At 39.5% G+C, this 72,089-nt stretch overlaps 1 protein-coding gene across 1 annotated transcript; it reads right to left on the bottom strand.

Annotated features, from left to right (window-relative positions):
- Window positions 1-5,162: 5,162 nt before the first annotated feature.
- On the bottom strand, window positions 5,163-52,733 carry CA8 (carbonic anhydrase 8). The gene is made up of 9 exons (XM_084306996.1): window positions 52,636-52,733; window positions 52,283-52,474; window positions 48,205-48,329; window positions 27,312-27,407; window positions 24,810-24,872; window positions 23,377-23,425; window positions 20,469-20,581; window positions 15,190-15,362; window positions 5,163-5,427 (listed from the first exon to the last, which is right to left on the bottom strand). Exons 1-8 carry the CDS (start codon window positions 52,715-52,717, stop codon window positions 15,228-15,230), a joined length of 855 nt encoding a protein of 284 aa, XP_084163122.1. The 5' UTR covers window positions 52,718-52,733; the 3' UTR covers window positions 5,163-5,427; window positions 15,190-15,227.
- Window positions 52,734-72,089: the final 19,356 nt, after the last annotated feature.

The following is a 72,089-nucleotide window of genomic DNA, read 5'->3' on the forward strand; positions in this document are numbered from 1 at the left end:
TTCTGCTACTTTTGGTTTGCATTTTTTCTTTTTACTCAGTCACACATATATGATAATATAACTGAAGAGATCAAGTGTTTTTCTAATTATGACTCAAGATAATGACATTCAATTCCAGCTGACCTGTAGTGCATTAAAAAAAAAAAAAAAAAAAAAAAAGTATCTTCACAATATGAAGTAAAAAAAAAAAAAATGTTTTCCAGAATTGCTTTATACCTGCTATTTAAAATACCACTGACATGGTGTATCATATACAGTTGTATGTTTCACTGCTTTATCATAGCTTTCATCTGTTTCAAGCTCACCACTGTCAGATGTTTACATAGGGGGCACTTCAGAAAGCACTGTTTGTAGCGTGTATTTATATTAAAGCCTAAGGGATGCAAGGAGTTTATGTCTATATAAGATCAAGATGTTTTCATCTCCATCTCAGACACTAACATTGTCTTAAATAATGTGCAGAAGAGTTGCTCACGTGCTTGAAACTCCAGCCTTCTCGAGTGCTTCACTTTTCAGAATAATGGAGCATGTGTATGTCTTTCTTGTCTTCCTGGGAGAACAAAAAGAAAACCACAGGGAATGTGGTGAACAGTTGGGGTTTGTGACAAGGACTGTGCTGTGTGCTGCCCAAGGAGGAGCAGCCACTTCCCTGGGGCTGGTGTGAGAGGGACAGAACAGCAGGCTCAGGGAACAAGGCTTCCTAGATGTGTTTTCTAACCACTGGTTTGGGGGCTGGCTGTGACTTCATCAGAATGGGCCATTTTCAACCCAGAATGGGCCACTTCCAACACAGTCGAGTTGAAATGGAATTAGAGAAGGAATATTTCCAGCCACATCTCTGCTAGAGGAAAGGACACTTACAGAAATTTCTCTATGCTGTCTTTGCTCTCCTCTATCTTTGCACTTTCTTTTCTTCTTTGTTGTTCAAGGCTTAAATAACTCGTTGTGTACTTTATTGGGCAAATTCTTTTCAAGTTTACCTAATATTTCCCATTCTCAGAACCCATCTTCTGTTGTTTGCCTGATATTTGGGGAGGAGAAGGGTCTCTTTGAATCAAGATGGGGACAGGCTCTGGGGAAGACAAGCAGAAATGAAAAGCTGATATTGCCTCTGTACACAGCATGGCAAGAACATTGGTGAGAAGGATGTAAAGATACTGGACAGAAGGGCCACAAAAATGACCCAGCATTGAAAAACAAACCTTGCAGTTGAAGTCATCAGCTCAGCGAATTTATCAGGGAGAAAGCTGAAGAGGTAACCTAACTACTGAGTCAATGCTGAGCATTTAACTTTGCAGATAAAGTCATAATACATTCTTCTGGACAAGGACCACTTGTTACAGGGCAATATGAAGAGTCTCTCTCTCTAAACTAGCTGACTGCCCTGCTTCTTATGCCTGGTACTGCATGGATAGTAGCTCTGTGATCAAAGAAATGTCCCTCAGGTGATACAGGGGAGAACGCATTTTCAAAGTGCATGTAAAGATAAGTTCATTAATACATATGAAGCATTAAAACAAATGCTATAAGAAAGGATGCCCCATGAGAAAATTAATGATTATTTCTTTAGAGCAAGTCTTGAACACCATCCAGTACAAAGGACCTGGGACTGAGTAATGAATATTGGGGAAAATAGAAGGAAACAGGACTTAGATATTAGGCAAAGGGAAAAATAAGCAAATCATACAAACACCAACTGAATATGTACGGTGGCAGTGAATTGATGTCAGGTGCACAGTCCTCATACCGGAATTTCTTAGCTTTAAGTAGCAATTTTAAACTTCTTTTTAAACTGTTCTTGGTTTAAAAACAGTATTTCTATGTATAGCATTCTAAGGATATGAATACACACAGTGATGTGTGCTTATGATGACAGATATGGTTTCATAAATAAATGTGCATATAAACACTTCCAAACACATTCTGCGTGGTCCAATCTCAGGAGATGTGGTGAATGGTTCTCCAGCCACCTTGCATTGCAGCAGACAGTGCTGGTGTATGAAGGAAGAACACATTGCAAAGCTAGTTCAAAATTATTTTTACATGCCCAGGACCACAGCCCAGAGTGCAAAGCATTCTGAAAACGAGTCTGAACACAGGTGGAGATCTTTATGCCTCCGAGTTTTCCTTGGGAGCTCCAGAAAACTACAGGGAAACCCCAAGAGCACATCACCTGCAGTTGGAAATCAGCCACAGCAGACATCCTGCCCTAGCTCACCTGACTTCTCCCAAAAGGTGAATTTCTTCTTATTCCCTGTGCTATCCTAAAATTGTCATGAAGGCTGCAAAGCCAGCCTTTGCCTCATGAGGCATATAGCTGCTTGTATAATGTCATAAATTTCAAGATCTACAAGTGTGTAACTGCTACCTGTGAATTTCTTCTGGCCTCAACACGTACAGGAAACCTCTAATTCACATTTGTAATAAGTCCTTAAAATTATATGGTGCATCATAGACATATATAATTATCTTTAAAAATACTTCCAATGCAGATAGCAATCTAATTCAGAAGAACTTTTGTGGCTACAGGCTTGAAGAGGAAATTATTAACCTTACACTACCCTTATAACACCTTTATCAATTCTTATGATTTCTTAAAAACATTAATACAAAGGCAGGCATGTGGAACTCTAATTGAAGAGTAGCAGAGCCTTGCCACACTCAATAAAACCTCTCATGGGTGCAGTGTAACCGGAGTAATACACAGAGAGCCTTTCTGCAAATTCCTCCCTGTGGATTCCTACTGAAACCAGAAAGACTAATTTAACTTTTCCCAGCACACCACGAATGTGGGTTGACCAATCTGTAATTAGAATGGGTGTGTTTGGGGAGTGAATTTGTTGTTATAATTAGATCTGGGTCTAAAGACAAAACACAGTACTAAGTATTTTTACTAGTGTTTTGTTTTGTGTTTTTTTTCAAAGCCAAGCCTTCAAAAAAAATTTCACAAATGTTGAGACAAGTTTTCTAACCTCAGTTTCTCAGCAGTAGGATTTATACAGCTCAAACTTCACTGTCCAAGGCAATGCAGGAAAGAACTGCAAACACAGGAAGGGAGCACAGGAAAAGGAAGCAATGGACGTCAATTTTTCAGTGGAGACATTACATCATTTGCTTTGCAATGTATCTGTATTTCAAAGCCAGAATAATATCAACCAGCTCCAAGATAAGGAACGTGTTTATTCAGAGAATAAACTACTTCAAATTTCATCAGAATGTCAATATTTGCTGTATTAATATTACAGTTTCCTTCAGTTAATACCCAGTAGTTATTAATATGTTTTGTACAAAGGGAGAAGATCTTACGAATGAGTTGTTCACAGAACCTGTGAATTGCCAGGTTCAGAATCTTTTGAACGGTTCTTTCATTACTGCATGCAAGGAGATAGCAAGAGGTCTTCAACTAGCAGAAACCCGTTGACTTCCACCTCCTAGGATTTTTATTTATTTTAATTTTATTTTATTTTAGAGCCAAGCCTGACACCTGCAATAAATTACTGGACTACTGTCAAAAACCGCAGACAATCCAGCCAAGCTATTGCAGAGCAGACACTTTGTACAGCAGACCTTATGCAGACTCCTCCCTGTGCTGTGGCAAGATATAGACCCAGAGGAAGCCAGGCTCTGCTGTTGGGGTTGAGTTACAGCTGCAGCTGCTTGAGGAGTCATTGCTGAAGGAAGAGGAGCAGCAGCCAGTGAGTGAAGCTGCTCCTTTGACATTTTGAAGTGCTGGGACATTGCAGATGGAAAACCTATTTTTGGCCAGTACTGAAATCTCAAGCCCCTTGACTAGAGAATGTGCTTATATTTCATTAAATTTGGGCAGAAGGTAGAGGAACGTTCTTAAGCAAAACCCTAAGAAATGTGATTTTCCATAGGCCCAAGAAGCAATTTGCCAATTACAACTCTGCTAAGCTTCTTAAACAGATGACTTCACGATGGGCTGCTTGCTGCATATTTTATGTGCATTTATTGCAATACTTACTACAAGGGCAGCTGTGTCTCTCCAAAGGTTGCAAATGTTTCTCCAGTACACACAGTCACGAGAACATGAAGTAGTGAGCAGTATCCACTCCCTCTCACCCAGCTCAAGTGCAGTGTGTGAGTTTGTTGTACTTTTTTTCTGTTGACCCTAACATACACACAAATGACTGAGAATTCATAATTCATTATTCAGCAGCAGCCCTCCCTATCGCTCTTGAAGAGGTGGATTAAGCACGCCTTGTGACACTGCATTTGCCACTGCATAGTGATGACTTTGTGATTGATGACTCACCAATCTGCTCTGAGGGAGTAAACTCTGCTTTGTGAACCTCTGTTTGCATCCCCATTGTGCCCTGCCTGCAGCTTGCCATCTGTGCTCAGGCGTTCTTCTACTCACATAAGCCTGCCCTCATCGTGCTAGCGAAACGGACCATGCTGATAGCCATGGCGATCAAAGCTACCTTCCACCACTTTCTTACCTCTGTCCTTTGGCTACCTGTTCTGCAGGAATCAGAAGCTATGAGCTTGATTAACCAGCTTAGGCTGAGTTTACCTCTTGGGCTCTGTCAGAGCTCTGTCTGTACCATGTGTGGCCCAGCGTGGTGACCCCCATGCTGTGCAGCAAGCTCAGGACATGCAGAGCAGGTCCCCAGACCACCATCCTCAGCAATGTGCAGAAACAAATGGAACTGTCATAACTCATGGGAGAACAAAGGCTGATAATTTTCTGCCCAAATTGAACATTTCTTTGTAAAATTCCATGACTCACCAAACAGAAAATAATCCAGACGATTCTGTTTTGTTACATCGGTTATTTTCCTTATTTCAAATTTGTTCTTTATTTGAATAAGGTTCCTAGTATTGCAAATGTCATTCAGCTTTATTCAGATAAACCATGTTAAGTGCATAGGTTTGGCAGAGAATTGTTCATTTCTGCCCCAAAATTAATTCAGAATTTGTATAACACTCTCTGTGAACAACCAATGTTTTTTTAACTTTACAGAATGCACCTCCCCTCTACAGAAAAGATGGTTACTGACAGCACAAGAAATGCTACAAAATAAAATTAAATGTAACATTCAAAACAATAATGAGCACTTCTACATATATTAACATTCATACCAAGCTTAAAATTAGTTCTATTTGGATCACAGACCACTATTGAATGCTATGGCAAAGAAACTATATAAGCAATGATAATTACCATTTTAAAATAGTTAACAGTGTGAATTGGAAGATTTAATGTGTTTTCTTCTTTTAATGTACTGCTCCATTCCCAGAATTTCACTGGACCGTGTGGACAGACCAACTGTCACAGCTGTCTATCAAGGCTGAATTAGATGAAGACAAACAATACAGGCTTTGTGGTTCAACTCAAGCAGCAGCCTCAAAAGTTTCCATTTCTCATCCAAGGGCACTGTGGGAGCATTGTCTTCCCCCTCTCTGAAAAGAGAATGGAACAATTATGTTACTGAAATTCCTCCGCAGCGGGTCTGAAAGACTGTTTATGTCCAGCCAGGGAGACACGGAAAACTAAAAGCAGGGGTTTCATGACAGCAGGTGGGGACAGTTTCAGAGTATATACTTCATGGACATAATGGTCCTGATTCTTCTCTTTCAGGGTAAAGCCAGTGGTGGAAGATTTAATAGCAATGGAGGAAATGGCAATAAAAATGCAAAGTGAAATGCTGCAGTAAACTTGAAACAAAGCTTTACAATTGGCTTTCTGAATCAATCAGGTAATTGATTCTAATGTGGAGAGCACAGCTGTAAAGTAGAAAGGAAAACATACTATCACCCAGAATTTGTTACCATCTATGGGGACCTACCAAGTAAAGTGCTGAGTACACAGCCCTCATGGGAGTCAGATGGGCTCAAGAAATAGAAAGCAAACGCCCAATTTAACCCTCCTAATAGCAGTAATATTCTGACGTGTTAGCAGTACAGATAAATTAAGACTTTGTTTCATGCAAACACATATTCATGTGCTGCAGCATAACCTTAGGAAATCAGCTACTCGGGTAGCCCCCATTCAGAAGTGGTAGGTATGAGAGCAACAAATCATTTCATTCCGTTGTACTAACAATCTCATTTTTCCTGAGGTTATTTTAGGGCTCAGTACACATGAAATCCACAAATGTTTGGATACAATCACCTGGGGCTACAACTGCTTGCAGGAACATTCAATACTTCTCTAGAGAGTTCCCACTCCTTTCCTTAAGGAGAAAGGGAGTGTAGAGGTCGTTAGTCTCCTATGGTACTGTCAAGGATTCGGTGCCTACACACAGGACAAACTGTGCAATGATGTCTGTATGCTCCCTAGTTACACAACACACCCCAAAATCATGCAGTTTGACAGCCGGATCATTTGATGGTCAACCTGAAGAACTTTCTGATGGCTGCTTTCTAAGGGAGTCTGTAAGCCCTTCTCAGAGCAGCTGGTTTTAGACATAGTTATATACTTCATGCAGTAGCACAGAGTATTCCCACTTCTTCCTGAGGCTTGGTATAAAAGTACAACACAGGAAAAAAATATGTATACTACTATAGCAAGTTATTTGCAGTCTCTGGAAAAACTCTTGGCATATTTTCCAGTGGGCTACTGATATGATGGTGCAGGGACCAACCCCCTTCCTGAAAAGAAAGGTTTCTCTTGTGGGGACAGAAGATGCTGGATCAAGGCATTCGACTGAAAAACCCAAGTAAGCTCATAAGTTCAATGAGCTCAGAAGAAACCAAAAACTTTTCAGCTTCCGTGTAGGCAAACTAATGCTTTGACAAAGTGATGTTTTCTCAATCTCAATTAGTGCTAAACTAATTAACAAAACTGTTTTATACACTGCACTGAGTAGTATATCTCTTCTTTCTTGGAGAATCCCTAGTGTGATGTAAGGGTGATTGAGTATCTAATTACTCCTTAATTGAATGCACACTTCGTACATTTTTCACTAGTTCAAGCTTAATGCTTTTGGTCCAAAAATCAAAGTCAGTGAAATTAAGTTGAACTGGGATTTGGGCAGCTATTGTATTAACGGATTACTTTTGGAAAGGAGCCTAATTATGAGCCAGCTTGAAGATTTCAGTTGTGGTTGTACAGAAATACTTTGTATTGTCTCACAAAAGACTAATTGTATACATTGGTGGTGGTGTTATTCATGTTTACCCATTATTCACATTTAAGACTAATTTTTCTACCATGCTAAATTAATAGCACTGTTCTACAATACATATAGTCAAGTAACATACTGTTCAGGCTAATATTTGATGCATATATTAAGGTACTTGTTTCTCTTACTCTTCTGAAGAGTTTTTGGTAATGTAATAATTAAGCTAAAATTGTACCAATGTACTTGCATATTATAATCAAAAAAATGCCTAGATGACCTGCTTGTTTATATTTATATTTCTGTCTCTTAAATCTCCTTTGCTTGGGTTGAGTCCTACATATAGGGTCCCGCTGCTTCTGGAGGAGTCCTTTACAGGTCAGATAACCATCTTCCAAGAAAAACTTTTTTAAGGATCAGTGCCATCAAGTGTAAATTTCTGAGAAATTAAATAGGATGGCCACAATCCTTTCCATCGGATACGGAGGAAGCAAGACGCCCCACTACAGCCATCTTAGGCTTATAGTTAATCACTATGCAAGATCAAAACCATCTTTCTGCTACTTAAAATTAGTCAATCTCCTTTCTAGAGAACTTTTCTACCTCTTTTGTCTTAGCATATTCTTTACCATTACTGTTGCACACAGTGTCTCTCTTTATTATTATTTTTTTCTTGTAGAAGCATCTTGCCTCCTCAATACCAAGTTAAACTAAAAAGTTTGTTGAGTTAAAAAAGATTCAGAGTGTCCCACTACCTTATGAATCCTCATTTCTTGAAACTCTTCGTAATTCTTTCCATGAAAAGGTCACAGTTTATAGAATGCACCATCTAGTTCTGTGGGCATTTAACAGTATCAAGCTAACTAAAGTGTACCTTTGTTTCTCTTGAGCTCTGAGCCTGCATAAAAAGGTATTAAAATTACAAAAAGTTCTGCTTTGTAGGATTGCTGTCACAAAATCTGGTCTTAGTCATAAAATACAGCTAACAACAATCACTTCTGGTATTCTCTTCCTTGAATGAGAATTACCAGTTGCAGAAATATTGTCAGTAACCCAAATAACTGGATCACTTTTCTTTGATATTTATTTTCAAAACATTGCTGTCTGCTTAGCAAGAGTTTGTATGCATACTCATTGTATTGTTTTCATCCATATGAAAGAATTAGAATTACAATTTCCAATAAGAATAAAGATCTTTCAATTCCTGGATTCTCGATTCCAATGGAGTAATAATTTTCTTGCTAAAACTCCCTGTGTTATTTCATTGAGGCAAAACAGAACATGCTGCCATTTCCTAACATGCTGTATAACCATGTAGAAGAAGGAATACATCTTCTGGGCTTTCTTCTCTGTTTCTGTAGCCAGATGCATGTACTTATATGTCCTTCTAATACCCTTAACATTTGAAAGCTGTTACATTACTAAATATTACACATACTAATCTAGAGTCTCTATACTTTAAAAATCAGGTGTAGTTCAATTAGAGATGATTAAGCTTCAGACCATTTTGCCTCGATGCTGATCTGCAGCATTTTCCCCGTAAGTGAATAAAACATGTCACAGTTCCACCTAGCTTTCATGCTGAAATTGCCAACAAACATGCTGTGAGAAAGTTTTTTTATGACAGGTTCTCCTTGGTAAGTTTTCAGTTTCCAAGCAGTAGTGTACAAACCATACATGAGTTATGGTAAGCAGCTGGGAATTGTACTCTTTTTTTTTTTTTTTTTTTCATAAAAAGGCTGATGAAGGCAGTGCATTGGGGAATGTGTGGTGTTGATAGAGAGGCACAGGCCAAGAAATTTGGGAGCTTTTGTCAACATGAAGTATCTTATCTGAAGCACATAGCAGGGGGTTGATTCCTAGGCTACCCTATGATTTTGTTTAGCTTTAGATGGACATTACAGGGTTAATCTGCACACCCCTTTTCCTTCTGTTGCAATGAAGTAGTGGGAAGCAACCTGAAAAGATTGCTTTCAGCCATTCCTGAAACTCTCTGTCCCCTAAACTCTCCAAAGTTTTTGGCAGTATGCTTCCAGTAGCTCTTCAATTATGGTGTGTGGCTCACAAGCCAAAGGTATTTGGCTCTCTGTCCTATAGTCACTCAAACGTAAGCACACTCTTAAGTACTCTGAAGTGTGCTGGGCACCATACGTAAGCTCTCAAAAACAGAAGAACAGTAGTTGGTTGTGTGGATAGTGTGATGCTGTGTGTCTCAAAGATTGAAACTTAACAATTAAACAGCTCTCTTTCAAGAGAAAAACTTGAACTCATGAAGACAAATAATGACTGATGAAAAATCACTTGATGAAAAGCAGCATAATTATTCACATTTCATCGTATCTAGGAAATCATTGTATTTCTAAAGAGCTAGTGTTGATAACCTCTGTTTTTTGTTTTTGTTTTTGTTTTATTTTTAATACCAGGAAAGAGAGAAGAATGGCCATAGTAGCATAATGATGCATGGCTGCTGAAAGCTCACTCCAGATCTGGATCAACACAACAGGAAACCATAAAACTCCTCAGTGTTGGAACTTTCTCAGAGTAATTTGTTTGTGAACTTTAGGAACCACAAAAGCTATTAGTAACTGAGAGCAATGACATAGTCATTGGTAATGTGAACCCCCTTTCAAATGTGAAGTTCACTGAGATCTACTTAGGCAAAGAAATACAGACTATAGCATCATTCCACTCAACCCTGTTTCTCAAAGGCAAGGCACTGCTTCACAGCTCACTCTGTAAATACTCTAAATATCCTTTCATATACTGTATTCTACTGCTACCATACAATGCACAATGCCACAAAGAGGGGAATGTACCACTACCTATTTAGTGATAGCTCATTCCCACCAGCACTGCTGATCCCTTGTTCAGTTTCACGTGGAAAGGGCAGCATAGTTTTGCTGCCACAAGAACAGCTCAGTAGCTTCAAAAATGAGTAGTTTGCGCTATGCACTCACAAAATGCACCAGATACGGTCACCATGTTGTCCTCCCTCCTTAGCTTATACTGTGAACCTAATGCTGTGCCAATTTCTGCTTGTTTGGTTGTACCTCACAACATCATCCAGACAGTCTCTGCGGTATGAGGCATGCAGTCTCTTTTATTCCTTCATGAAATCATGCAATCCCTGCAGTAACAAGCATGCAGCCACTGTTCCTCCCACCCTAAATTACCCCTTCCTGTTCTACAGGCCTAGCACAAACTTGGTGTTTTAATGACAACATTTATGTCTTTTTTCTCTACTATTCCTCTTCTCTTTCCTTTCAGAAAAGGATATAGGGGTCCTGCTGGACAAGAAGTTGAACATGAGCCAACAATGCACCCATGCAACAGCCTCCTGGGCTGCACTAGAAAGTACATTGCCAGCAGGTCAAGGGAGATGATCCTTCATGACTACTCCTCGTTGGTGAGATGTCTGGAGTGCTGGATTTAGTTCTGGGTTCCCCAGTTCAAGAGAAACATGGACATACTGGAAAGAGTCCAGCAACAGACCACAAAAAAATAATTAAAAGAAATACAGAAAATCTCATGTAAGCTTCTCTTACTCTAAGGGCACTCAAACAAAGAAATAGCTTGCCCAAAGATGTTGTGGAGTCTTCAGCTTTAGAATTATTCAAAACCCAATTGGATATTACCCTGAACAACCCACTATAGTTGACACTGCTTTGAGCCAGCGATTGGACTAACACATATCCAGAGGCCCCTTCCAACCACAACTATTCTGTGATTCTACTGTTCTTCAATCTAAAATTAAATTCAATTTTTTTTACCTTCTATATCTGAAAGCAAATCTGCACTGAGCTTTCCATACAAACTCCCTGTCACCTGACTAGCTCTATCACTATTCTATTGGATATGACTAAAATAGGTTATAAACAAGGAAAAAAAAAAAGTTTTATTTCTATGGAAACGTGAAAACTTCCGCAATTGCAGAAAAGAAAGGATGTAAAGTTTGTTCTGTAAACAATATATTTCAAAAAATCCAATGAACAGATCCAAGAGGTTTGCTAACCCCAGGCTATAGGATAGAGATGCATTTTTAGTGGAAAAGCAGAGCCAAAAGAGGTCAACTAAGCAGCAAAAACCTATCCTAAAACCGAACAGGTTAAAAAGAGCAGTGGAGCTACAAAGTTCTACCTGCTGTGTCCTCCTTAATATCTCTATTTCATCTTAGACGAACTTTGCTCCAGAATTGGAGGCGGCTATTTTGAGATCTGTTCTCTCTTACGATAAAGGAACAGTTGAAAAAATAACAATATTTTCTTTACCTGAGATTACACAATATATGTTTGTATCATCTGTACCTTCAATTCAACAAGCTACTGCAAATTGCATCAAAGATCAACATATACCATTTGATCATAAGCCACAAAAGGCTCAATTCTGTCAAGGTTTCAATCAAGGCTGAAAAGCAGATGCTCAAAAGATTTATGAGCGTGGCATGCAGAAAGCCTGCATTCTGATTCAGTCAAAAGTAATTAGACCTTTTACACAACCTCTCCCTATGCCTGTGTATACACCACTTATAAAGGAACATTTGTCTCCTTTTCTTGACAGAGTGTTGTGGCCACAGGAAAATAATGTTTCTCAAGGTTCTTTGAGTGCTTGCACTACACTGGCTTGAAATGAAAGAGAAAATATTGAAAGCTCTACAGACAGGAGTTCCAGCAGTCTTGGCAGAGGAGCATCATGTCAGAAAAGAAGTGTTTGTAACTGTAATATTCAAAACATACCAGACCTGGAGAGCAGCCTAGAAGAGAGGGATCTGGGGGTCGTGGTAGACAGCAAGTTGAATATGAGCCAGCAGTGTGCCCTGGCAGCCAGGAGGGCCAACCGTGTCCTGGGGTGCATCAAGCACGGCATCGCTAGTAGGTCAAGGGAGGTGATTGTCCCGCTCTACTCTGCGCTGGTGCGGCCTCACCTCGAGTACTGTGTGCAGTTCTGGGCACCACAGTATAAAAAGGACATGAAACTGTTGGAAAGTGTCCAGAGGAGGGCTACGAAGATGGTGAAAGGCCTGGAGGGAAAGACGTATGAAGAACGGCTGAGGTCACTGGGCCTGTTCAGCCTGGAGAAGAGGAGGCTGAGGGGAGACCTCATCACAGTCTACAACTTCCTCGTAAGGGGGTGTCGAGAGGCAGGAGACCTTTTCTCCATTAACACCAGTGACAGGACCCGCGGGAACGGGGTTAAGCTGAGGCAGGGGAAATTTAGGCTTGACATCAGGAGGGGATTCTTCACAGAGAGGGTGGTTGCACACTGGAACAGGCTCCTCAGGGAAGTGGCCACTGCACCGAGCCTGTCTGAATTTAAGAAGAGATTGGACTGTGCACTTAGGCACATGGTCTGAACTTTTGGGTAGACCTGTGCGGTGTCAAGAGTTGGACTTGATGATCCTTAAGGGTCCCTTCCAACTCAGGATATTCTATGATTCTATGATTCTATGACCTTTAAAATAAAAGGTAGTGTCCTTTTTGAAAGCAAGCAATACTTTCTCTTGGAAGTAATCATTATGTAGATCCAACTCTGCAAACTATTACTTCCCCGTCCACTACTGGGTCTTCATAACCCATGTGAGAAGCCCCAGCTGAAGGATCGTTACTCATTCCTAGGAAGGAGGGGAGTTATCTTTTCTGAGGATGTCTGAGGTACGTGTGGGGAGCTACTGTTCCTCAACACCTCCCACCTGGAGAGAGCAGTCTGAGAAAACCACAACAAAATAGGTAAGACTGTTTATTTTCTTTTCTGAGGAGAAAGTGCAGAAGAGAGGCAATCAAGAGATTTTTCTGTGGGCTACACAATGCTCAGAGTCACAGTTCTTTCTCAGTGTTTAAGAGTCTATAATTAACACAACCCAACAGTGAACACTGGCATTTCACATTAAAAATTCCATCATTTGGGAATTAAAACTGCAGATTATTTTGTGAAGCATAGCCAAGATAAATCTTGTTATTTATAACAATTCATCAAAAGTATCGACAAATGTAATAAAATTTCAAACATGAAAGCAAAAGGAAAATTTTCACATTTCAGTTCCAGCATTGTAAAGGGAAGCTCTTTCATGCTTAAAATTCAAAGTCAGAGTGTCAAGTAATTTCACTGTTAGAGACCTGAATTACCTGCACTGGCCTGAGGGCATTATTCATCCTCTGGGAAAAATTGTACTTTAATATTGCTATGATTTTCCCACGTAATTTTAATGCAGAAGCCTGGATGAATTTGAATCATCTATTTCAAGATTAAAGTGATGACATTCTGTGACTGCAGAGAACTATGTAATTGAGAATTGGGCTTCAGGATGTGCCCAAATTTAAATATGGGAATGAGAAAGCAATATTAATAAAAGGACTAGTATTTTGCTTTCTTTACTTAACTTCTGGGATGCTAATATTAAATAGAGTTATAAAATACAAATAAACACATTAAAATATTTAGATGCATATGTTATATTGAATGCTTACACTATATCAAAAGAACATTAAAATTGTTGGCCACTGTCCCAGACCACTTAATAATTTGTCAAGTGCAGAGGGAAAGACAATCTTCCCACTAGTTTTTAACAGATCCGTTTTTGGAAGCACTTAATTATTAATCTCTTTTAGGTGCTATCTACTGCCTGATCATTTGTTAACTTTATATGAAGTTGGGTATGGGATCCAGAGCATATTCTGAAGTTTAACCCCACAACAGAGCCTGAAGTGAAACAGGCAGTTCCATCACTGACCTAGATAGTGTGTGAGTTTAATGTACAAATAAATGTCTGTACCCTACAGTGTATATCAAAAACCTTTCAGCAGCATGCTTCCAGGTGAAACTCTGGAAGAATTGCTTCTATTATAAGCATATGGCTTTGAAGAAATGTGCAGATAGAAAAACTGATGCCTTTATATAATAGATTCTACCAGAGTACCCTATGGTTTTTATTATTTTTTTTTAAGTTTATTTTAGAGTAGGAGATGAACATTTCTATTATGCTAAAACGTAGCAGGACTTACTAAAGAAAGTAAGTGAACAGATTCATTCTTTTTAAAAATATTTTCCAGGTTAGCTTTCATACTATTGGTATCAAGATGGGACCACTGTATTACAAAAACAACCATAAATGTCGGTGTCTGACTGATCAAGGTAACTAGCTGTCTTGATAGCAAATTTTCTTTAACTCTAAGAATCTCATTACCAGGGTTTTCATTATAGTAAAGCATTGATTACCTAAGTGTAATGAGCTTTAGGAGTAACAGTTGAGTACTAAGGGAATTTATGTTGTAATTGATAGAAGCTAAGGGAATACTACAGGGGTGGTTTTAATAACTCATGTGTGGATAATACAAGTTCACGTGTGTATTAGCTCTTCTGTACTGAATCCAAAGTCATCCTTGCTCTGAGAGCCAATGAAAGAAAAAAGCATCACTGAGGATAAGAAGCAGCAACTACTTTGGGGAATGATGTAACATGAAAAATCAGCCATGACTGAAGTTGTTTAACTATCTCCTCTTGTATCTGCACTGGTTTTGCCCAAGATTCATTGTTTGGTTGGGAAAGTACAGCATTCTAAAACAGGAAAAAGGGATTTAAAAAAAAAAAAAAAAAAAAAAAAAAAAAAAGGGCCTCCAAAGGGCCTCCAGAACCAGTAACCAGTACTTTGTTTAATAGAACACTAGATCACAAGATTCACCAGTGACTGGTCTTAAAACAGGAAGAAATCAGTGTCCTTTAGACCTTTAGAAGTAGGGAAATCTATCACACAACCCTAGGCATAATGTGCTCTTGCTCATTGCAGTAGGAGAAACTTAAAGCTACAAGAAGTAACTGCGAACTAACTTTGCCTACAACTGCCTACTGAAGTCAATAGAAAGATTTTAATTCACTAAATCACATACTAGATTCCAGCCAGTAAAGAACCCAATTATTCCAATTATTGGCATTTCAGAAAGGAAAACCAATGTGTTATGCCACAGGATAAAATAAAACAGTAGTGTCAAACGTTATAGTTGTGAAAATATATCATAATATTAGCTGAAATTGACTCATTTTTTCCTTTGGCAATATCTCCCCTATGAAAATTATTTCAAAGTTTTGATATTTCTGCTAAGCTTTTACTTACCTAAATAAAAATTGATTTTTGCTGTTTTTCCTCTTCTGCTACTGAAATGCAGCCCTGATGACTCTGTCGCTAAGTGGCTGAGTTGGTCTGAAGTTATCTCCTAGGATTCCATCACAGCCCTCTAAAAGTTCTGCACCTTTAACATGTGTCCTCAGTCTACGAAATTCCTCTATCTGAAAGGCAGAAAAACAGACATGAAGAAGCTGAGATACATTCTTTGTTATGGGACTAATGATTGAAATCAACTTTTCCTGTCACTTCTGCAGCTTTGAAACCTGGAGCGCTCAGATACCATATGCTAACATCATTATATCTATATATCAGCACTGTCAAAATAGAGAAAAATAAGAACTTCTATGCATGTGGTTTAGCAAACATATCCTTTGTGCTTTCATAATTTCTTTTGGGATCCATCATCTTTTACCCACTGTAGATTACATGCCCATGAAATCAACCTCACAGTTGTGACATTAAAGTAATCATTATGGTCTTCCTCAAAGAAGTACAGGAATAGCTCAGTCAACAGGAAACTTTTGTATTTCTTCCAGTGATTTATTTATTGTGTGAAACTGTTGCTTCATTTAAATTAAAATTATTTGCTAAACCAGGAGAATTTTAAACAGGCTTTAAACTGTAGAGGAAGTCTGTGACATATTATACATAACAATATGTTATTTCTTGAAATCAAAAGGAAATATCACTTCAAAAGTTATGTAGGTATAGGTGCTAAATATATATATATAAATCAAATATAATCAAAAATCAATATAAAACTTTTCAAATGGTCCAAAATAATGTATTTTTGGTGGACTCTTTTTAGATTTCACCCTAACCTGATGTAGTGGACAGTGTCAGAGCTTCCATCTTCATCCCTCGTATAAGCATCAAGCTCTATGTGACATAAGGCTAAGAAAACCAATGCATCTCTCAGCAACATTATACCTTACTGTTCAACAGTGCTGTGTCTAGTCTTTTGCATATGTAATTACAATTACTCCAAAAATTGTGTTTGTTTTTGCTTTGGCATATTGTCAAGCTACCTTAGCTGGATACAGCAAATGTAGTTGAAGGCTCTGTATCAGCACCGACCCTGTCGTGTCTCACTGTTAGCTCAGCTGGAACTTGAAACTGAAACTATACAGAAAGCAAAATGGACCCTGAAGTATTTAATCATTTTATCATCTAAGAGGTTGCAGAGAATGAATTTCTCCATGAAAAACACCCTATGAAGGGTTAAAGGGAGAATGCAAGTGTGATTCCAAAATTAAAGGAAATGAGGTACTAATCTAAGTAATGACATTTTTATTCTTATATTGCTTGCAGAGAATACTTTCTTTCTGCAATGGATGACAATCACCTTCATTGTTGTTTTCCACTCTAAAGCAGAAATGATACAGACTTATTTTGATTTATATTTTATATATTTTATATTTGATTTAGAGGCTAGTTTTGCTCTGCTGCTTTTTCCTCAAAAGCCAACGTGCTTAGAAATGAATGTTGCTCTGTTTCTTGCAGCTGAGATATAAAGCAATAGTTTAGACTGAAAAGATGAAAAACAGAAAGAACCATAGAAGGTCCTTGAAAATGTTTTCAGAAACAGATTCCTATTTTGGAAGTTTTGTGTTTGTTTTTTGTGTTTTTGGTTGTTTGTTTGTGTTTTGTTTGTTTGTTTGTTTGTTTTTAATGTTTATCAAAAGCAAACTGAAAACAAACCCACTACAGGCTTCAGAACTGAAAAAGTCTTCAGGAGTCAAATGCTGTTAAATCACTAAATTAGTATTGTACCATCTTTCACCATCACTAAACTGAATCAACTATGGGAAGTCTGAAATAATTGTAGTTTTGGAAGAGGCAGGGGCATTTTACAGGAATGTGTCTTTTGTTTGATCTTTTGAAAATGAAATACTTAAACAAACACAGATGAAGGATAGGGAAGAGCAGACTCTGCAAACCTGGCATTTGTGAATTATCTACTACTACAACTACAAATGCTCTGCCCCAGTCCCTGTAGTGAAATCTTTCTCCAGGAGGTATTCTTCACAAAGCAGCTTCCAGTTTCCTCAGTCAGAAAAGACTGATTGGATCCCTACATCCATTCTTCAGGGAAGTCAGGAATTGCAGCCCCACTCTGGAGGGGTAATTGCTTCTGAGCCCACCAGTCTCCTTGCTCAATCTTTCATATCATGGTTCAGACCCCACTGTCAGAGACTTGGTGACATACTTGGTGGCATGCTTCAGTTTTGAGAAGTGGTTTTGTCAGAAAAGGACACTAGCTGTGCTGATGGTACTTTTCATATTAAATTTCCATGTGAAAAGAAAATATGTATGCCCTATTCATACTGCTTCATCTAATACGGAACCATTTACTATTTCCTCTTCACCATCTTATGCCAACGCCTCACGTGACAATGCTGTAAAGTACACCCTGTAGAGGATATAGATACTCTAGAGGCACACAGATAAACATTCTTGAATATTCACACATTTTTTAACAGGAATAGCCATCTACACCCAGTAGTCCCTAAGTATGACTCTACTTTTCACGCTGAAATTCAGAAGCAAAGTGAAAGAGTGATTCCACAATGTTAACAATCAGGTTTCTACTGAGTGAAAATAAAGTTAGCTTATATTTTGGAGAACTTTGCAAGAATGTTTTTGCCACTTCCCAATAGTCAGATTCTGAACATTGCTTTATTCTGTTTTACTTAAATATTTGCTGAAGAGTAGAACGCACAAAACAAAGAATATCTGCAAGTTTTCTATATGAACATTTATTTTATGTGAGAAACAGAAGTATTACCTTCTACTTGAGAATTTCACATGCCTTCATCACACCTTCCAAGAAAACAGACCTGTCTCTCAGTGAATAAAATACCATGAACTTCACAGATTGTTTTATTTCACAGACTACACAAATTTTGCACAACTCCCACTCCAGTTTCAAATGCTAGTTACTATTTCTGCCCTTTAGGACTCAACTTCAAATGAAGTAGACAAAAGAACTAGAGACCTTGCCATTCAATACAAAAACAGTTAACTCCGACAATGAGTACAGCAGAACAACAGCTCCTCACTTCACCATTGTGTAAAACCCCTATTCTGACTGGCTTAGACAACGTATTTGTTCTGGGCTTCAGTGAATAAAAAGCACATTATTCACAAATGTCCTATTAAAAGTATATATATATATAGTGGAGAGAAGAACAAGCAAGTTTTTTTCAATTTTCCTCCTGCTCTTTGCTGGCCTAATGGGAGAGATTTTTCTATTTTCTTGCATTGTATTCCAGCAGTGTACCTCATGGGTAAGGGGTCTTACAAAAGTAGTCAAAGCAGTTCTTTCTGTGCTGTATATTTTAATGTAAGATAAGTGAGGATGATAAAAACACAAAAGCAGGGCAAGAATGTGCAAAAAGAATACTTCAGGATGCGACTTTTCAGACAAGGTTTGATCTCCTTCCCACACAAGTCAGTAATAAAACTCCAGGAATCAGGTTTGCTAAATCTCTTCATGTATTGTGAATCATCTTGGCATGTCTACTCCAATCTCTCTCTGTTCCAGAGACACATCTTTGCTGCACACTATGTCAGTGGCAGGGTGGTCTTGTTACCTAAGCCTTTCCATGACTTGTGAGCCCTTCATCACTGCAATGCTCTTGTTGGACTGAGTTTATACCAACCAAGGTAATGCAACAGTAAAGACCATTTACCCTTCAGCCACAGCAGGTCATAGTAATGCATCCCTCTCTTTTCCCCAGACACTTTATGTAACAGAGGCTCTCTGTTAAAGAAAGGTAAGCAAGATGTGCTCAGTAATCAAAGCAAGAAGGCAATACGGAATCACAGGTTGTTACACCACTGCGCAGTATTTCTTTTCTGAAGATTTATCCCCTTCATACCACATTCCAACATTTTGTTTTCTTGCGGTGAATGAACATAAACATTAATTAAAGTTTCATTTTTCTGCATAATTCCTCCCTCATTCACCTCCCACATCATCTCCCAGAAAATGCATGGCTTGAACTATACCCTCCTCTGTCCACTGACTGGATTATAAAAGAATAAAGAATACAAAAGATGTAACTAACATGAACTAAAATGTTATACAATGTGTTGGTCTAATGGCTATGATTGTTACACCTTTGATTAAGTCCTCTTATTTATCCATATCATATCTGACCAATTAGCTGACACGTTACAAAATGCACTGTTTTTAAAAGTTATTCTGAATTTAATAGTGCCAACAGAGTTCTGTTTCCATTTACTCAGTAGTAAGCAGCCATAAGACTTATCCTTTCATGAATAAATAAATAACAGATTAGTGATTGATAAAATACATTTAATGGGCAGGTAACATACAATTAAGCTTATTGGGAACTATCACTTTTATCCTATGATTAGAACCAGAATCCACTCTTCAAGTGGGAAAAAAAATAAAAATTGCTGATTTAAAATGGTATGTTGTTAAAATATTCTGCTGGGGTTACTAGCAAAATTTTAGATTATTAAAGCTGAAATAATACAAATTTATCACCTTTATGCTTTTTTCCCTTCTGTTTGCACATCCTTCAGTGGAGAAAATTAGTGCATTCAGCTTCAAGGATTTTAGATAATTTCACTTAAATATACCCACATTTCTCCAGGTGGGTCTCATAGGCTGCAGGAGAATAATCATTGGAAGTTTTTGTTGTTTTATTGGGATTATTTGTTGACAAGCTTGAAATTTCTTATATAGAAATACTTATGTGACTGTTAGATATTACAAAAAATATACTTAAAAATACATATATGTGAAATCAACTTTAAACAGGTAGTTTCCACTTGACATTTATTATAAAATAGAACTAAAAAACAGCAAGGTAAGTTAAATATAGTTGAACACAATATAGCTAGCTTGTACAATGTTAACATTTTTCATTCTCTGGGACACAGTACACAGTATCTCCCTGAGCTTTTTTGTTCCTTTAACATCAAAAAGCAATGATATTTGAAAGCTTACAATTACAAAGAACTGAATTTCTTTTGCCCATTGACTTCTTTCTTTTTCTTTCACTTAAATACAGAATTATTTTAAATGCATATTATAAATGATAACGTTTTTCATCTCTGACCTTTGCATTGCCTTCAGTGACTCAAAAGGCTTAACCTTTACTTGAAAAGCCATGTACTGATCTAATGGGATCTTCATGGAGAACAAATATAATGCCCTGATATATATATTTGCACGCTATAACCTTTAGCTCATAACCATATTCCAAGGTCACTTTAAGCACAGCTGTTACCTGCACTTGGGACACAGTCAAAGGGTAGCGAAATAATATCCAGGTGACACCTTCACTGCAGGGTGGAATGGTGAGGGAGCCCTCATATACCCAGTAGTCACGCAGGAGAGGATCTGAAATTAAAAGAAATGTGGAATTTTAATGACACTAAGGAAAAGGATTGTGTCTTTTAATTATGACGACTTATGATAGCCATGGGCTTGCTCCTATGATGAAGTTAGTATGCAGTAAGGTAAGGTGTGAATTTATGACCTGCCAAGCACTGTCCAATGCTTTCTCATATGACTGCACATGAGCACACAGCTATTACATAACAGTAACTTCTCCCTGTAGATGAATGTTTTAAAGATGAAAATGCCACTTTATAGACATGGCAAATAACATGAGCACAACTCCTTAAACTAACAGAGCAAATAAACCATATCTTGGGAAAGAGCCTCCAGCTTTCCCAACTCCACATTCTCTACTGCAATAACTGTTGTTTGACCTGCTCTCCTTTGGGCCTAGCTCCATGTTTGAAAAACAAATGAAGGAATTGGATTTCTTCTCAACACTCTGGTCATGCAGAATCTCAAACCCACTATTGCATGGAGCTTGAAGTTCACTGCTGGATTAAAATATCAATCCCTTATCCCTAGAACAAGCAGAAAACATTAGGGTTAAGAGGCATCCCATTTTGAAGGTAGAGGGGATGTGTAAAATTGTAACTTAATTCTACATTTAGGATATGTCTCAAAGATGAATTTACTTCACTTTTTAGAAAAACAAAAGCAGTGAAAACAGACCAAACCAAACTTTTCAGTTCATAATTCTGGTGACATATTTTTTGAGATGCACTAGTGCCTGCTAGCTTTGGAAAGTTAGCTGGACTCCACAGGAAAAAAATCAGTATTTATTTAAGAGATTACTCTGTTGTCTCTCATGAAAACATACAACAGTTTATCTCAGCAGAGTTTTAATTTTACATACAACATATTTTAATCGTTTCAGTTTTTATTGCCCAGACATTAAAGTCACACTGCACTTAACTGAAACTACACAAGGTTGTCCTTTGCTGCTATAGGCCATAGTCATAAATGACTTCCTGACTCAGCTAAAGAAGTAGAATAAACTGCTTGGTTGTAAAAGAGGGGAAAAGAAACAAACCTAGAGAGCAATTGGAGACAAAGAGTAGTTAATTGTGACATGGAGAGCCAGGGGAAGGTTGTGACTAGCTTGACAAGGACAGGATGGGGGGATGGGAACTGGAATAAACTTGCTTGGTTGACCTAACCTGTTACTGCCGTTTCACTACTAGCTAAGAGGAATATCCTTAGAATTAAATCTTGCTAAAGAGGCCTGTGATTGTCAGTGAATGGATTTTGGTTTGCCGATATCATTTTCATTCTCAGTTATGGAATTACATAGTAAATCCATTGCAAGAAAGTTGCATTGTCAAGCACTCAAAGTTAAGAACTGCAAGAATTAATTCAGCCCATCCTGTGCATACATTATGACACTGTCTCATTACATGATCACATATGAAATTTCTAGAGAAGCTTTCATCATTTTTTTGCAAAGATGGATGATTCTATCTTGAAAAGTAGCAGCTAATATTTGGCTTTCTCAGCATAATATATGGTCCTAGGTCTTCTTTTTCCCATGCTATTCAACCCCTGCTTCCTAGAAAGACTAATTTTCTTGATTTTTCATTTCTAGTGCACTCATTTCTTCAGTCTGAGTGCTTCATGTATGTAAGTTTATCCTTTCAGCACCCCGGTGTGTTGAGAAAGGACAGACTACTCCCAATTTTTAAAGCTGGGGAACTGAGGCAAAGAGAGTTTAAGATCAAATGCATCTATTCATTTGAAGTGTTCAATATGAGATGCTTAGAACCTGATTTCTCAGAGTAGTTAACTTTCTAGCACTTAATGCAGTCAGAGCACTGCTCCCATTGACTTCAGTTGCAGGTGTAAGCACTCAGCACTTCTGCAAATCAGACCCCATGATCTCAAGTCGGCCACCTAGAAAATGAGGAACACATAATTAGAGATCACTTATGAAAATTTTGGCTTATGTGACTTGATCAGCATCAGGAACTGTGAGGCAGGGGTCCTGTAAAAATAAATTCTGGTAAAGTATGTATTATCATGCATGTATATGAATGGACACAGGCAGCCAGCCTTAATTCCTGCAATTCATAAATGCTGAGCACTTGACTTTGCAACATTAACCACATTCTTTTTATATAATTAAAAGTGTAATATAGACCGCGGTTATTTGGAAAATTAGTTTAAATATCTTGCTACTATGGCATGAAATTTAGCTCAAAAGATTCCTTGCAGAAATATTTGTTTTGTAAAAATGCATTTTTTGAAGTCACTTTTTTTCAAGACAAGGTGGAGTAAGTGTTTTTTCTTATTGTTACCCTTGGCTATATGAATTTGAACTTGCCTCCCACTGACACTACCCCCCCGTATCCTATACAACTGCCATTGCATTAAGGCATTGTCTTTTGTTGCTTACAAAACACTAACTTGATAATGGGCAACCTTACATTTTCTGAAGTTATAACAAGCCTCTCTTTAAGGAAATCATCTTCATATTTCATGCAGAAGTAGAGAAAGGATTACACATCACTCTCCCTCTAGGAGGGATAACAAATCATCAAGAAATCTAGCCACAATGTTGCCAGCAGGGCACTGACTAGAATATCACATTCCACTCGCATGACAGAAGTGTGAATTTATCCCAAGTTCAAAAGGGACTTCTTCCCTACTCCTATTAGCACCATTAGGTGGAAAATGCATTATCACCTGATGGGATTCACTCTCAGGTTTGTAGTTAGACTGTTCTTTAGATTGAGATTGTTTCAGCCTCTGCAATTAGCTAGTAATCCACCCATACAGAAATAAATAAAGGCACCTACCTGGCAATAAAGAGTTGGGATTAAAACAGGGTATAGTTTTGGACTTTCCCTGAAAAAATGAATACAAATCAATCTCATCTCTAGTTTCTTATTAAAATGATGATGAATGGTAATGCAAAACACTGTGTGTTTGCTAACGTTAAACCTTGAATTCCTGTGCAAAGCAATCTCATTAACATTCCCCATTTAATCATCACTGTGTTTGTCCTTGCAAGTACACAAACAGTTGTGGATTTCATTGTTTGTTTATTTGTTTTAATACATGTTTTACTTCTAAGATTATCTCAGCAATTAGTTAACTTTCTGCCTCTAGTACTTGTGCTCCCTCCAGGCCCCAGCCTTAAAATTCTTTTTCTACATGAATTCAGGGGTTCCATACAAAATGAGTTGAAAAAAAAAAAAAAAAAAAACAAGGGAGAAAGTGAGCTTTTCCTTGACTGATCTAGAAAACACTAAATTCTGGATTCACTTATTTAAGGCAAGAAAATTTTATGTGTGCAGAAAGTCAGTTTGATGCTGGCCCTGCAAAAGCCACTAGTAGAAAAAAATGCTCATAATGATGAAGCTTCCCACCACCTTCATCTATTTGGCTGTCTTCAGTAATGAAACTGCACAGTTCTGTACACTAATGTTTTCAAAGTCACCTTCATAAACAATGAGTCTGTAATATTAAACATCATGACTGAAGCTTACCATATATTATTTGCCTAAGAAAAGATTTTAAATTCTCATAACAGCTTCTCATTTTTCTATATTTCAGCACCCACTGAAGTGAATGGCTAGTCTCTCCAGAACAATATAGAACTTTTCATTAATATATCTCAAATTGCTTTAAAATCAAGGTAAGTATGATTATTCCCATTTTGCAGAGAGAGATGGAAGTAGCTTGCCCAAGATAGTATAAGATAGTGTTAGATAGCATCCTGGAGAGCACTCAGATCTCCTCAATCTAGATATGTCTTTAATCTGTTCTTCAGCATCCCAACACATAATCCACCTGACAAGGTAGCACTGTGTTTTTGCTGATTTCCCACTGCAACTTAATACAGGTGTTTATCTATTTTTTCCTCTATGAATTAAAACCAGAATAGTTTGGAGATGCTGTTACTAGTGTTCACTAAGCATGTTGCAGTGCTTACAGTCACACTGACTCCATAATCACTAGAAAGGCAGTACTTGAAATCAGTTGCTAGTGTAGGAGATCAAACATTCTGGACATCAGACAAAGGAGGTTAACCACACAGATTGTACATTATCTGAAAATACTGTAAAATACTGAGCTTTTGATACAGGCCACTGAACTATGGCTTTCACATGTGGTTTTACTACAAATAAGTCTGAAAACATTCTCTTGGCCTCGAGGTTTCATATCCATCCTTCACTCACTTCATCTCTGGCCTGTGAAGGAAACATTTCTTCAGCTGATGCCTTACCTTGTACTGGATGTCCTGAAGAATTTCCGTTACAGCCTTTAGGCCTACATGTTCTTTTCCTATCTGAAATACAACAGCAAAGATGAACTTCAGTGTTTTGCTATTTCTGAAATTGTGAAACACAGAAGTCAAACAGAACAGTAAGTTCTGTACTTGTTTTTACTTAAGCTACCCAACCTTGTATTAACCAAATACACTGATACATGGCAACTCCAAACAATGAAATTACTATAAAGGCATCAGCCAAAATTTAACAAGGTCTGAATAACTTTAAAGCAGAGACAAAAACTGACAGAGCAAGAAAAAGAGTCACAGTTAAGATTGGTAAATTTTGACTAGGCCTGTTTTGCAGCATATACTGCATGTAAATTCAAAATCATGCAGCTCTATGACATATAAATGCCAAGGATACAGTTTGTCCTTACCAGTTTTTGTCAGAAAAGTACACAGAAAGGAACAGAGTGAACAAACACGACAGACACTTTTTGAATTTGTTCCCACAGTGCTGCAAATCTGGCTCAACATGTCTCTAAGGCTCAGGGGAGTTTTTTTCCTGCCTGCAGAGTGCAGAATGGCAGAGCCCCTCCCTCATGGCATCCCTGGGATTTTGCAGGCAAAAGCATGGCTCTCTGCAGCACTGTCTTTACAGAATGTTTTTTAAAGCTTTCAAAAGAAACCAGTTTCCATGAACACTGTTCACTCTGCACACTGATTTCATCTGCTTCTGATCTAAATCACCCACCTAAAGACCCTAGCTTTTACTTTCTATGTAGCATTGGCAAAGTAGAAAGACTGAGAATGGCCTTCCGCTTGATTTCTTTGCCAACATGTGCACATATGACGTGAAGAATTAAGTGCGAATGAGAGAGAGCAGAACAGCTGGATGCTGAAAAAATTGTTGGCCTTTGGATTTTTATTTTTTTTAAATAAAATGGAAAAGTAGATACTAGAAGAAAATAATTGAACATCAACAAAAGGTAGGTTTTATTTCTAGTAATTTAAAAGGGTTTTCTTTTGTTTCAGAATGGGATTTTATTTTAAAACCTTCGAAGTGTGTAGAAGATATCAAAATCACTTCAAAAATGTAGGTTCTAAATTGCACCAAGGTCTGTCACTTAAGATGGTGAAAATATTCTCATTAACCTTTAAATGATGCATTTGAGAACTGTGGTACAAAAGTATTATATTTCCATGCCATCAGTGGGAAATGGTCACTGAATTTCCTCTCCTCATTCCTTTAATAAACAGCATAACTACTCTTCTTCCTTAGTCAATTTTAATTATATGAAGCCTTTCCTGGCTGATGAAAATGCACTTTGGAATGCTTCAGACTACGGAGACAGAGAGAGACCAGAAAGGGAAAATGTATCATTTAAGTTTCATATTTGTTTAAGAACTTATATATAACTTTCTAACTAACTCAAAGGTTACCTCTGCTAGAATTAAAGGTGAGTTACATAAGCAATTATGACACAGCCCTCCAGGATACAAAACTGAGGGAATGAAAACCGCCTAGCTTCCATTTTTAGTAGTTCTATCTCCGTGTTGGAGCTGTAACCAATGTACCTTTAAATTCAAACAGAGGTAAAGCTCAAAGGCATTCATAAACTTGTTATGAAATATGACATATTAATATCACTGTGGAAGAAAAACCATTTGATCCAGGCATGAATTCTAAGTCTTTTCCTATAAACCTATTTAAACAAAACAGTTTGCCACTTTTCATGAGGAGGATGAGCAACTGGTGCTCGAGGAGTAAAACTGATGGTCTTCTTTATACGATGCAGTCCTTGAAAAACCTTCAGCAGCAATTAGATTATGGGCCTAGCTTCCCAGCTTGCATTATGCCTTCTCCCAGCAAGCTTTAAGCCTCCATGTCATAGGCTTCTCTGAAAATCTGCAGAAAGACTCAGTACAGTCTCGGTCTGATGTCTCTGAAGAAGTAATGGGATCCTGTCTCACAATTCTGCTGTGTGTAAAAACACACTTGCACCTGTGTTTAAAAAAGCACAATTCTGCTACTGGGTTTTGGGTCAGTGGGTTCTTAGCCTTCTTTTTTTTTTTTCCTCTTTCCTCCTCTCCTCTATTTCCCCAATCCCTGCACTGCAGGCCAGGAAAGAAGAACATATCAGAGACAGTGAAGCACCTCCACCTCCTGACAGTCCTCATTCTGTCTTCACAGGCATGGTGAGTGGATGTCTACTTACAGCCAGGCGCAGAGAGAAAAGACGGTTTGACTACATATCACTCCTTCTTGAACTAATATACATTAAATATGGTATTTAAACAAGAGGTACTTATCAGCATGTGCACAGGAGGCATGACAGAGACATGTCTTTCAAGTAGAATACCAGCAGAATAAAATAAATTTTCATAAAATAAAACACATTGTTTTATTTTACGAAATCATTAAAAATGAAAGAAAATTTAAACTATTTTTGGAACAATTTTTCCTCACACAAATGACAGTGCATGGTAACGACTGCAGCACAGAAAACCTACCTGTACAAACAAAGCAATAATAGCTATGCCGTGCTTCTTCCCCACTGCCTCATCGATGCTGCTGTACAGTGTGGAGTTCCAGTGCATTAGATGAAGCTAAAACAAAGCAGTGGAAATAGACCAATAGAAAAAAAAATATGTTTTGTAATTGAAATTAAAACAAACAGACAAAAACACCAGAAATTAACTTCAGTTAACAAAGCCTCCACGTTTGAGTGCATGTATGCATGTGCATGTCTGTGGTTATGCACGTCTATCTAAATAGATTCCCATTATAAACATCAGGAATCCCATGGAAAAAAAAAGAAAAAAAAAAAATGTCAGCTGCAGAAAAAGCAATCTATAGCCAGTTACCAAATATCTGCTACAAAGGTGTGAATAACCACGCTAATGATGAGTTACATACTCCCTCACTTTGAACACTGAAATAACACCAGCTAATACAACCTGCCAGCATTGCCCCTCATCCTGCTAGCTCTCTCCCAAGGTATGATTATGGACACAGGCTGTCCAGACATACATTGGACTGGACGACTGTATTATCTTAATGTCACTTGTCTCACATGTCACCTTCCAAGATGAGTCACTCAAATCTCAGCAGTAAGAGCAGGTGAAGTGATTTCAGGAAAGGTTAAACAGAGAGAAAGCTGAGCAGAGAAGAATGGGTGGAGGATCAGCTTTGGGGCAGCAGTGAAAGGGATGCTAAAGAGCAAAATGAGAGCCCTCAACTGCCTTCCACAGGGGAGCAGGCCCTATAGGATTTGATCCATGAACAAGTCAGGCAGCAGATACTGGATGGAAAACATCAAGTCTGTCCTGGTGAAGTGTCACAGCTGTCCATCTTGATTTGAGAAAAGCCCTGGAAAAAGTGTCGTGGTTTAACCCGACCGGCAGCTAAACACCACGCAGCCGTTCGCTCACCCTCCCCCCTCCCTCTCTGGGACGGGGGAGAGAAATGGAAAGTGAAGCCCGTGAGTTGAGATAAAGACAGTTTAATAAGACAGGAAAAAAAAAATAACAAAATAATAATAACAATAATAATAATGATGATACAATGGGGATAATACGAAAGTAATAATAGTATGTACAAACAAGTGATGCACAATGCAATTGCTCACCACCCGCTGACCGATGCCCAGCCTAACCCCGAGCAGTCCGGCCCCCTCCCCCTGGCTAGCCACCCCTATATATTGTTTAGCATGACGTCAGATGGTATGGAATACCCCTTTGGCTAGTTTGGGTCACCTGTCCTGGGTCTGTCCCCTCCCAGCTCTTACTGCACCCCCCAGCCTGCCCGTTGGCAGGACAGAGCAAAGGCTGAGATGTCCTTGGCTTAGTATAAGCACTGCTCTGCAACAATTAAAGCATCGGGGTGTTATCAGCACTCTTCTCATTCTAAGCCAAAACACAGCATTCCACCAGCTACTAGGAAGAAAATTAATTCTGTGCTAACTGAAACCAGGACAAAAAGAAGGGAAGGGAAAGGAAGGGGAGGCAAGGCGAGGAGAGGCGAGGTGAGGCGAGGCAAGGCAGGGGACACCACCATCTGCTGAGATGTAATATAAATTTCAAACATGAGTTTCTCCACCACTGATGTAATCTAAATTACAGATTACTAAAATGTAATCTCTGTGGCTGAGTCTGATAACATTGCAGAGCTTCAACACAGTGATGCTTTCAAGTTTATCTGCCAACAACTTTTGTACATTCCAAATAGATAAAACAGCTAAAAAAAAAAAAAAAATCCTACAAACTCTTAAATTTAATTTCTTTTGTAAAACCAAGTGATTGAAATTTTGCTCAGATACGTCTAAAGTTAAAATATCACTTCCTTAACTTGTTTCCACCTTCAGACAAATTGGTCTGTAAAACAGATAACATTTTCTGGTTTTGTGCTTCAATTTGTCCCAGTAACAAGCCCTATGAAATGCTTCTGACAAGCAGGAGTTTACCAAGCAACCTCAGCACTTGAGAAAATCCACTCCACTCCCCTTATTTCATCTCTGAGGATAATTTTAGGTGCTGCTCCTGATGACTGAGATTTTATAAGCCTTTGTCAATGTAAAATTTTAAATGAACATGCTGTAAATCAAATTACATTTCAAGTTATCATTGCAAATAATTCTGGTCATGTTGATCACAGGCATTTGCTGTACTTAAAAAAAAAAAAAAAAAAACCTTTAAAGAATTCATTCACACATGAAAACAGGGATAAATGTACTAGACCACTGCTATAAAACTTATAGATTTAAAAATGTTCCCTGTTAGAACTATTCCATCTCATCATTTCCCATGAATGTACTTGGTGTCATGTACTTTAGCAGACATAAAAAGCTGGTCTATACATCCGATTTACCTTTGGCCTTTAAAAGAATAAAAACGAAGGATCAGCTACTGACAGTCCATTCCCTGACACTCCCTTTAGGAAACAGACCACCACCCTCAGAGTCCAGACCTTGGAGCCTGCATTAGGTATCCACTAGAGGGGGCTCAGGGAGTCCCACGATGCTAACCAAAACCCTGACCTGCAGAAGGAAAGGGGAGCCGGCTGCAGGCAGGCAGGAGCGCACAGGCTCAGGAAAAAGGTTGCAGTGACTGCAGTCCCGACGGCGATGTCCTTGGTGCTGCGGAGAACAATGCCACATGGCACGGCCATTCGTTTTGTTTGAAATGTCACAGCAAGCTTTTCCTTCGGCGGCTGGAACAATAGCGCTGAGGGTGATAGCCAAATGGAATAAGCCCATTACTTCAGCTGTGTCAACAGGCGGGGCTTGGCTAAGGCTGCCACGACATTCAGCAGCTCTGGAGGTGAAGTCTGTAATCTGATGTTTCTCCGTGTTCTGACAACAGCGTTTTTTTTTTGTTTTTTTTTTGTTTTTTTTTGTTTTTTTTTGTTTTGTGAGGATTTGAAAGGAAAACACTTAGCCTCAGAGAGGGAAAAATGAGAAAGCACTGCAGACCATACGAGCAATGACCCCAGGGTATCTAGCAAGAGGTTGCGGTTCTGTCTTAGGCAGCAACCTCTTCAGGGCAGAGACTGTTTCCTATGCTAATGTTATATATTGGCCAGGAAAATGATATCCAAACCTTTATGTAAAATATTAAGACATCTAGAATTCGTCTGTGAGGCAGCATAAACAGCTTGCCAGGAGGATGTGCTGTAAAATACACAGAGCTGCTGCGTGAAAGGGGGAGAACAGTGCCAAACACCCCACAGATGGAACTGCTTTCCAAAGCACATACCCACTGGCCAGCACCTCTTTCCACATCTCCCAGCGACATGGGAAGAGTAAGTTAAATATTAGCTACCCGTTTCAAGCATATCTCTAGGCCTTGCTATTTACTCAGGGAAAGAAGATTCTCTGCATACTCTTAGAGCTTCCTTCCTTTCCACCAACTTAATGGAGGTCAGGATGGTTTATGACAAAAAGAAGATAACACAAAGACAAAAGATGTTTTCGCATAATGTTGATGTACCCTTGACAAGGTTCAGGTTTAGGAATCAACATTACTAAAGGTACTGAAATGGACACTCGTCACCTTCTGGCCCAAAGGTTCCTGTAATGTGGAGGTTCCACTCAAGAAGGTGAAATATTAAATGCTCGATATTTAAATAAATATTTGACTCCATGGAACAAGAATCAATATTTTGTACCATGTTTCTGTAGCCCAATGTAGAGCAAACTTCTGGTCTGTGTTAAAAATGCAACTGTGTTATTGCCTTTGAGGTAGTGATTATTACAGTAAATTAGTCATCTATTTTTTACACAGTAGGTTGTAAACTTGTTGCCATAAACACTTGTGGAGCCATATTGTACCAGCAGGTTCATACATGGGTTAGACAAGTTACAGCCAAGACTTCTAAAAACAGATACTAAAGAGAACAGCTAGAGATGTAGCCTCTAGCACTCCTAGCCCAACCACCATGGATGACTGAGGAGTACAACACAGAAAGAGGTCAGGCTCATGTGCTCTCCTCAGGCAGTGTCTCTTATTGCCACTGCTAGAGACAGAATACGGGATGGATCATTTGTTTGACCCAGCAGGGTTTCCATTAGGTTCCCATCTTCAGAATCTAGGTGATATCTAGAACTTCATGACAAATGACAGAAAAGGTTCTGTCATTAGGGATTTACAGGCTGAAATTAGGTAGGTGATCTAATGAAAGATAATAATACTATAACATCTCCCAACAACAGGTCACAAGGGCTCACATCTTTTCTCCTCTGATAAGTACCTTGCATGCACATTTAAATAAATAGATGTCAACATTTGTCTAAATACTTGGAAGCCAAGTCAAATGAATTCTTCTGCAGAAGAGGAAAAATGTAGCTCATATGGGGTCTGGATAAGTGAACGAACAAAGGATTCAGAAAGGGAAATATTACCAAGGAATCAGTAAGACCTAAGTGTGCTTAGCAAAGCGTTCCTTTCAAATTGTGGTTTATCCTATGCATTCATGAGGTTTTCTGAACTCTTCAGCCTTCTGTTCACTTTTTTTTTTTTTTAATTTGCCATTAGATGAAAATCTCAGATAACAGAAAAAAATGGCTAAAAATGTATGAACATTACAAAAACTTGAACTCTAAAAGGGACAGTCCACAGCCAGCATGGCCTGTAACTCCTGTTATTAATGGAAATCAGATGTGCACAGGGGAAATACCTCAGTGCTTTTACAAGTCTTGAAACTACCAGTGTAACACCTGTGTACACTAACAACTTCACAGCTGTGCACATGTATCTTACCAGTAGCTAACAGCCAGGCAGACTTACTAGATCAATGGTCTGTACTTTGGTAACCTTCAGTTTTACATTGATTTGAGAAGGCCATATTGATTTGGGACATTGGTTTGAGAGTGCATACTCACAAGGGGTGCCAGCCTCTGATGAAAACACAACCATAAGTTTTTTTAAATTGGCAGCTCACTTTAGTGTGGTTCATTCCGAGTGCGCACAAGCTGCAGCAGGAAAGATGTTGTTCAAGTTGTTAGCTAATGTGTTGATGCTCAGCAGTTATGATGTTTCTGTACAACCAGAATGAGTCATCTATGCTGCTGATTGTCAGGGCTGGCTTGGAGTGCCAGACAGTGCATGTTTTTACAGAAATATTATAAGATTGTGAGAAACTCTTTAGCATAATAATAATAATAATAGGAAGGAAGGAAAAAAAGTACTTTGGAGCCTTTTAACCTTCCAGCTGTATATCAAAGAATTGTAGTGGCAACTTAGTCAGAATAGGATGAACTGAAAACTCACAAAGGCAAACGATAAACTACTGATAAAGTTGATTTATTCTGTCAACAAATGGAGAGACTGTCCTTCATGGGAAGAATTAAGAAATTATTCCAGGCAGCAGAGTGAACCCCACAGAATGGTTATTCTGTATGGAACGAATCCTGAGAATCCTCTCAATTTTTACCCATTCTTCACTCAACTAAAAGATTTTTGGTCCTAGTCCTGATGTCCTTGCTCAAGAAAAACATACGCTGACATTAACTAGGGGCCTGTCTCAAATCAAGACTGCTTCAAAAATTAATAAGGACCTGAGATTCTGGCTTTAAAATCAATAAACAAATGAAAACCCTACCCTTTAATTGGTTCCTTTCTGTACCACATAAACGTCTTTTATACCTAGCTGAAAAGAAAAGGCCTGAGATGGTAGAGTTTTACACAGCATCGGTCACTAGGATGACAGATTCTGGCAAGAATTAGGGTCACTCTGTATGACCTAGCATTAGTTCTGGAAGCTAGTTTCTCTCAATAAAAAAGGTGTTACAAGAACATGTACATTCTTCCTCCATCTATGGTATTGGCTGCTCTGCAGATCTTTGCAGGGTGCTACACTCACTGGGAACAAAAATGATCTTCTAAGCTCTGTTGCTGGTCTTACTCTATTTCTAATTAAGAAACTTAAAACCATAGAATCACAAGATAATTTAGACAGGAAGGGGCCTCTGAAGGCCAGCTGATGCAACCCTCCTTTCCCCATGCAAAGCAGCTGCAACTTCAAAGTCATCCACTAATTCAAAGTTGGATCAGATTGCCTGTCCAAGTTTTGCATATCTCCAGGGATGGAGATTCCCCAGCCTCCCTGGATAGCCTGCTCTGTCTCCCTCATGGTGAAGAACTTTTTCTCCGTACTTAATCAGCATCTCTCTTGCTGCAACCTAACCCCTCTTGCCCTTTCACACTTCTCAGAAGAGCCTGGTCCATCTTCTCTCTGGTCAGGAAGCCAGGCATGAAGTGCCCACAACTGCCAGAACAATGACTCTTGATTAACTCTCAAATGATGACTCTTTCTCAGACCCTGTCAGTGAACATCACCTAGTGAATGCCTAAGTTTCACCTAAGTTTACTTTCACCTGAGCTTACTTAACTCTTGCAATGTCAGAAAGTCACTATTGTGACTATCCCCCACTGCAACATGCTAGTGGGTCTCTGTTATACAAGTGGCAGACCAGGGCTATGTGAGACAGGCTAGTGCATTATAGGAAAATACTCTCTGAAATACACTACAGCTAATCTTTTGTTATGACATATCTGATTAACAGTCGAGGAAGAAGAAGGACCCTGTGCTCAAATGTTTCTGCTCTCTTATATCATCTTAATGCTACAAATTTGCTATAAATCTGCAAAATGTCTTGCTACCATAAGAAGTAGTTCATATATTATTGCTGCTTTCTTTATGAATACCTCTTGCTAAACTCCTGGAGCCCCAATTTGTTACTGGGATCCCTTTTAAACACTGTTCAATGTGGAATGTTTTTATCGACTAAGCTAGGCAGTTTGGACAGAAATAACAAACCCACAGTTCCTTGGAATCAAGGTACAGGTGCCGATACCAAAGTCCTCAATGGCATCAGAAGCAGGTCATGCAGCAGACTTACACCTGATAAAACCACTGGCAGCTGGGGCAGCAGGAGGCAAGATGAAACATCTACATAACCTGGGTGTAGGTCCTGCCTCAGCAACCACAGCCAATTTTGTAAGGAGCTGTGACATGGGGAATCACTCTGTTCAAGAGGCTCCTGTTTGTGCTCTATACACAAGAGAAGACCATCATTTTTAAATAATCCTGCTTCAGATCTGCACGTTAAACTATTAAAACATCAAACTATGACACTATCATCACTAGGCTTACTTGAATGCATGCTGCTTTTGCAATCACCCACTGTACTTTTTTTCTAATCCATATACTCTTGCTCTTCACTAAGGAGCTAGGTATTCCAAAAGATTCTCTCTGCAGTGCATGCTGCATCAAGAGTAAATGAGTCTGTTGGAAAGCTTTTTTCTCTGGTCAGAACTAGGTTACACAGGTATTTCTGGTTAGCTGTGCAACTAGCAACTACAAGCTCCCAAAAAGTCTGCTTAGTCCAGTAATACTACAGGCCAAGAATTTATCTCAAGGTTAGAGATATATTATTGCTCTCCTATCTTCTTGATCCTTATTTCAATTCATAGGGGGTGTTCTTTAAAAGACCAACAGGTGAGTAGTGCATCACCACGTTTTAAGTAGAGTTGCATCTAAAACATGTTAGTCTGGAAACATCATAGTATCTCTTTTTGTCATATTTCTGTCACTGCTGAGAAAGACAGTGGCATTGAAACATTGTTTTGAATCCACGTATATGCCACCTCAGTGATTACCTCTTAAGGTAAATTAAAGCAGCTTTAGAGCTCATAGAATCATAGACTATCCCTAGTTGGAAGGGACCCATAAAGATCACAAAATCATAGAATGGTTTGGGTTGGAAATGACCTTAAAGATGCTGTGGGCATCTTTAAAGATGCCATAGGCAGGGACACCTTCCACCAGACCAGGTTCCCCAAAGCTCCATCCAACCTGGCCTTGAACACCTCCAGGGATGGGGCATCCACAGCTTCTCTGGGCAGCCTGTGCCAGTGCCTCACCACCCTCTGAGTGAAGAATTTCTTCCTAACATCTAACCTAAATCTACCCTCTTTTAGTTTAAAGCCTCTTTGTTCTATATCATTGAGCCCAACTCCTGGCTCCACACAGAACTACCTGAAAATCAAACCGTATGTCTGAGAGCATTGTCCAAACAGGCTGACAGGCTCAGTGCTCTGACCACTGCCCCGGGGAGCCTGTCCCAATGCCCGACCACCCTCTGGTGCAGCACCTTTCCCTAACCCCCAGCCTGACCCTTCCCTGTCCCAGCTCCATGCCATTCCCTCGGGTCCTGTCGCTGTCCCCAGAGAGCAGAGCTCAGCGCCTGCCCCTCCACTTCCCTCATGAGGGAGCTGCAGGCTGCCATGAGGTTTCCCCTCAGCCTGTTCTGCTCTGGGCTGAACAAACCAAGGGACCTCAGCTGCTCCTCATACATCTTCCCCTCTAGACTTTTCACCATCTTCATAGCTCTCCTTAAGACATTCTCCAATAGTTTTATGTCCTTTCTTATGCTGTGGTGCCCCAAACTGCACACAGTCCTTGAGGTGAGGCCTCACCAGTGCAGAGCAGAGCAGGACAACCCCTTCCCTTGACCAGCTAGCAGTGCTGTGCAGTTGGCCCTGTAAGCTGCCAGGGCACACTGCTGGCTCATGTTCAACTTGACATTGACCAGAACCCCTCAGGTCCCTTTCTGCAGGGCTGCTCTCCAGCCTCTCATCCCCCAGTCTGCACATACAGCTGGGGTGGCCCCATCTCAGGCGCAGAATCTGGAACTTGTTCCTGTTAAATTTCATGCAGTTGGTAAGAAAGCAGCTGCTCTGATATCTACTGTAGAGCTTAACAATCATTCTCCTGGACTCACCCAGGTTTATTAAAGATCAGTACACTCCCGCTCCACTCACAACATGCCATAAAAACTGAGGAGGGAACAGTACAAATGGGAAACTCTGGATTTCTAGCCAGGGCCAATATAAAGTCCTTTCCCTGGTCTGAGAAGGATGAAATGAAGCTGAGGATTTCAGCTAGTAATAATGGATAGCAACACAGCCTAGACATACTTTGATTATGCATATTTAAAAAAAAATGCATAAACTATATCACATAAAGAAAAAATGTGGAAAAACTGTGCCTTTCTATTATACATGTGCATAAGAATTTATGAGTTGATACTTGACTTGGCACTGAATTGTTTCAGGAAGCAATTGACTAAGCTGCTGGCAGTGACCATAACACACAGTAATTAAGTTCCAAATCCTCACAAGGGGACCGAACCAAGGATATGACCAGGGCACACAGCTTCAAGAAAAGTGATTAAAAAAAGTAGAAAGTTAGTTATTAACAGCCTGAAGGAGAGGTTTCGGAAATTAAAGTTAATGGAAATGATACAGAAGCTGTTTGAAAATATCAGAAAAAGTGGGAGTACATTTATATACTCTGTACCATGAAAAAAGACGCAAAACCCCATGAAATATAAAGCCTGCATGGTTAAACATTACAGTTCAGTCAAGGTAAATACATTCCTTTAAAAAAGCAAATGCAAGTAAAAACAAATGACTGCATTATGAACTCTGGGCAAAAGCAAGAAGAAGAGGAGAAAGAGAAAGTAGACAAGGGAGCTAGGATATTAATCAGTGAACTTGGTTTATGCTTGTAGACTTGAATTTTTCAAGGCTTCTGTCATGGATAGGTGCCAAAATGCCACTGAATTTCAGTAGGAATTAAATCATCTTTATCATTTCATACATAGATTATTGTCATAACAAAGACATAAAGGGAACTCTGTGCCTATCTTTGAAAGCAATGCTGAGGTCAGTGCTAAGGAAGAAAGACAGGCTGGAAGCAGTGCCAAGAAACACAGATGACAACACTGTTAAGTAAAAACCCTCCTGAATAATATAATGTAGGAGAAGGAAAAGCTAAACTTCTGTTCAACTTCTGCTTGTTATAATTTATTGAAAATCTAAAAACTTAGGTCTAGTCTGTGACTTAACTGTAAGGTTCTGGGTATGTACAGAACAAGATAACATTCCCTGAACAAAGAAGTCTGCAATCTAAAATTAGACAAATTAGGTGGAAGCAACAAATTGGCGTAGAGTAGAGTACAAGGTATGCTGGAGACTGTGTTTAGACAACCCTGCAGTCACAGTGTGAGATACAAAGTGTCTCAGGCCAAAAGCAAAATTCATGCCTAAAACATTCAGAATAAATGCTCGGCTGGGACATAAGCTAGTCCAGAAGAACCCTTGCTGACTGTGCTCTTCTCTCCATGGACACCTTTGAAAGAGGATTGAACTGTAATGTCACTGTAAAAAAAAATATTTTAGTTAGATTGTATAAGGAAGGGTTGCAAAGACCTTCCAAAATCTGTTCTCTTTCCAAAAAGCCAGCCCAGCAACAATTACCTAGACAACAAAAATAGATTGCAAAAGTTGTCCAGGCAATTGTGCAGCATACCTTCAGGCATGCCACTGGAAAGACAAAGCATAATGGGACTGTAGGATTGTTTACAGCATCTCAGGAAATGCCCTAGCAGTCACTGTGGCAAATCCCTTGGGCTACAGAAGTATCTACCACATTAGTGAACCATACTGAAAAAGAACAATAAAAACATTGCAACATCTAACATTAACCAGGCTTCTGTGTTCCCTTTGAAGAGTCTGATAACATGCAGTAGCCTCATTTCATGTGAGGAAAACAATTGCTGGACAACTGAAACAACAAAATTAACAGCAGGAAGTACACATGTATATGGAGAGATTCAAAAGACCACAGCTATGAAAAGTAATCTAAAAAGAAAAGCAATGGCAACAACAACAACAACAAAAATCCACCTGAGTGCTCTTCTTTCTGTTCTGTCAAAAGAAGCTAAAAGGCTAAGGGAAAAAAACATTTAACCTTAATAAAAAGGCAAAAAATGGGTCAAATCTTGTGTCCCTCTTCGAACTAAGGATGTGCCAACTTGTCACAGAAAGGCTTCATTTCCAAGGTTAGGAAAAAGGAAGCAGCACAAGGAAGACACAAATCCCCAGAAAGTTTTGCAAACCTCACCTAGGCCCCTTTTGTCTAGGCATTGACCAGAAGGCCAAAGTATCTCCTCAACAGCTCACAGAGGCTACTGAAATGTGGCATTAGCTTGTCTGGTTTTTAGGAAAACCATTGGCAAAGCATCAAAGGGTATAGGGGAAACTGAGGGCACTATAATTTGTATTTACTTTTTCTTCCTGCTTGAAAGCACAAGCACTGCTTATTTCTATTGGCATGCAGAGGAAATTAAAAGAAAACAGGAATTAATAAAAAATGAACGTTTTTCCAACCTCAGAAAAAATTATACAGGCTAAGAAAAGGAATGAAAAAGGCAGAACACCCTTCTATATTGCTGACTTTCAGTATGAACCCAACCAGTACGTAAATGAAAAGCTACATAGTCCTCACAGACAGATTCATAGGTCAAGTTCTTCACTGTGCCAAGTTTCTGCTCGGTGTGTGAAGCAAGGAGCACCACAGAAGGTCATTGTTCCCTGACACCACATCTGGCCCCAGCAAACACGTAGGCTGAGGTGCCCCAGCTCTGCCCTTACCTGTGCTTACAGGAGCAAATACACATTCAAGCCTTTCTTCTTCCTTCCCCTGAAGGCCAGGAAGGAAAAAACAAGGATTTTAGCACAAGACCCTCCATCCTGCTGTTAGACTGGATTGCTGCCAACCTGTGTGGGTGTACATGTGCGTCTGCATGTGCTTTTACATCTCCATAGCTGGAAAGTGCGAAGCTTGGTAGAAAGGAACTGGACCTTGATGAATAGTTGATGATATTACAGGCAAGCAATGCCAACAACACAGAAAACACAAAGTGGTGGAGGTTAAGTGGTTAATTCTGGAAGTGTTATTTATATGACTAGGCATTTAATATAGGCATGCCCAATTCCACAAAGTGTTGGCTGCAATCTGTTGTCCTGGATTTAAAACCAGACTGTTTGTATGTGGAAGGATTTAAATCACGGATTTAATTTTCAACAATAGATTCTCTAATGAAGGCAGAATAAATTAAAAAATAATACTCTTTCCCTCCTATTTATTAAGTTTTATTAATAACTGATTTGAATCCTGTGGTTCTGCATGTTTCAAAGCTAAGGGTCTCTCTAAAAAGATGAGAATCTGTGGCTGCATATTATCATTTCAAATTATAAGCCTGGCTGTTTTCCAGTGAGCAGTTGCTCATCCATACTACACTCCTCTTGGAAACTGAGTCGGTTGTGTGTTTTTTTTCCATAGCATCAGCTATGCTTTTATTAGAATAATAACCCTTGTAATGCATATCCAAGTTTTCTCCTGAACTGTACATTTGCACATTGCATAATGGTATTATACTTCTCTTCAGTCCCCTAGCTGCACTGACTCCCAAAATGTTGTCGAGCTTTAATTGTGCCTCACTCCAGTTCCTTACATGGCTTAGTGCTGCCACCTTAGATGGTAGGAATAAGCAGTGAGGCTGTCTCATTGGCAACAGTGTGGTCCACATAGCAAGGCATCAGATAGCCCTGTGGTTTAATTGCTGAACTGGGATTTACAACCTAAATTAGCTATTTTGGTACTGTAGTGTCTCAAAGTCTCTCTAGAATTTGATGATCTAGGAATTATGAGTCAGTTCTCCATCAGTCCTGAAAAAGACATGCGTGACCAAGGCCAAATAATTTAATCCCTCTGAACTTGTTTTGTACCAGTTCATTGGCAAGAGCGGAACTTGCCTCCCTCACGCTGATGTTTCAAGTATTACATTATTTGTGCTTGTGAAGCACTCAGGCATGACAGTAAATACTTGTGGAAGCCTTCAAAGGTCTTCAGCTCTTAGATGAGCTTCAAGTTTTATCCATTACCTCTTGAGAGCCATATGTGTACCATTAACACACATAACAACAAAAAAAAAGGGGGGAAGTTGGGGGGGGGGCGGACTAAGCTCATGTCAGAAAGCTATTGTCTCTCTCACAGAGTATTTACTCATACTGGGGCCAACCTAGGAACCGGTCCTGACATCAGCATGCAGCATGGAAACGGGGGAAATGAGGAATCTCCTTTCCCAGCTTCTTCCACAAGTGACAGATCTTAGACAGAAAAACAGTTAGGCACAGGAGTTAGGGCAAAGTGCCAAGGCACCAAGAAATTGAGGCAAGACATAAAGCAGAGTATCAGCAATGATCATGGTAGAAACTTTAAAATTACGTAGAACCAAATCAAAACAAGTCAAGGGCAGACAGCCAAGGAAACCAGCAGAGAAAAGACGTGTGTGCTGAAACCTGGGCTTAAATCCTTTTCAGAAGTCCCACCTTCTAAGTGACTACACAAGCTCTTCTCCCACAGCAGAGTGAAAACATCAGTAACTATCTTTTAATGTTGGGAATGGGGTTTCCAGTAAAGGATGTCACAGCAGCAGTCTTTATATGAGTAGAAGCACTGTGACCAAGACAGTTCTGTGAGAAAGTAAAATAATGAGAAGGCAAAGCAGTATTTCAGCTCAAGGAGTGGAAAAGTTTCACATATTTTAACAAAGTCTCAGAGGATGTACTGCCTCCACCCCAGACAGGGATTGCTGAGAGCTATTTTGCCTTCAAAGCTCCTTGCCTCCCTTAGCGAGGATGCAGTGCCACCAAGCTTGATTCACTTCTCACTTTCTTCTCATTCTCATTTCCTTCACTAAATTCCATCCGCCTGCAACATGTCTCCCTAGAAGAGTTCTTCCTATTTTGCTCAGTCATTTGTAGTTTGGACCATTTAGTTCTTGAAATTCTCCATCCTGGTACAAGTTAGAAATCACAGCCTATTGCACCTGCCCCTTCAAAAGTTTTAGATGTGTGTGAGCAGTGAAGCCACAACACACAACTGACTGCAAGTAAGACAACTCCTAAAAGAGAAACGAAAGAATAAAGCTTCATTATAGACTGTTAATGCCACTCTTCTTTGACCCGATGTCTGGCAGCTTATATGTCTTTCACAACCAATTAATAAATTGCAGATTTCACACAGAAGGAAAAATGACATTTACTACATCTGATCTTCCTGATCATTAAGATCTTCCACAGAGCTTAACTGAGCGTTTCTCGGATGCTAGCCAAGCTAAAAGCATTTGTGGCAGCACATCAGTCCATTTCTGCACCTGTTATTTCCATGAATTCACAATTCGAAGTGCATAGATGTATTTCCTGGTAAATTCCAACTACATGTGACTGAGCAAAACAAGGGCCAACCCAAGCTCATATTGACAAATTACCTAGAAACAAAGTATACTTCAGAGACTGCATGTGCCTATTTGGGTCAAATTAACCCTCAACCATAATAAAAATATAATACTGGAAGAGCCTAGCAACTAGCAATCTCAAGAGTCATAAGATGCCCATGTGTGCTTTTACAACGATAGTAATCTTGTTTTTATCTTCTTGTCAGTTTTCATTTAGCATACGGGGAGGGAACAGAGACCTCCCAGCTTTGTACCACTATAAAAAAAGCAAACAATAGTCACATCAACTAGGGTACCACGGAGTGTATGGGATATACAAAAGCACAAAAAATACTTAAGCACCTGCACGTATGGGGCTAGGGTCACACAATACAATTCAGTGACAGCCCTGGAATTGGTCCTAGGACCAATTTTGCCCATGGAGTGCTGTGTAATGCTAAGTATTATTATTATGCTTCTAAAAAGCACCTGCATAATGGGCAAAAAAATCTGTTTCTCTGTAAATCAGTGCAGATTTGAAAATCAAAACTGAATACATCTGCTTATATTTGATATCTGTGTGATTTTTCTGTGGTTTTCCACAATTTTGTCCTCAAAAAAATAAATAACATTCAATGGGCATGTCTAATTTGAACTATAATTAATCTGTTATTCATAACCTGTCAGGGATATAGCTCTACAGCTCCCTACAACTTCCTGAGGAGAGGAAGCCCAGGGAGGTGATGGTCTCTTCTCTCTAGTAGGCAATCACAGGATACACAGGAACAGCACAAAGATGTGCAGGGGAAGGTTCACACAGGGCCTTACGGACTATTTCTTTACCATGAAGGTTGTCACACACTGAAACAAGCATCTTAGCGAGGTGCTTCATGCCTGTCGGTGTTCAAGAGATATTTGGAGAACACCCTCAATAACATGCTTTAGCTTTTGGGTAGCCCTGACGTGGTCAGGCAGCTGGACTTGGTGATGTTGGAAGGTCCATCCCAACTGAACTGAACTGCACTGAACTGTTCTATCACCAGAATAGTTTTGTTAGTTTTTAGTCATATATTGCCACATTTCACAAAGCCTTTGCAAGATTGCTGCTTTTATTTTTTTCTTTAAACAATAAAATATTATGTCTTACATAACGTTGTTTGGCACAGTTATAGGCATCACATTCACTGTCATTAACTATAACATGAAAGTCATCATTTTCTTATAAGAAGCACATGGCTCACAGTATTCATCTGCAATAATTTCAAAATTTAGATTTTTTTCCAAGCTATTGAGTAACAAGCTAATTTTCCACTAGAAAACTTGGAAAATTTCTAAGCAGAGTTCCAAACCTCAGCATGAAGCTACGTAAACCACTCTGAAATTTGTTCTTTTGTCCTCATCATGACTGCCTAAGCAGGATATTCTTCATTCATAGGTCTTGTGCTGCTCAGGGAAGGGGATTTATTCCTTGGTTTAAAACATTTTGTTTTAGGGTTTATGACTAGGATCATAGTCCCACTACAACTATCAGCAAAAGTTTACAGGTTTCAAGACTGAGCTCACATATTAGAAAATGCTGACATTATGGATTAAATCCTGCTTGTCATTCAAGCCTACCCAATCCCACTGCAGTTTGTAAATTTTCATGTAAAGAGGGAAAGAAAGAGATGCATATGCTTCCTATTACAATTACAAATATAGTTCTATCCTTTTAACCAAAATAATTTGCTACTCAAGCTAATAGGTAATTGAATAAAACAGACGTCAAGATTAAATAAATTTGCAAAAAATATCTAAGGTTGGCAAAGAATAAACTTCCATGTTGAAAGCACACCACTTCCTCTCAAGAAATGCCAGGAAGAAGATGCATGATATGCATGCATTTGATTTCTGAACTTTGACACAGAGAAATCCTCATGCCAAAGACTTGAGACTTGAGAGTAAAGAAGTGTAATGACAGCAGTCTAAGCCCTAAAACTGTAACTCTGATGAGATCCACAGGCAGGCACCATTTCGCATGAACAAAGGAAAACTTAATGGCTTACATCGGACAGAGGTTATGATATGTTTTTGAATTATATATAACCACATTGCAGCAGGTATTTCAGTAACTCTGAAAGAGACTACAGAATGAATTAGTCTGCTCTTCATTGCACAACAGAAAGGAGCATCTTTTTTCCTGTACAAAACTGATTCTGGTCCTTCGGGCAACTGAATTTTCTTCCATTCTACTCAAAAACTGTAAGACAGACAATAATACAGTTTTTAATCTTCCTGCGGATCTTGGAAACATTTTTTAAATGATTTTCTGCCAATCCTCTTCCACTGAGAGCTTTCACATGGCTCACAGCTAATATAATCCTACATTTTAAAGGGGATGGATTACAGAGAATTATGTTCCTTGTCATATACAAGCACTGAAAGGAGCCTTTTTATTTTCTCAGTTCAAGATCTATTTCAGAGCAGCAGCCTGAAAACAACTGTTTCCTTATGTTCAGATTATGCTTTTGGTCACGCCACCACTTGAATAAATAAGAGAAGGAGACACCTTGAAGGCATATTTTTCCTTGTTTCCCTTCACTTCAGAAGCCATAAAAACTTTTTTTTTTTTTTCATAATTTTTTTTTTTGTTGATGTCATCTGATGGTTCTCTTTTTCCTGCTGTCCTTTCTGTCTTTTTTGGACTGTAAATTGATTAGACCCAGCACTACAGTATGCTATGTCTATAAACAGATCAGATACAGTGGGACTCCATTTTTAGGTGCCCCTATACTAACCTTGTTAATAAGGACGTATGCATTGATGGCTAGGATGAGTAGTAATTTGCTATTCTTGTCTCTCTTTGCCTCCCTTCTGTACAGCAAAGGTAAGGAAGGGAGTCAGAGCTTCATTAGTTCATTTGTTCCTCCTCCTTCTCTAATCCATACTCTTGGCCTGAAGGAAATAAAGACATGGAATACTTCCTCTCTTTTTTATACCTAAATAATGTTCAGGTAACTCATATGAAGGTACAAGCGTGGGTTTTACTGCTTCATGGAAATGTGTACTGCAAAGCACGATTTAACCTTTGGTACCTTGTTCCATTTGCTAGCAAGAAACAGTCTCTCAATGTTAAGACCATTATTAAAAACTTAACCGGTGGCCAAAGGGCAAATAACACTGTTTATGTGCAGTAAAAGTACTTGGTGAGAGTAATTTCTGGAGAAGGTTGCACAATGTCTCCTTCCAATTTTTGTCCAAAGGGTTAAGAACAGCCTTTGTGTTCTTGTTTTCATGAAACAAAGAGAGGAGTATTGTATTGATACATAGAGCACTCTGCTCCTCCTTTGTTTAAAAAAGATGTGTTACAGTGTTTCCTTTTGACAACTATTTATTTTTTTGTCCTGCTTTCCTCACTGATCGCAAACACAGATGTTTCAGTGAAAATGATAACACTTGTGTATTATCGTCAACATTCTGATTTCTTCAGTCAAGAAAGGTGAAAAACATATATTTGCTGAACTTCAGACAATAATAACATCATTTGTATAACTCAGCTTCCAAGTCACATAAACAACATTTTTCTACAGTGTGAATTATTTCAAGAAGCTGTTTGAGAGTTTACATAAGTTTAGTAGTCAAACCTATTTCACCAGGAACCTGTATATCCTAGCCATGTCCAGAGGTCCCAGCTGTCTGGTAAGAAATGATAGGTTGTTGCACTAAGAGACACAGGGTATTACCTAACTAATATAGGATATTGCTTAATTTCCATAAAAGCTGTTGTGGTATCAAAGGTGAAGACACTAAGGAAGTAACTGTAGAGTTTTCTTCCAAACTTTGAAAAATAATACTTTTTTAACAGCATCCTTTACAAAGATCATTACATTGATAATCTGAAGCTGTTCCACAACTATCCAGTCCAATAAATAATAAAGTAATAAAATAATAAAATAAAGCCTTCAGTCTTCAGCTCTAAAAACAAGACAGCTGCTCCAGTCAATAAATAGTCCTAGATAGTTACCTCAAATAGATATCTTTAAACTAAAAGTTGCTACACTGATTTCTGCCCCGGTTTTATAATAGTGTAATGAAGTATATAATCTGGACCTAGTTTCTTGTGTTAATGTGCTCACTTAAACCAAGCACGTAGGTTTTCATATTACTGCTCATCTACTTGGCTTGTCTTCCTCCCACAAAGGGAGGATGGTTTAAAATACTTATCATTTGCTTTGTAAATTCATTTCTAGTCTGTTAGGAAAAATGTCCTGCTAGATTTGTTCCACTGGCAAAAGATCCAAACTTACATGCTTGGTGCTCAATATATTTATAGCCATGCATTTGTTCACAAACAACTTATTATAAAACCTATAAATCAAGCTTATTTTGCATTTAGAATATGAAGAATAAACTCCCTTTGAATGTTTGTATATATCCAAAATAAGCATCTATCACCATCTATGTTCAGTAACTAACAAGCCCAGTGAAAATCAAGTCCAATATGTGTTCAGAATATGCTGACTTCCAACATCCGCATAAACTAATGCTAATATTAAAAATTAATAAATAGATTTCCTGGTCTCCTGACAAAAACAATTGTTCTCCACAAAAGCAACTAGGTGGGGCAACCCTTAAAACATAAAGAGAAGATAACTCATTTTGGAGTCTCAGATACGCTACTTCATTAGGGGTCATAAACACCTGTTTTACTATTGCTCAAGTCTAGTATTTGATTTGGACAATTTCAGCTGGTTTTAATACAGCAGCTCTTCATGGACAAAGCAAAAGGAACTGCAACTCATCTGTCAACGAGACCACGCTGTGCTTTTTTACAACATGGGACAGAAGATGATGAACTTGCTCAAACAATATACCTGTGTGTGCCACTGGATATGATGGTAGCAGCTATTTTCTGCCAGAAGAATTAATATGCATAAGGATGTTTGCAAAGTTAAACATTCATACTGCATTTAAAGTGTATTATGAGTCCATTTTTTCTACTACAAACTTCTTGGTTTTTTAATTCTTTCTTGAGTATCAGAGCCTAGCTGAAAGTTGTTTAGAAGCAAGAGACAGGATAACACCAGCTTGCTCATCTCTAGATGATGTTCTTCAATACTGCCAGAATTCTGTTTGTGCAGCTGCCATGCTGCTTTCTGAGTAGATGAAGAATGAAACCCCTTTATGACTGATTAAGTTTGTTAGTTTGCATCTCTGGGTCAAGTGTATTTTCCTTGGGATTGAGATGCTGCAGTTTCTGCAGATATTATTAATCTGTTCCTATATACCACCAAGACTGTTCGCTATCCTTTATAGAGAAGGAGACAGAAGGCTTGTCCAAGTACAGTTTTCGACATAATTCATAGCAACATTTCTTGACCACCACATGCTGAATCAGTCCTGAGGAACAGCACAGGGCAGGGCTGTTTCATAATGAGCAAGATACTTCCTACTTCATGGAAACACTGCAGTAGCCCAGAGGTCTTGCCCGTACGAACTTTATTGTATATATTATGCCAGGTAACCAGGATGCAGAGGTGAGTTCTCCGCTTTCCTTTTGGTTGATGAGCCTTTGCTGTTCAATTAACTCTCCTGAATTGCTGGAACCTGCCTGAAATCAAACTGCAAAGCCTGTATGAGTGACTTTATATCTGGGCTTTTGTGACGGACCAGTGCAAAATAGCAAACATCAGAAACCAGAATCTGACCCACGACTCTTAAAGAAAGCATCTGAACAACCCTAAAAATTACATTGATGGCATAAGCCCACATGGTTTTTACACTTATGTCTGCCATAGATACTCTAATACTTTTTATAACCTTTTCGATAAAGCAATTCTATTCCAACAGTCTGGCACTCACAAATAACACTGCAATAAATTTCCTAACACTGAACAACACAGAAAAAAAAAAAAAAAAAAAAAAAATATTGTTCCAGGCTCCTGTGGGATTACGATAGATATATAATGTACAAATAACTCAGAGAACTCCAAAAAAAATCATTCTTTGAAACTGACACAGTGTACAGCAAATGAAATAAAAGATGCAAAGCTGAAGTCACCAAGCATCAGGGTTGGTATCTGTTAAAGCTGGTGTTGTAACCCGTGGTCTAAGGGATACTCCAAGATATTCCTTGGAAGTGTAAGCAATGGGACCGTCGAAAGTGAAGCAGTCTGATGGATGGCTGCTGGAGGGCAGAAGGTATTGGCCCCAGCAGTTGGGTTGCCTAGGAACCCAAACTGACACCCTGTGAACAGCTGAATTTTTTCAGACCACTTTGCTTGCATTTCAATAGTTTGTGATTGAGATATTACGGAGCATGCCTAAGACTATCACATAACCTTCAGCTTTCAGGTAAGTAAAGCTAGTTTGTTAACAAATTACTATATGCTTCCTCCAAATGTTCCTAAATTGTTACTGTTTGCTATGGAAACATTTCCAGTGGCCATCTATAGCTATTAGTCTCCATTTATAGCTATTAGTCAAGGTGACACAGGAAGTGTTGAAACAGCAGATCTTGTTAGAACACTAATATTATTAAGACAGAAGTTAATTATTCTGCAAGTTAACTTTATGACCAATTAATCACACAATGGAATAAGTGCTGGAGGCATTCTATCCCAGATGCATATGCTAGTTTACCTGCACTACTGCACACCTCAGGAAGACAGCTTTTTGAAATATAAAGCAATAAAATGCTGAGCTAGAAGAAAATCTCTTTTGAACTATCACAAATTCAGGCTGTGAATGTAAATCTTCTGCATTTAAGGAGGGTTAACACAATGCGGGATCACTCTTACCTCCATGGGAAAGGCTTTAAAATTAACTGTGTGCTCAGAACCACGCTGGTTTTCTCTCCCCCAGTGAAATCGAACATCGTGTAGTTCAAACTCATGTCCTCGAGGTAACGGCCCACCTATTAACACTGGGAAAGAACACAAATGATAACAAACTTGGCTTTCCAAGCAGACAATCCACTGAATATATTCTCCAAATACAATGGGGAGATGGCTGCAGGCTTCTTTATTATCAACTGTGTGAGAGAGAAAAGTAAAGTTGACAGACATGGCATCATGAGTGATAGTGGTGGTAGGGGGATGGTTGGACCAGATGACCTTGGATTTCTTTTCCAACCTTAATAATTCTAGGATCTTTACTTTTGAACTTCTGTGCAGGCACAGAATGAGAATCCAGGCAGCTACAAACAACAGTGAAAACACTGTCAGCTGCTGTCTCAGTTTTATGAGGCAGAACAGCTGGTTCATAACACTAAATAAAAATATTACACCTTTATCAGAAGAGCGAATATGGTTATTGCTGTTATCGAGACAGCAGGTATGTACTCTAAACAGATGGTGGGGGTTCTGAATTGAACTGGTCACTACCTCCAACTAGTCCAAATGCTTAATTTTCATCACCTATATTTGCTGTGTCACAGAAACTGATAGAAAACTTTTGATTGCCAATATCTTCCAAGATGAAGGAGTTAAGACATATACCACCTGTCAGGCTTATGAGATACAGAATGCCCCCATATCCAAATATAATCAAACTTAGACACAGGAGCTTATTTACTTTAAAACAGCTCGTAGGCAGCCACGACTTTTTTCCTAAGGCAGTTTTTTAAAACATTCAGAATTCTTAAAAACGTCTATCCATAATTGCAGCTCAAAGCAATCACTTTATATAACACCTTGATTCTTTTGCATTAATAGAGTGCTTCACCATAAGAATAAGTAGTATAAGCAAGCAATTTTGCTTGGATCTTTTTAACATCCAATCTACTTTTAAATTAACCAGTGGAAACCCTTTGCCCAGGGATTTGTGAATCTGCTTTGGCCCAAATATCTACACATGTTGTAAGTAACTTTCTGCTGAAATCATTGAGTACCGGTTTCTACACAGGGCTGAATTTTACTTAAGGATGTTCACAGTCTTTCTCACTCTAGCTTACAGTTCATTGACTGTGAATCCTTTACAATCTCTGACAACTGGTAGTGATTAATTGCATAACATACATCTTTAGGGAAGGACTTTTCCATAACATAAAGTTATTTTGATGCACAAACTAAGTAGCCTTAGTTATATTAAAGCAATTTAGCAATTGTGTCATATTGCAACCGTACAAACACAAAAACAAAAATACAGAACTATCAAAAAAAAAAAGAAAAATGATCAGTTACGGTTTTCATAATCAGTTGCACTGGATAAAAAAAAAAAAGTAAAATATTCTGATTAATGTTCCTTTAATGATTCTTCATAATCATTACTAATTCAACTAATCTAATAGTCATTAGCATTTCTAAAATGAAATGTCCTTAATGTAGTCATGGATCCAAATTTGCTTCTTAAACTTCCTTTATCCATATTGAACCCATACCTGTATCTATAGGGAAAATCTACAAAACTGGTGAACATTTGAGAAAACAACCAATTAAAGTATTTAGGGGAACCTGGAAGAATAAAAGAACTTGAAACTTAATTAGGTCTACTTTTTGGAAAAGCAGAGCATTTCTCTGTTCTAAAACATTGTTCCTAGATAAAGTGTAACTAGAAAAAAAAAGTTCTCTATATGATGCAGTTTTGTATCTGCAGGAGCTTCAAAGAGTTTATTTTTTAACCTAATTTATACATTGATCCCATGATAAATGAATTTCAATGCATGAAGCATGTTTATCTTCCTTTGCCTTTCATCAAATTTTGATCCTTGTCAATAGATGCAACATGTTTAATTTTGCTTTTCATCAACTTTTGATCCTTACTAGAAAACAACTCCGAAACCACCATCTGCTACACAATCCACCGAGAGAAGTCTCTCTGTTAGTAGGATATCCTCCACAGCACTTTTCAATATACAGTTCCATTATACAGTTGGTCATGCTTCTTCCACCTAATGTATAACATATGTATGATGCTCAAATTGGAAGCAGCCTGTAGAAATGTTTACAATTAAGTAATAAGAAAGACTGGGGAATTCCAGATGGACTGTGTCCTAAATTAAAGGATAAAATCAATCTCCAGGAATGACAAATTGACTTTTAATATGTACTTATTCAGTTTAATTTTTTTCCACAAATAAGTTTTTCTTTGACTGTCAACATAACAGTAGATGTTACTCTCTTCCACATTAATTGGACAAAGTTTCAAAAGCACTTAGTATTCAACAGTTCCCATTAAAATTATCTGGCTAAATGGACTTGTCATCAGAGATCCCTTGTGAGGAAGAGAAGCTGCAGGAGTTTCCGCAATCCCTGAAAATTGGCCAAAGTAGTAGGTCAAACAGAGCTTATTAACTCTTCTTCTCATCGTAGAGATAGCAAATGCTGTCCTCTCCCTCCCAAAAGTGGAAGAATTATCCCCAGTTAGAAATGGAAAACTATGTAATATGAAATCTAAATAGAAGATGAAAGTAAACCAAGATCTCCTAAATCCTAATCCCATACCTCAGTCATAAACTTTAATTCTGTTTCACATTACTCCTTATACTTCAATGCTCATCTGCCTGGCATCACACTGCATTCAAGTTTTAAAAGCAGTATTTTTCTTTTCCTAAATCTCTAATGGTTTTGCACATGCACATAAGTGTGTTTGTCCCATCTTAATAATCATTGTCACCAAGTTACAACCTACCCTTGGGAAAGGTAGGTTTTAATGAGTTGCATTTTGGCACACAAGTGGTGAGATGTGATTTGTGGTCACTCTTGTCCACTCTGCAGGAGAATCAATAACGTTCCTGATCTTGCAGGGAGAACCATGCTCCCTGAGAAAAGAGCTCTGCTACTGATGAAGGCAGTAAAACTGTCTGGAAGTACAAAACTTCTGTTCTATTGGCAATTTGCAAAAATCTGTGGAAACAAATGTTCTGTTTTGCAATAAGACATGGAACTTATCATGAAAGGGAAATTATAAAGGAAAACAACATTATTAAATAAAACAAACCCTTGTGTTTAAAAAAAAAAAAAAAGTGCAAAACTGAACTGATTCCCTCACTCCCTGCACAGCTGCAGCTTACGGGACTATTGGGATCTCAGAAGGAAACAAAAGTTGGACTGTCTCATGGTTTGACAATCTTCAGCTGTTTAAATGCCCCCAAAAGACTGTTGCTAGCTAAGATTCGTTAGACTAACTTGGATACTCTTCAAAACACATGGTAAGCACTACCACAGTGTTGGGAAGCACAAAGGATTTTCTTCTGCCAACTTTCTTGACAGTTGTCTCCTTTGCACAGAATAGCTTATCCACATAAAAGGTCTGAATGAGATACCACAATTTCACTAAACTTCAATGTGGCTTCTAGTGCTTTTCTTTTTATTGGCTTCTAGTTCTTGTTTGTTGAATGAACCCAAAAAAAAACACTTTAAGAAATGATTGCTACCTGCAATGCTACCTGCTCTTTATCAGTATTGTAAGCATGTGTAACTGGAGCGTCTTTCTTAAGCTGTCCAGTTGTGCAGTTAGCATTGACAGCCTACTCGAATGCACAGAAAAACTTTACCTTAACTTACACGGTCTTTGGACCACAGATGAATTTTGCCAGCTGTACAAAGCAGTTTGAGCATCACACTGTCTGTGCAGCAGCCTGCACTGCTTCTGACAACAGCCAGCTGTTAATGCCACTGAAACAGACGACACCACCACCGCAGGGAACCCCAAACTAGCTCTGAAGAAATCCCAGTGACCATCCATTCATTTTGGCATCAAAACCTGCAGCTCCTGCTGCAAAGCCAGCTCCTGCTCCCATTTAAGTCAGAAGCAGCACGGCAGCTGGGGCTGGCAGCAGCTCCCTCCTATGCTCCTGGACACACTTTTAAGGCAATATATGAGCTTCTAGCGCTTGCGGAAGGCCACTGGAAAAGTGTACACGGTGTCTCGCTATACCTGACTTGGACTTGAGGGCGATCTGAATGGAGTGCCCGTCGTTGATCACCTCGCAGTCGCGACAGACGACGTAGTTGGGCGACAGGCGCACGTCGAGGAGCGAGGGGTCGTACTTGGCTTCCCTGGAGTTAAGGTTGATGGGCGACTGGTACTCGCCGTTCGCCTCGGGGAAGAGCAGCCCCCACTCCACCCCTGCAGCGCCGGGAGAAGCCGTTATGTCGCGACCGGAGCCACCGCGCGGCGCGGCTCCCCCGGGCGGGCGGACAGACAGACGGACAGACAGACAGACAGACAGCGGAGCCCCCCCCGGCCACCCAAACTTTGTCCCCTCCGCAGCCCGCCCGGCCCCTCACCTTCCTCGTAGCCCCACTCGGGAGCCTCCTCCCGGCGCGGGCAGGGCTCGGCGCCCCCGAGCAGGCTCCTGTCAGCGGCCATGGGCGGCCCCGGCTCCTCCCGGAGGGGCACGGCGGGGGCTGCGCGAGGGGCGAGGCCGCCTCACGGCGCTGCGACAGCGGCGGGGACAGGGGCTGGGGCTGGGGGCGGAGGAACGGTGGCAGCCGGCGGAGCGGGGCGCGGGCAGCCAGCGCTGCCTCATGCCGCGGGGGGAGCCGAGAGAGTACGACCGCCCCGCGGCGGCCCGCCCCCGGCGGAGGGTGTGAAGGCGGCCCCCGGGGGACGCTGCTTGCCCCGGCTTCTCCCTGCCTTGGTTTCCCACAGCTCTGCCCCGGCTTTTCCCTACCCCGGGGTTGTACCCCAGCCTGTGGCAAGGGCAGGCGGGGAGAGCGCGTTCGGCAGGGGAAGGGCAAAGTCCTGCTGCGCCTGCAGGGGGACGGCCCCGGGGGCTGGGGGCTGCTGGAGGAAAGGATCTGGGGGTGCCGGGGGACGCCGAGCTGGCAGGGAGTCAGCGGAGTAAAAGGGAAGCCTGGGTGTACTGGAGAGAGTCCAGCGAAGGGACACCAGGTCGATGAAGGGACTGGAGTACCTCTCCTGTGAGGAGAGGATGAGAGAGCTGGGACTGCTCAGGCTGGAGGAGAGAAAGCTTGGAGGGGGATCTCAGAATTATCTAGGTTGGAAGAGACCTCCAAGATCAACTAATCCAAACTCTAACCTATCACTAACAAGTCCTCCACTAAACCATATCACTAAGCTCGACATCTAAACATCTTTTAAAGACCTCCAGGGATAGTGACTGAACCACTTCCCTGGGAAAAAAAAAAAAATACGCTTTCTTCTGATCATCGTTGATCACTGTTGCTTTGAAATCACCAATGTCTACAAACACCTGAAGGAAGGGTGCAAAGAGGACGAAGCCAGGCTCTGTTCAGTGATGACCAGTGCCAGGACAAGAGGCCATGGGCACAAACTAGCACTCAGGAGGTGCCATACAAGCATCAGGAAGCACTTCTGTGCTGTGCTGCAACTAAGCACAGGTTGCCCAGAGAGGCTGAGGAGTCTCCCTCCTTGGAGATCTTCAAAAGCCGCCTGGGCATGGTCCTGGGCAACCTGTTCTGGGTGGCCCTGCTTGATCAGGAGTTGGACCAGATGGCCTCCAGAGGTTCCTTCCCACCCCAAACATTTTGTGATGCTGTGGTTCCTCTTCTTGCATTGCTGTGCCCCTCCTGGGAGGGGATGGAAGCACTTGTTGAGGTTAAGAGAGCCACTGAAAAAGCAAGAGAGCCCAACTCTGTCTTATACATTCTGAAGGAGGGTTGAGGCCTCCGTGCTCTACAGGGACTCCTTCATTTAGACCACATTCAGGAGTGTGGCTTGAACCCCTTCTGCAGAGTATACAGTGTACTAGGGTATGAGGGGGTGCCCCAACTTAAGGGCATCAGAAGAGTCTCCCATATCCTTTGCCAACAGCCATGCATGGACCTGGAGAACATTTGTTTTGTCAAGGGAAAAAAGGTTGGAAGGGACCTCTGTAGTCAAGCACTACTGTATGGCAGTGACCCAAAAACTTTGTCAGTGTTGTCACTTTGTATCAGTGACAGGAAGGGGAAAGAAACAGCACTGACAGTTGCAGTCCCTGAAAGGCAACAGAAATAAACTTGCTACAATGGTAACATCCAGACTACAGTACTAGTAGGTACCATAGCATCCAGACCTCCTTGAGAAGATAATACCCTGATCCTGCACTGTTCATCCACAGGCTTTTATCTAGGTGTGGACCTCAGTGTTCCCCAGCTCAGCAGTAGCATTTACGATTCCTGTGCAGGCTGACATGAGAGCAGAAATCATCACCAGTGTTAAATTGAGATGGAAGGAGAGGAAGAAGTAAGATAGAAATTCATTAACGAAGCAAGAGAGTACTTGTTTATGAGCTGTGTGCAAGGTGAAAAGAAAAAGTAGAATATATTGGGTTTTCTTTTGCTGTTTTTTGTTTGTTTGTTTTAAGATCAGAATGGAAATACAAGTTTCTTTCTGCAGGATCATTAGTTACTTGTTATTCTTCACTACTGATGGTTGAAAGGAATATATTCTACCCCAACAAAATACAATGGTGGTGCAGCAACTCGTGGTAAAAAATAAAAAATAAAAGCAAATAAATGTTTTTTCTCTTGTAGTGAATACCTAACATCAGTACAAACAGAACATACAGGTTTTCTAGCATGAATTTTAATCACATGATAATATTATGTTGCATATGCATATATCAAAATTAGCTTTATTGTTTGATAAATTTTATCCCATAATTGCTTCTTAAACACACATTAATTATTCCTATTAACATCAGTCCCTTTGCATCGTTGATTCTGGTCCATCTGACTGGAAATTCTTTTTCCTCTTCAAGCAAAGTCTCTCATTTTGAAGAAAAAACAGGCTTAGGAGGCTGGGTTCATTCCATTGCTCCTTGAGGCACAGTGCTTCATTCATGCCCTGTATTAAGTCCTTTCCTGCAGTAGCTTTCCTGTGGGACGTCTGTTCTAGAATTTAACACTCAAGAGTGGCACCATAATCAGGCCTGTGATTTCCTGTTTTATAATAAATACTTTTCATGGATTTACAGAGTTTTCATGGCTTCCATTCATAACTGAAGTTAAGAACTAAGCTACTTATATTCTTTGCCCTTCCTTTTAACCTGTCCATTTTTTCCATATCTTTCTGCAAAATTAGGCATAGCAGGTAAAGCCTTACCAAAGAGTTAGTATGTATGTATGTTGTTCTCTGTGCAAATATCATTTCTTCCTTAGCTACTGTCCAGCATAGGATGATCTAATCAGCAGGTTAGATTCTTCTGAAGATTCTTTTGACTTGGCAAAGTGTGTGAGTAACAAGGGAGTTCAAGGTAATGTCTCTAAAATGAAATGGAGCATGGGACAGAGATCTCACATTTAGCTCCAACCAGGATCTATCTGAACAATCTCTGCACAAACCAACTAATTTGCTTATGGACTTAGCTTCAAGTAAAGGGACTGAATCACAGAATCAGATGAAGATAGTGGCATGATCTAGGTCTTTCTCTAGATCAGTGAGATTTGGAGTCCTTTAGGCACTCTTGAAATCGTTGCACTCTTTGTTAGTCCATTTTTGTATGTATGTATAGTATATTTATGATGCCCCAGGCACTGCCTTTTGCCAAATGTTGATGTACCATGCAATCATCTAGATAAACTCACCTTGTAGTGTTATGTTACCTGATGTACTTGTCCCAAGGCATCCACTTCCACTTAAAGATCTTCCCTCTTTAATTAAGTGCAATCTGCATGGCAAGCATATGGTTTACATCAGCAGCCTGTTCCATACATCTATTAAACTGACCTTAAATTGATCTTTAGAAACTTTATTATCACTAGGCATCTAAAATTCAAGTTTGTGCATAAGATCCCAGTAGTTGACTTTACCATAAAAACATGATAAATATATGATACAAATAAATACAGTATTTGTTCTGTAAAAATTCATTGCTCATGGTGTTATTCATCAGACTAATGTTTGCTACATTGGCTTAGCATACTGTAAAATATATAGGCATAATTATGGCCCTCAAGCTAATACCAAACTGATGGGTAAAGAGCAGGAAAAGCACGGTCAAAATGGACTTCATGAGTGACACAGCAACTCAGCAGCAGAAGCAGGAGTAGGGCGCATCTCCCTGCCTCCCAGGTCATCCGCTGATCCTGTGGAGCATGCTGACTTCTTGCTTAACTGTAATTAATCATCTGACCCTTTGATGGTAATGGGGGTAGGAGAGGGGAACTGAAGCAAAGGGATCCAAGGTTTTACAGTTTCTCTTTGAACTCATAGGACAGTGGTGGCTGAGTCTCTGACATTCCCTTTTGTAAAATGACACTTTGAAACGTTCCAAATTTGTATCCATAAACCATCATTAATGACTAGTAATGTTTTTTAAAGAAGTTAAATTTCAACAACTTTGAAAACTTACTGCTTGCCACTTGCCAACAGGGGGGAGTTCAATGCACATAACTGTGCAGGTTATTATCTGAAATCTGTAGGAAAACATAAAAAGAGAATTTCATACATGTTATTTTGAACTGTACAGTCCTACCTGAAGGATTCTCTGCAGGCCACAGAGCCGACAGTTGTTTCTGTGATTGGGGGTTAAGTAATTCAGATTGTAAGAGTCACTTTTTAGTCACTTTTTTTTCTTTATTACCTTGCTGCCTGTGAAGAGTATTAGAGGGACTTAGTATTATAATAGAATTGTTCTATGGGACATTAGAGTATTACATTTGGGGTAATTTAGAGTAGAGTTCACATTTCTCTAAGAGTTTAGAGTTTACATTTCTCTAAGCCATCTCTCAATTCTTGCCAATGTATCCTGAAAGAAAAGATAATATCCATACAGAAACACAGGCAACTAAAGGACCAGGAGCGTCTAGCTTTTTCAGTAAATAAGGCTTTCTATTTTGCTTCCTGTGCTTGACTATGAGGTTGGCCAAAAATCTTCACTCACATGATACTGTTTCTGCCTTTATTCTTGCCAGGTTACTCTCTCAAATAAGTTTGCCTCTTTTCCATACATAGAACTGTAAGCAGAAAGTTCCTGCATTTGTACAAGATTCCATAACATAAAATTTAAAAATGCTTTGCATATTTTGAAAGGAGCTGCAAGGAAGAATATTTCAGCTTTCTGGGAATAAAACTATTTGCCTATCTTTTTTCTATTTTTATTTTTTTTCCTGTGTTACAGAAAGGAAAAGGATGGCCAGGCGGTATAAATAGTCCAAGATGACAAGGTAAAGAGAGACCATTTTCAATAAAGAGCCCATTTAGAGCAAAGAGAAACAATTTACAGTGAAAGACTCCATGTGTTTGCAAGTCAGGTTTACATTGGCAAATGCTGTTCTGCAAACATTGCAAAATATAGCAGCTACACTCCAACTTCCCTTTAAATCCACACCAAATGTGGTTTCAGTGGCCATGTACATTTTGTGGTCTGTAAGCATAAATTCGTGCTTCTTGACTTTACCAGCTAATAGGATAGCAGGCTGGTCCTGCACACACTTCCCACATTTAACTTTACAGTATACATGGCTTCTTTGGAATTAAAATATCAACAAATTGAGCTGAAAGTGTGTACACAAATACACACAGGTATAAAATCCCTAAGTACAAAATTGCATCTGTAGGAGTAAACAACAGGTGAAAGGAATACGTGAAGAAGCTCATGTATCTAAACTAATGGGCATAATTGGCATACATTGTCCCAGTATTCAAATGTGTAAAAAAAGGCTATTGTGGCTGCCAATGAGAGAACACATATACATCTTGAAGGCAATAAATCTACAATAGGATAGTCTCCAGTTCCTTAAGGAAAATCCAAGGAATAAGAATGCACTTCTAAGGACTTAAAAATACCTCAGTTAAAGGGAATGGAAGAAATAACAAGAAATACAGTGCAATTAAGGTGCCTACTAAATAATAATAATAATAATAATAATAACAATAATAATAATAATAATAATAATAATAATAATAATAATAATAATAATAGAGAATAACCTAGTGTAGTCTCTTGGAAGTTTTCATTTCCCTATCAGAATCTAACTCTGGAAAAAAATGTAAAGAATTTGGAGAAGATAACAGGAATTGCTGGTGAAGTAAAACAAGTACAAAAATAAAGTCTAGTCCTTCAGACAATAGAAGAGTAGAAGGGAAGTGAGATTTTTTTCCCCTGGTAGGCTGAGGAAAGGAGAGATAAAGGATGAAATAGGATATCTCTGAAACACAGTAAAAGAAATCATAATTAAAGGCCCTGACATGGCAAAACTCCTATGTAAATAATTCTTTATTTCTTTAGGAAGGAAGCAGAACTAAAGATATACCCAGGAGAAATTCAAGGAAGACGATTGAATGCTCACGGCGAAAATCTGCAATAAGAAGATGCTGAATATTTATTTACCTAACTGTAGTCATTTCAGATCTTTAACATTATATGAGATTCCTAAAGGATTATGAGTTTCATCTAATGCCCATTGAAATGGAGTGGTGCTTTGTCAGTGAAACTGGTAGATGTTAAATGTGCTACCTGCAAATTAAATGTTTGAAAAAGAAGCACTGAATATGAATCAGGGAAAGATGCAATACGTTTCTACTCTTAAAAATAAAAGGAGAAAATGAGCTAAATAATGAGCCTGAGCAGTTTTTTCACTGGAGGAGCAGAGGCAGATGTTGGCTTAAAAGTGTTGGCTTTTCATCTGGGAAGCACATGAACACATGGAAGCGCTGAACAGGATCAAGTGGCAGGAGAATAACAACGTATTTGATTCTGTAAAATGATAGCAAAAGGAGAGTCAGTTCTTCATTCATTCTACTGGCTTTTGCTTATCAATGTGTAAACATCTATAACTGGCAAAGTGCTCATGCGCCCAGTTCTGGTAAAGCTATGAAATCATACATTGGGAGTGTAATCTGCCTTCCTATATCACGGGCTATTGCATTTCACAATTACTCGTGTACCATGTTAATTATTTGGTTATAAATAAATAATAACTAGTGTTTTGCTAAAGCACATTTTCCAGAAATGCATGACCTCAAGACCTCAAGAAATGAAGAATTCATTACTTTCCTTTGACAGTTTGTTCCAGCAGTTAGTCCCTTTCACTGTTAACTCATGGGTACCCAGTTCTAATTTGAATTTATCTGGCTTTAACATCCAGCCACTGGTTCATGTTATGCTCGTTTGCCTTGATAAAGAGCCTTTATTGCTTTGTGTTTTCTCCATGATGTACACACCCACTTGGTCACCTCTTTGTGGTCTAAACAAGAGGAGCTCATTAACACTTACTGGAAGAATAAGACCAAGATATCTTTTTCTAAGCTTTTTTTTTTTTTTTTTTTTTTTTCTGCACATTTTCCTGTTTTCTGCATTAAGAATACAGACACCAGAATCCTCCTGTGTAGCTCTTGTTTTTACCTCAGTGTTCTCATTCATTTCTTTTTTGTGTGCACAGTGACCAGTCACATTAATCTTTTTTTTTTTTTTTTTTTTTTTCCTTTTGAATCAGACATTGGAGCTCTTGTTCTGACTCTGTTTAGTATAAACATTAAGTCCTCTTTTCAAGTCTGTGTATTCAGAAGCCAGTCTACAGAATGTGAACACAGCTTGTGTTATCATTTTACATTTAGTTAACATAAAACACCATTCATTTCAATCAGTACTGGTGTTCATTTATTTTTAATCAAAATCTTGTACAGTACCAAACCTTATGCCTCATAAAAATCTGTAATCTCATTATATCATCATATATGTTCATTTGACAAAATGTGCTTTCTGCAAAGCTATTGTCGCTAGCATTAATTATATTGCTCTTCATCAAATTTCTGTGGCTGCAGTCCCATAACAATATTTTCAGTATTTTTCCTGAAATTGTTGTCAGATAACCAGACAGTAACTACCAAGATTATCTCATTTCTCTGTGTTTTTTTTTTTTTTTGTCTTTAATGTTTGCATGAAGTTGAAATTCTTTGTCTTGCAACTTTTTCCTGCATTTGTTAAAAATCAACGGAAAAGATGAAAGATCTGTTCAGACAGTTCTAGCAGAACTCTAGGATGCAAGTACATAAATTTAAATCAGATTTTAAAATTTCAAGTTTTATGATATTGTACCACCTATTAATAAACTGCAAAATTTTTTCCCACACATGATGTAAGCAGACCAGACTCCTCTCCAGATAACATCCACAATTTCTACTCCATATCAATCTTTGTTTAATCCTTTTTCCACTCATTATAGTATTTGTTTCTAACTATTTTTTCATTTCAGGGTCATATTTTTTTAATTTCAACACTAGATTCACTGCACTAGATTTTCAGTACAACAGGTCCAACAGCTCCTTTCTTTTCTGTTGCAGAGTTGAGATACTTTGCCATGCTTTATAGCAATTAAAGAGCTCCCCATTTTCTTTCAGTTTTGTCTGCCCTTTTCCTCTTGTCATGTCACTTGTAATCTTAGCAATGGAAAACAAGCTATATGATTTCAAAGGAAAAATAACAGGAAGCAAAAAGATATGGAAAGCACTTTACAGTTCCGAAGTCCAGTGGTCAACTGCAGATAATAATTCTGAAGGAGCAAGTATTTAAAAGGAGACCAGGCAGCAAAAGATGGATGATGGCATGAGACAAGGTAATGTTGCCAGAAATCCCCTTTAGCCCACATCCTTGGTTCATCAGTTCAAAACAGTTCAGCTGGAACCTAGGGGCAGGATACATTTCCATTCAGTTTTAGCTCCTATTGTTCATTAATCATGTTTCAATGCAGATAGTTTAGGAGAAGCAACTGATTTTGCTCTGTTTTGTTTTAAATTAAAATGGTTGGGGTGGAAACATCAGGTATCCTGTACACTGATTTCTTGAAGTAGTATTCTTTCAGGGTGATAATATGATAAAGGGGTTTATCTTATTGTCCCAAATCACATGGAGAGGAAAGGAAAGGAAAGGAAAGGAAAGGAAAGGAAAGGAAAGGAAAGGAAAGGAAAGGAAAGGAAAGGAAAGGAAAGGAAAGGAAAGGAAAGGAAAGGAAAGGAAAGGAAAGGAAAGGAAAGGAAAGGAAAGGAAAGGAAAGGAAAGGAAAGGAAAGGAAAGGAAAGGAAAGGAAAGGAAAGGAAAGGAAAGGAAACATCTCAAACAGAAAAGTTCACATTCAGAATTATAAAGATACTGCTAGTTTCCAAACCAGTGAAAAACTCCTATCAAATCAATTCTCCTCACAGACTAAATATAATAAATCATCAGTTTTATATATATATAAAAAAAAAAAAGAGGCATCAGAGAATGCTTCTTCACTAAAGAATTTGTTAGAAGCTTTTCTGATATTTTCTTCTAAGATTTAATTTTTCAGTCTCCACCCTCCTGTTTAAGAATCCGAAAACAGGCATTTTCTGCTTTACACTGAAACACAGGACTCTTAAATATCTCCTCAGCTGCTTCCTAATATTTTTTTCCACAGGAAGGGAGTTAGTTCACAGAACAGTGTGCTTTGTTATATCTGCATCAGCAAAGCAAATAAGCTCGCCTCTCTTCATCTGGAAAAGGGGCAGAGGAAGAGCACCAGGAGACAAGGCAGTAGTTAAGGATCATTGTGAAGGTTTCAGGGAACAAGACGACAGTCCGGTAAGCAGAAAAAGTCCTCTATTATTTATGTTCCTGTCGTGCTTTGTGCTTGACAAGTTGCTTGACTGTGTGTAAGCACTATCTCTGGAATAGGTCGGTTTTGGCTTCTAGATGTGGAACAATATTTCCTATAGAGACCTGAAATTCTCTTAGATTTTATTATTATTCTTGCTTGGCACTTAGCATCTCATTTTGGCACTGAAAGACTTTATCTTGGGTATGTTAACATGCACTTGAGCAGCCGACATTCCCTTTGCACAGAAGGGATGGCCCATCCCTGACACACTTGGGCTGGTGTCATACTAGAGAAGTCAGTGGGGCTTTTTGCTGAAAAACTGATGCTCTTTGAGGTTTGTCTACCCATCCACTTTGATTAAATGACAGTTTGATCAAGAGGGACCTTATTGTACAAGAAGGCATGCTCCTCATGATCGGTCTGAGTCTCCATGCATTTTTGGCTTTGGCAGCTCCCACCTCGGAGTTCAGAGACACAGAAGATACTCCCCAGGTTGAAAGATGTCATTTAGAGTTTCTTGGGACTCTTCCTGGACTGTTCTGCATAAGCAATAAATAGAATGCCTGTAACAGTAAAACCGATGGCACCAGATCAAAGCATCTGTAAAGCTTCTTCTGTCAGCTTCCCATGAGTGCTTTCTCCTCTACACTCACACTACTTTTAGTGGCTTTGTTCAGGGCTGAGCTTTTGGCATAGTCATTGACACACAGCTTTGTCAAGTTGCAAATTATCAACTGAAAGTGTTGCAATACAAAATTAAAAGCTTGTTTATCACAGAGCCTCTTTGCTAGCGTATGGTGTTGAAGCAAGTTGTTCTGTGACAGGAGTGCTGGTGCTTTTTCGCCATGCCAAGCAATGCCATGCATCAAGCCCAGGAAGCTGCAGGAATTTACAAGAATAACTTCTTTCATAGTTAAGATCCCAGAAACTTACAAAATCCCCGCAGCACAGTGTTTAAATGAGGTACTGCAAGAGTGCCAAATAAAAGTGGGTATACTCCGCTAATGAGGGCATGTTGTGCCAGCACTTCACAAAGAATAGTGTGTTTCCACCCACATCGAACCAGCTTTACTGATAGATGTGGAAAGAGAGGGCAGAGAGGCATTGACACAGTTTATTCCTCTGTACTCACCTTTGTATGGTGTCTTGTAGAGACCGGGGATCGTATTCTGTCTAATCTTGTCCTTATTGAAAAATGGAAATGTTTCATGTGAGAATTAGATTGCCCTAGGGAGAAAACATCACAGTCAAATTCTATCCACAGAACCAAATATATCAAGATCTCAGATTACATTGCTGTTCACTTTAACAGAAGTAATATTATTGACAGGAAGATTGTGACCTTCATTAGGTTCAGGAGCTAAAAAACTGTTTGTCATGAATGATTATATTTTAGATCTACTACTTCAAGATATTTCTATTCAGATTCATACAGTGCTGCAGTCTATGGAGACCATCCATTTTGGGGTTTCCTGCTTATGAGATAGGAAATTTTAAACCTCTAATAGTATTCTATTAATGCAGGCATTTTTTCTATTATTAGTCTTAAATATATATATATATATATAAGTACTTTATCTGGTTATTTAATATATTATTCCTTATATCTCTGTGTTTGAATTACATACCCATAGAACCAACATCCATCAGAGTTGATGAGAATGCAACAGTGCATGCTGTAACTTATGAAGAACTGTCTCTCACACTCTCATTAGCAGCAATGTTCCTAGAAATAGTAAGCGCTTTTCTAAAGATACATACAACGCATCTCCATATGACTTATTCGCTTCCTGGTTTTCTTCAAAAGGAGCCTAAAGAGGCACTATGTACCTGATTTTTCTTGATACTAACATCAGTTTCTACACGAGAAAGGAGGCCATAAATGTTAAGTTGAAGGGACTTATTTTATTTACAATTGTAAAGATTCTTGGCTTGAAAAATCAGTTAAGTTCCAGTGCCTTTCATCTTCCATGCTAAGTGGAGAGACAAAGAAATCATTCATAGACACAGCACATGTGACATTGGGCAGTCTAATGGCATTAGAACAGTTCAGTGGAGCATTAATGAATTTACCGTGATGACAGCACAAGAGTGCTAGGGTCTAATCTGCTCTGTGCTAAGTGGTTTTCATAAGTAACCTTAAATAAAAATAACCAGTCAGAACTCTAACTTAAACCTTTTTTCTTTTTAACAAAACTTAATATACATTTTTTCTTTTGAAATCAGTAGTCAACTTCTTTCTTACTGTGCCCCTGATGTTTCCTCAGCCCATGTCATATCTAAGACTGCTCTCACCGAGTTCAGATGATATTTTAGTTATTCTGACCATATATTTCAAAAACATTTTTTTCCAGTAATCTACTGTTTATGCCATTAGCCTCAGTGGCTGCTTAGAACTAAGATCTCCCCCAAAAAGCCTTGCACAGGAAAAATATGTGGTATGATCTTGTCCATAATGCCATATTTTCATTCCAACTTTGTATTCACACGTCTTTTTCTTCACTATTATACCTCCTTTCTGTCATATATCTGTGCCTACTCACATATTTGGGTGAGGTGTGCATATAAGGTGTTAAAACAGGTAGCAGCAAAGTTCATGAGACAAGGGCAAGATATGACTACTGGCTGTTTACACAAGATCTTATCCTACCTCACTGACATCTAAAAGGTTATTGCCATCGACTTACATGGGCATGGTGTCCATTTCCAGAATCCAAGAAAAGAACATGTTGGGCTTGAGGACAGAAATATGTGTAGAAGCTTCTCTTCACGTTCCACCAAAATGCTGATCATACATTAGTGTCCACAACACTATCTCCAAATTAGTAATTTCATTGTAGATGTTCTCTCATAAGGAGAACTGTGAACTCTGTACTTGAAGCAAAGCAAAGTACTTCCAGTATTTCTTAAATGTCTCTCTTTGAGATGTCCCATGACATTTCTCTGAAAAAATAGGTGTTCATCCAGATGCTATAAATATAAATACTCTAAATCACATACTCCCTTCCGAGAAAATCAAGTAATGAAACTATATTGGAAACAGGCAAGGCACATAATGGAGAGAAAAAGAGTCTGTGAGTTTTCTGAGGTCTGCAAAATTTCACTGCAGCTGGATTTCAGTTACTGAGATGAAGACATGCTGGAGTGGAAAAGATGACAGTCAGAAGTGGAGATACACTGCAGTCTGTGGTATTCTTATAGCATGGGTAGACACAATCAAGCTAAACTTGCTTTGGTTTACTCCAGTACTAATACCAGAGAAACCAAGCACTATGGGGTGCAGTGCAGCCTAGCTAAGTGCATAAATACCCAGGGATCTGGGAAGATTGGAACAGCACAGCTTTGTGATCAGTACCCAAGTCGGCAAGATCAAAGGTAACTGTCAGAGCAACAAGAGTTTGCTGGTATATCAGTAAGATCTATAATTGCACTTCAAGTGTGCTGTAGCAGCCTTCTTACTCAAAGAAAATGTGGCTCTAAGGACATTGTCACCAGAGAGGAACCACAGAAGCAAAGCAGAACAGAAGTGCATCCAGAGTTTTATGTACTCCCTGGACTGCTCATCAATTGATTTCAGTGGGACTTCTCTTGTCAGCAGAGCTTGCTGGGAGGAGAAGACAAATCTGTCATTTTTCTATCAGAAATGCTTTGAGAATCAGATTTACAATGAAAAAAGATAATATAGGATTGATTGCCTTTATTAGCCTCATTTCCTCATTTCAGTAATATTATTAGCTATAAATCACAGAAGGACAGTTTCATATGGAATTACATTCTTATTAATATCACAACATCCTCATCCCCTCACCACTCATCTGATTCATTCATCGTGTGCTGGAAATCCCAATAAAATTATCCAACTGGAGACTAATAGCATGGCTGTATCTTTCACTCTTCCATACCTTCTGTTAACTTGTTTTTATCTTACTCTTTTTTTTTTTTTATGTTCTTTTGTTGTCAAAGTGTATTGCAGAGCACAGAATGTTTTTCTGCTCCTCGCCATGTCTCATACATTAAAAATGCATTAAGAAAGATATCAGCTACCTCATTTTGCTTTAAAATGTTGTCTTTCCCTCATAGCCAGTGAAAATAAGCCTCATGAATTCATTAATCCTAAAACAGAGTAGGTAGTGGTTCTTCATTTAATAAAAATGAAGTCCAAAATTTACTATTAAAAGTATGATGTAAATAAATAAATAAATAAATACTTTTCTCTGTATGCTTGATGTTCAAAATAATTCATTGATGATAATCATCAACACAATAATAGAAAGCTGAAGAAAAAAATGAAATGACCTTGTTTAATTCAAACCTGGGAAGAAAATTAGTTTTCCTGAACAACCAAAAACTGCTTTCAGAAGCAGTTTTATCTCAGTGGAACTGGTGCAAATACCATGCTGTTACATATTCCTTCTGTTCAGTACCTAAAAAGGCTGGGGGAGATAATTTTTTTCACACATATTCCCAGCCCTGCTCTATTCCCTTTGAGCTTTGCAGGATCAGCACAAAAGGTCTAGAAAGTAGGCTGGAGAAATCAGCTGCAGGTTCTCCTTGAAAGAAGGGCTCCTGAGCTGCCTCAGTGCCAGCAGAGCCAGCTGTCCAGCACCAGCAGCCCTCTCCTCCTCACCAGTGATCTGGATGGACCAAGGTCATCATCCTCCCTGTGCTCCTTGCCTGGGGACAGCCCAGCCCCTAAGGACTGTGGCTAGTAAGGAGAGGCAAAGCATACACCATCTGCCCCAGCATCAGGTGAGAAAAGGTCCCTGCTGTCTTTCTGTTTGGATGTCAGGATTCTGTGTGCACTTACAACCAGAAGGCTTATATGGGAATTCTTTCTCATAGAACCTACTAACAGCAGAGAAGTGTGATTATGTCTGTTCCTATTATATGGACCTTTATTCAGACACAGAACATTTTAGAAATTAAATCAGCAAATATTTCACAGAATGGTTGAGACTGGAAAGGACCAGCTGTTCCAACCTTCTCCTCATGCAGGGTTCACCCAGAGAAGGCTGTCCAGGACCATGCCCAGGTAACTTCTGAAGATCTCCAAGGAGAACACTCCACAGCCTCTCTGGGTAACCTCTGCTAGTGCTCTGTCCCCCACACAGCGCAGAAGTGCTGCCTGATGTTCAGAGGGAGCATCCTGTGTGCCAGTTTGTGCCCATGGCCTCTTGTCCTGGCACTGGGCACTGCTGAACAGAGCCTGGCTCCATCCTCTTTGCACTTCCCTTCAGGTGTTTATTGGGGAGTTCCCCAACAAGGCCCCTCTTCTCCAGACACAGTAGTCCCAGCTCTCTCAGTCTCTCCTCACAGGAGAGGTGCTCCAGTCCCTTCATTGACTTGGTGGCCCTTTGCTGAACTCTCTCCAGTATGTCCATGTTTCTCTTGTACTGGGAAGCTGTGAAGTGGACACTGCACTCCAGGTACGGCCTCCTCAGCACCAAGGGGAAGAGACCACCATTCTTGCTCTGCATTCTGCCTATTGCAGCCCAGGAAGCTGATGGCCTTCTCTGTTTCATGGCTGTGTTTCTGGCTCATGTTCAACTTTCTGGCCATTAGGACCCCCAGGTCCTTTTTGTTAAAGCTGCTTTCCAGCTGGTTGACCCCACAGCCTATAGTGGTGCCTGGAGGTGTCCTTCTTCAGGGTTAGGACTTTGTACTTCCCCTCACTGAACCTCATGAGGTTCCTGTCAGCCCATTTCTCCAGCCTGTCACAGTCACTCTGGATTACAGCACAAACTTTTGGTGTAGTAGTCACTTCTCCCCATTTTGTATTACCTGCAAACCTGCTGAGGGTGCACTCTGTCCCACTGTCCAGGTAACTAATGAATATTATGAATATTGTGTCATCCCCAGTATCCACCCTGGTGCACACCTACAATGAGTGGCCTCCAGATGGACTTTGTGTTGCTGATAAGAATCCTTTCAGTCCAGCAATTCAGCTAGTTTTTGGCTCAGGTCACTGTCCTCTTACCTAGTCTGTACTTAATGAACTTGCCTGTGAGGGTGTTAAGGCAGACAATGTCAAAAACCTTGGTAACCACCATACAAACAACATCCACTGCTTTCTCCTCATGCACCAGGCTAGTTCTTTTGTCATAGAAGGCTACCAACTCAGGGAATGATCGGAATGATTTTCCCAACTTCCATGACCTTTCAAGGATTATTGAGAGTGGCTTCATGGTAACATCAGCCAGCTCACTCAGTACTCGCGGTTGAATCCCATCAGGTTATAGCCTGGTGTGTCTAAGTTTTTTAAGTCTTCCCTAACCTGATCCCCATCAGGATCAGCAATGCTAATTCTTCCTCATTCCAGGTGTTCCTGTGGGTCTTAGAGGCCTGGGATTCCTGAAGTTTGGTCATACCAGCAAATACCAAAGAGAAATGGGCATTGAGTACATTGGCCTTGCCCTTGTTCTCTGTCACAAAGTCCCTTGCCCCATTAATCTTCAGGCCAACATTTTCACTAGCCTCCCTTCTGAAGCTGCCATACCTGTATAAACTTCTCTTGTTGCCCTTCACAGACGTCTCCAGATTCAAATCCAGGTGGGCTTTGACTTTCCTAGTCTGATCACTGCACGACTGGGCAGTGTCTCTAATTCCTCCCATACCATGTGACTGTACCTCCACTTCCTCAATATTTCTTTTTTACCTTTGAGTTTTGTCAGTAGCGTGCATGTCATCCATGCAGGCCTCCTGTAGTCCTACATACAAGGACAGTACACTCGAATTTGAAGGAGGTAATCCTTGAAAATCAGCCAGCTCTCCTGGACTCCTCCTCTCTAGGATATGGTCTCCAATGAGATTGTTCTGAGCAGGTCCCTGAATAGGCCAGCAGTTGCTCTCCTAATGTCCAGGGCTGTTAATCTGCTATGCGCCTTCTCTCAGCATCTTGAGCTCCACCAGTCACAGTGACCAGGGCTGCCCCTGACATTCACATCCAGTGAATCTAGTTATTTATTTGTAGAAATATGGTCCTGCACAGTCTCCACACTTCACCTCCTCATCAATCACTCATGTCAGGAAACTGTCATCATTGCCCTGCAGAAACCAGCATCGCTTTTCCCTTCTGTGTTGCCCCCTCCAGGAGATATCAGCATTGCTAAAGGCTCCCAAGAGGACCAGGGCCAGTGAAGAAGGGATTTCTTCGGTTTGTCTGGAAAAGGCCTGATGATCTGATGCTTCTTTCTTATCAGGAAGTCTGGAGCAGACACCCACTCAATGTTACCCATGGTCTGCCAGCCAGTCCAGTCCCACCAGCTCTCAGCTGGCTCATGGCAGAGCTCCTTGCATTCCTGCTTCTTTCTCAAATACAGGGCAACTGCCTTTCCTCATCCTCCTATCCTGTCCTCCCCAAAGAGCCTGTACCCAGCCACTGAAGCACCCCAGTCATGGGAGAGTGATTTGCCCATTACTTGGAGACTACTAAAAATCCAGGCTCCATCTACTGAAGAATTCAAAGGTGAGTGTTTTCCTTTTTTTTTTTTTTTTTTTTTTTCCATTTCTCTCTCAAACTGAACAGGCAACAAACACAAAATCCATTTCTTACCACAGCAAAGTTCATGTGTCACGGTCAGATATGTCCTATGCTGCTGTTAGTTTTGCAACAAAGAAATGTTTCTATCAGATGGTTCTTATCAACGAAATTAAACAGAAATGATAAATGGCTTGCTAATATTTTTCTGTGAGCCAGTTTTAAAATGGGTCACATTGTTCTTCTCTTTACCAGCAACCTAGAATAGAAGTTATTATATCAACAGTGGTTTTCACATAATAGAACATTATCTGAAATTGAGTTTAGGTAATGTTTTTCCTTGAAAATTAAGGCTATAGTAGTATAGTTATTGAAAATTATCATAGTTTACTTTTTATTTTTCTATTTAAAAGCAATATTCTTGATAGTAAGAATTGCAGTTAGAGTTCTTTCTAAAGAAAATGATCCCTTGGTACAGACAATAAGGAAAATGAATGCTGATGTTGACAGCATAGCATTATAGAGGCTTTTTTTCCCTTCATGGGCCAAATTGTCTGCTAGCATATTTGATGTAATTCCAGAGCCTTCAGTAGGACTGCACCAATTTACATTATGGAGAACACAGGACATATTTTTTGAATTAAAATTGGACAAAGTTGTAAAAATAATGATGGAATTTTAGTAAAGCCTGGCCAGCATTTTCTTCCACAAATCTTATATTTGTGAGTCTATTTCTGAAAATCAAACTGAGATTGATTTCTCCCTGGAGTCTCCTGCAGATGTGCAGCTGCAGCTCTTCAACAGCAAGGAAAATCTGATCTACCCATGGCCACCAGAAGAGCCAGGCAGCCCACCCAAGGTATGCGGGGCCATCCAGGAGCCACTGGTACCTCAGAGGGAACTTAATGCTCAGGAAAATTGGAAATTCAGTTGTGTACAGGGTGAAAGTTGTTTGGCCCAGCTTGGATTCATGCATCATCCCGGTGCTGGTGAAGACTGCTCAGGCAATGCTGCAGGCAGCTGCAGAGAACAGATTTCCTCAGTCTCGTGTAACCAGGCTCTGCTCCCATTCTGCTCTCTGCTCAGGATGAAAGAGCATCTCAGGGCTCCACTTCGGTGGCCTGCATTAACAGAGGGCTAGGATGGTCAAAATCATTTGCAATACTTAAAAACACAGTAAGAGAAAATAAAGAGGTCTTCCCACCACCTGCTGAACAGAAACTAAGTGCAGGAGAGAACAGACTTGAGTGACTTGAGTACAAGGTCCAATATACGCCTTGAGCAGTGCATTGAACTCTTTGGGGATTTCTTCAGAGAGGTGAACTTGCACAGAGATCAATGAAAGCCTGCACATTCAATCTGTTTCCTATTTTATAAAAAAAAAAAAAAAAAAAAAGAGTCTCTCCAGTGTGCAAGTCAGAACTGTCTGAAAGTCACAGGGAGATGAAGTGCTAAAAGGCTAAGAATCTCATGCTTCTTTTTCTTTTTATATACTCTTTATTCCCACAGATCCTATGGGAAACATAGGACTTCAGCACAGGGACAGCAGGAAAGATTCAGGGCTGTTAAATTAGTAGCTTGTTTAAATCCCAAGGTAAACTAGTTGTGCTAAATTAATCTGTGAAGCCTCACGTGAAATCTAGAGCCCCTGAGCAGTGCAGATATTTTGAGATGATCTAATTGTGGTTGGAGAAAAGAGAGAGCATGGGCACAAGCAATGCTGTGCTCTGTGCTACAGTGGGCTCAGCACACAGCTCAGTGCAAAAATTTTGACATGGGAAACATGACCAGAGCACTGAGGAGCAAAGATATCCAGGCATTTCTAGAAATTATTTTCTGGACTATCCATAGATTAGAAATGCTTGCTAGGAAACCGAGGAAGATGTGCACAATAAACATGGAAGCTCCCAGAAGTAGTGGAGGGATGAGAAAGAACTGGGAAGGCTGCAATTAATAGCTCATGTCGCACAGCAGCTGTGCCTCATGGAATTTTTTTTATTTTTAAAAAGGGAATCCGAAGAACCCCAGCTATTTATTTTTTTTTTATTTTTCTTTTTAATGAAGCTCAGGCAGGGTCAGTTCACCATTGTGATTCTCACCAGAATAACACAGAGGGTGCAGGTTTGGCACAGCATTGGGAAGCAGGGGAGCTGCCCTTGACAATCACAGGATAAAGTTGGGCCTCAATGAGCAGGAGCATCACTGGGGTAACTGCTTCAGACAATGCTGCCTTGTGAGTCCAAAGCTCGAGCGTGACGTGGGGTGGAAGCACTGTGTCCTCATGTCCCACTAGCCTTATGCCAGCACTATGAGTGAATATAATGTGAATTCCGATGGTGTGGTCAATTTAATGACTATAGACAAGCAAGAAAGGAATAGAGGAGACTTCTAATGTGCTGCTGGCAAATGTGGAAATTGCAATATGTTAGTATATCCATCCTCATCGGGTGGGTGGCATTGATGTACTGGGATGGACTATCTTATGCAATTTCTAAGATTACACTTCTGTTTTTGTCTCTCTATATGAAAGAAGGAAAACATTTTTAAACACCATGCTAATGACAGCAAATAAAATGAATACTCATTTTGCAATTTGTGACTCCTTCAAGATGTAATCAATCGTTGTCCCACTGCCACAGGTCAACCTCTGCCATAGAAAACTCCAGATAATCTTCAGCTGCGCTTCCTCAATAATTAACAGGATGGACAAGGATAAGATAACAATACGCAATCTATT

The sequence above is a fragment of the Netta rufina genome (genome assembly GCF_964035555.1).
Source record: "Netta rufina genome assembly, chromosome: 2".
NCBI lineage: Eukaryota > Metazoa > Chordata > Aves > Anseriformes > Anatidae > Netta > Netta rufina.

What these genes read in the sequence shown, in the direction of transcription:
- CA8 (XM_084306996.1), bottom strand. Translation starts at nt 52,717, where the DNA reads ATGGCCGCTGACAGGAGCCTGCTCGGGGGCGCCGAGCCCTGCCCGCGC. An exon ending in CGCCCTCAAGTCCAAGTCAG is followed by an intron (nt 48,330 to 52,282) that starts GTATAGCGAGAC and finishes GTTCTTTCCCAG; the next exon opens with TGTTAATAGGTGGGCCGTTA. An exon ending in TGACTGTGTCCCAAGTGCAG is followed by an intron (nt 15,363 to 20,468) that starts GTAACAGCTGTG and finishes TCTGCCTTTCAG; the next exon opens with ATAGAGGAATTTCGTAGACT.